The sequence below is a fragment of the Pocillopora verrucosa genome, chromosome 11 (genome assembly GCF_036669915.1).
Source record: "Pocillopora verrucosa isolate sample1 chromosome 11, ASM3666991v2, whole genome shotgun sequence".
Lineage (NCBI taxonomy): Eukaryota > Metazoa > Cnidaria > Anthozoa > Scleractinia > Pocilloporidae > Pocillopora > Pocillopora verrucosa.
The window spans coordinates 2,467,040-2,530,244 of NC_089322.1; the positions used below are offsets into that span (position 1 = coordinate 2,467,040).

Genomic DNA, 63,205 nt, shown 5'->3' on the forward strand with positions numbered 1-63,205 from the left:
GGATAGGTTAGTGGCTGAGCTGCATGCGGGGCACTACCCTTGACGTTAAGCCCTCTACATTTCTATCGGCAAGTCTGGCTTGATAGCGGGTGATCCTCCTAACCTTGGTCACCAGGGTTTTGTGGCCTCTCTTAAGCCTACTGCTTTGGACTTTCAACCACCATCCGACTACAGGGTATCTCTCAAAGAAGGATACTCATTGCAGTGGCTTTAAAAGTGAAGCAATAGGGAGAGAGTTAAAACAAGCCTGCTTACTCGCCTAGAAATGCTATTTTTTGTATCTAACTTTATCATACTATCTTGAATGGGGAGTTTTTCTGTACGAATCTTTGCCCCACCGAATTTTGAAAATGTTACTGGAATTGCTATACATATGCTTCATTTGAAGAAATGACATTATCATATTCTCTGTTATAGGTCAGTTCCCGATAGGTTTTTTTTACTGAACGAGTTTTACGAAATGTCTTTGGAATACGTCGAGATTAAGTATATCAGTTATACCACAGTCCTCTGATTTAGTTAGAAATGGACTTGCAGAACATGATTGTGTTCTTTATTTCCAAGATGTCTACTCTCCAACATTGCTAGGAAAGCTTAATTAGGATCATAGGAGGGATAGAAATAATTTTCGAGCATAATTCTCTATACGCTGCATGTTGTACATATTTCATAACAGGAAAATAGCTGTGATTCAACATGATGTCAAACATACACATATCGAATTTACGACCAACTTCTATCGTCATTTTATTGATTAAATTCCATAGCACCACATATTATCTCCTATAATAAAACATCACATCCATTCTACTTCTAACATTCTACTTCTACTTCGGGACATGGGACTTCAGTCAGTTTGGCCAGATGACTTCTCGATAGAGTTCAAGCAGTTCAGAGTTGGAAACACCTACACACCTGAATCATGTCGTTACAAAAACGTTCTTACGCATTTACATTAAGCTACATCGTTTTGACTGGCTTTTCCACTTTATAACCATAATAGATAGCTCTTCATCTATGCCAGAACTTTGGATTTATATGCCAAAAGCTTCCTTGTCAGTGAGGGTCTTTGGTTGCGGTCTTCATATGGATACATTGATATTGCCACTCTGGGCACAAGACCAACCTGACAAAAACGATTTCTGCACTTTGAGGTCGCACAGACGACTTTCACCAAACGGGTTTCATGATGTTTGAATCTCCGCCCTCGACCTCGAACTGGATAGGTTCCCACTACGAAATCAAAGGGACAATAGTAAATCAACCTTTTTGGTTTTCCTGGTCGATCTTGAACTTCTCCTTCCGGCATGCCTGCCTTAAGCATGGTTTTGAATTCATGGAAGACCATCAATAAAGTAATGCCAAAGCGAAACAAGGATATGAAATCCTCATCTGTACCCGTGACAATGCTTGTCGGAAATTTTCTTCTCGAGTATTTTCATCTCATCGAAACTCTTGAGACACGAGTGACATTGGAAGGGATTCATGAATAACGTGGAAAAAGATATTATAGCTAAACTGTTACGTGCCTGTAATTTAGTGTTAACAACTGAGTTGAAAACGTAAATCGTCCACCGTAAAGACTTACTCTGAACAGAAAAACGGAGCGATCGGAGGAATTGTGGGTTACCCTATTGATGGGAGCATGGTGACGAGAAAACTAGAATAAATTAGTTGAATGAAAAGCGCTTGTTGATACTGTGGGGATTAAGAGTGCCGATTGAAAGATGACCCGGGTCGACCCATTGTGAAAAAAGATAAAACAAGAGTTTATATAACCGTGGTATAACTGATATATTTAATCTCGACGTATTCCGAAGACATTTTTCAAAACTCGTTCAGTCAAAAAAAACGTATCAGGAACTGACCTGCAACAGAGAATATGATAATGTCATTTCTTCAAATGAAGTATGTATAGCAATTCCAGTAACATTTTCAAAATTCGGTGGGGCAAAGATTAGTACAGAAAAACTCCCCATTCAAGATAGTATGATAAAGTTAGGTACAAAATATGGCATTTCTAGGCGAGTAAGCAGGCTTATTTTAACTCTCTCCTTTCTTTGAGGGATACCCTGTAGTTGGAGGGTGGTTGAAAGTCGAAAGAAGTAGGCTTAGGAGAGGTCGCAAAACCCTGATGGCTAAGGTTAGGAGTATCACCCGCCATCAAGCCAGACTTGCCGATAAAAATGCAGAGGGCTTAACGTCAAGGGTAGTGCCCGCATGCAGCTTAGCCACTAACTTATCCAAGGGTGGGTTGCAAATGGCTCTCTGTAGAAAGCTCAAGGAGTGGGAAGGGTATGTTATTGGACCCCTTGTCTTACTGGCAGTCTTCTATGAGGCTGGAAGGAACTTGTCTTATTCATCTTGTTTGACAGCCTGGATTACAGGACTGGTGGTCAGGCTTGTACCCTTTCACACCTCAGCCACTGTTGGCTGCTGTTGGTCACAGCAAATCCATAAAAACAGCCTATTAAGACTGGTCTGATGAAGGTAGAAATTCTCTCAACAAAACATAAGGATGAAGTATGCAGTCATGTAAGGAGAAATTGTAAATAATGTCAAAGGCGTTTCAAGGGTTGATGGGATGGGGTTTGCAATATTCCTCAGTTATCGTCGAGAGTCACCGAAATCAGGGGTATTCAAGGCAGTTACACGGCAGCTATGGAATTTTGTGCAGTGGTCTTTTTGCAAAAGAATAATGGGCAAGTTGTCAGATCTTGAGGTCTTGATAAAAAAGAAACAGGACTGCTGTCTAGTGGGTAGGGTTAGAAGATCGTTTCAGTCGTTTACATTAACTGTTCATCATCGCTATCAGGTTGTCTGAAGGTTTGGAATTTCAGTTGGATAAAAATTGATCGTTAAAATGATGGTTTGGAATATCTGTATTTATCTACTTATGATCGATTGCTTAAGCTGATCTCTAAGCTGATCTCTCCTCTTCAGTACGGTTGCCTATTGGGGCAAAAACATAACTCAATTTCTCCAATGAAACACAACAATATTTTCCAGAACTAAACGAAATCTTCTAAAACACAACAATCTTTTCCATAAAACAACAAAATCTTCTGAAACACGACAACCTTTTCCAGAGCGCAACGAAATTTTCTGATACAGAAAATGCAAAGCTAGCAAAGCTAGCAAAGCTAACAAAAGCAAGCTAAACAATTCAAAGTACTGGTGACTAAACTTGTTGCTGAAAGCGACCGGAACCTGGGACTAGCTCGGGCTACATACTGCTAATTAAAGCGCCATTTTTGTACCGTTCATGTTGTGGAATTGAGCTAAATTAGCTTCTTCTAGTTCAGTAAGCGATCATCTAGAAGAAGAAAGCATAGTTTCATATTATTTTTTAAGAGATACGTATTAAGGTAGCACTGAATTTCTAGCGAAGTGTCATGGCATCACGACGTGTGTATGAACGTTGAAAAATACAGTTTGTAGGTTGAAGCATTTGAACTTTAACGCGATGATTGCCATATTTTGACATGGACGTTGTCCAGAAACAAATCATGAATGAGCTAAGTGGCCCAGGATTTCCAATACGTGGTTGTATTGATGGATGGAGTCGAAAATGATGTGGCTAACAGTCAAAAGGTCGAACAACCATCCAGAAACTACTTTCAATTTTTGAACTGTGTTGCAGGGTTAGAAGGCTGTCCAGTGAAACTGAGGACTGACTGTGGAACAGAAAATGGTGTAATGGCAGCTTTGCAATGTACATTTCAATAAGATGCAGAAGCACACAAGTATGGGTCATCTCCGATGAACCAAAGGATTGAGGGCTGGTGGGTATTTTACAGAAGAAATAGTTTTTATAAAGCATGTAGGAAATGGCTAGAGCATAAAAGAAAAGCTTGATTGCTCAAGCTGCTTCTTAAGTGCTTTACGACGGAACAGAACACTGTCAAGGCTTCACTATTTGTTTTATAATAAAGAATCTATTAAATTTCCCATGCTTTGCTTTCAATTTTCAAAACAAACTTTAGGTGATAAATTATGACTGGTCCCTAATGGGGGCATAGTTTTTTTTTTTTAGTTTATGGTACTAAATTTGTCTTCCATTGAATTTTGCCCACTCCTGTTTGTTTCACAGTGCCTCTTTTGAGTCAGTTTTTTTTTTGTTTTGGAGAAGATCACATTAAGCTATCCTAGATATAATGTAGTTAGTCAAAATGCTTTCCAAGTCTTAATATGGTAAAGATGTTGTGGCACTTTATATGGCACTTTTTATAAACAAGGATTTTCTTCAAGATTTTCTGAAATTCATTGCTCAGCCCTTTGTGACTTTGAGATGAGAGTGACTCTTAAATGTAGTGTGCATTTTGATTGAGTATTTAAAGGAATCACAAAAGACATTCACAATGACTAAATAATAACTCTAAATGAAAACACAAACAAAGTCTACTTTTTAAAGAGCAGGAAGGTTTGGGTGATTTACCTTCTACACCCTAACATCATAATATACACTCTCCATACTGTTCTATATATACAAGAATAATTTGTTTGGCAATTGAGAGCATCTTCAGGCGGTGATTATTTCCTTTTCCCTTGTGATCTTCCTGTTTGATTCATGGTTGATAGTGTACAGAAAAATTAAATGCTAGTCAGCTTTAAGTGGTTAAAGGGTTGTCACCATTGGGTTAAGTATAACATCTGACCAGGTGAGAGATTGATGTGAGTTTCCTGAACCACTAATAGAGCAAAGTAAAGCAATACCATTGCAATGGATACTAAGTTGAAAATATCCTATCTCACAGAACACCATGTGTTGCATGACATTCCAAATAACTACTACTGAACAGAAGTCAACAGACATGACACACTGATGCTCTCTTCTCAGGGGCAGCCTAAGTGAGGCCTATACCCTGACATTAGGCAACGGAGATCTGTCTGTGTACCGTCCCATGAATGGGGAAGAGTTTGGAGACTGAGTTGGTGGAGGATGGATGCTGGTCATAAAGATCAATGACAAACAGGTAATGCAAACATATTGAGGGCTCCAAAATGCCATTAACTCATAGAATGTTCACTCTTTATCACCTGGGAAGGGGAGGGGGTGGGACAGTTTTCATTGTGTCCAATAAAATTTGTCTGATTCTCTTTTCTCCCCTCCCCCTCCCCCAAGGGCTCTGTAATGTTGTAATAACCCCTCCCCTCCCACTGGCAGTCAATTTTCTAGAGTTTTTCCTTTCTACTATGTTATACTCTGATCCCCTTTCTGTTAGCACCGAAAACTGTGTGATTCTCCCCAAAATCTTCTGACACCCCTATCCCCCAGGCGATAAAAAATGAGTGTTTCCTTATGGGGGTATTGTTTTTTTAAGTTTTTGATATTCTCTCTAATTTTGCTCACTCCTGTTTGTTTCACAGTGCTTCTTTTGAGTCAGGTTTTTTTCTAGAAGAGTTCACATCCAGAAATCCTGGCTAAATATACTGCAGTTAGTCAAAATGCTTTCCAAGTCTCAATACAGTAAAGATATTGTGGCACTTTATATGGCACTTTTTATTAGAAAAGAATGTCTTCTGAAATTTTTAAAGTTCATGGCTCAGCCTTTTGTGACTTTGAGACAAGAGTGACTCCTAAATGTTGTGGGCATTTCAATTGAGTATTTAAAGTAATCACAATTAAGGGCAATCATGTTGACTAAATAATAACTCCTAATGAAAACAAAAACAAAGCCTACTTTCAAATAGCAGGAAGACTTGAGTGATTAACCTTCTACACTCCAACATCATAATGTATATTCTCCATACTGTTCTATATATACAAGAATAATTTGTTTGGCAGTTGAGAGCTTCTTCAGTTGGTGATTATGTCCTTTACCATTGTGACCTTCCTGTTTGATTCATGGTTGATAGTGTAGGGAGAAATTAGATACTGGTCAGCTCTTAGTGGTTAAAGGGTTGTCACCATTGGGTTAATCAAGTATAGCATCTGACTACATGAGAAATTGGCGAGTTTGCTGAACCACTGATAGAGCAAAGTGAAGTGATACAAATGTAATGGATGCTAAGTTGAAAATTTCCTTATCTTGCAGGACACCTTTAGCTAGGATTCAAATGCATGGTCTTCCAGGTCTTCAGTCTCTCCTGAATATGGAGTCACAAGATTGGATCACTTAGAGACCCTGTGACCAACCTACTGGAGCACATCCTTTACCAAAATCTGCCTTACCATGAAGGTTGATAGACAAGGAAACTGTGAATAAATCGTGGACACTTTTTAAAACATTCAAATGGGTTTTGAAGATAATTAAATTCCTCTTTATAAAAAAAGTGCACTTTTACATGTTAACATAGGCAGCCAATGGGTAAATCTCGGATAGAGTTGATTGCTGGGGTGATGTTGGGTGATTAGTCAGAATTCACATTTTGGTTATCATTTGACCTGCACTATTACTTTAACTTCACTTTTGCTACCAAAGTGTACACCTTTTATGGCAGATTTTTAACATAACATTTTTATGAATGTGCTGCAGGTTGTGAATAAGTTTCACACTCCATTCCTCCTTGCTCTTTTCAAATAATATTCCATTGGATTGCAGTTGAATCCCCACAAAATTGCAAATGAATGACTGGCTGGTTGGCTATCAGTTTACAGGGTCCTTTTAAATAACATCTGACCTTTATTGCCAAGTCATATTCTCAATTTCATAGTCAGTGTAGTCTTTTATACAAGTCTACCTAATATTTTAAAGAGATGTGACCATCTTGTTTCTGCTGCTGACAATGAGCAAAACCTGTAGCATACTTGTTGCCTTTTGTGTTACACTTTCTTAGAGAGATCTAGGCACAATTTGAATTTGTTTAATTCTTAACTTTTTTAATTATTAAAAGATGCTTGGTAGTGATTGTGCCACTTACATATTGTACTGTAGTGGACAGGTGTCATTCTGTCCTTATTATCAGCTCAGTAAATAGTTGGAAATGATAGGAATTCAGAGTCTTTGTCCATTTATATACTTAAAGGTCTGTTTCCTTCTCCTGATGCAAAAGTTATTATCTTGTTAACATTTTCAGTCATATCTGGTTCTTGTTATTGAGTATCTGCAGCAGTAATAGCTAGGTTCACCATACAACTGATAGGACACAACTATAAAGAAACAATCCCCTGCACCACCAACATCTAATATTCTCTAGCCAATTTGAGCTAATGGAGATTGTAAAATTAATCAAGATGGTTTGGATTATTTACTTGAGTGACAGGTCTCGGGTTTAACTCGATATCTCCTGAAGTAAGTAACTTTGCCCTTGAAACAAAATACTTGTGATTTCGTTTCTTACACTTTATTGAACAACATTGAACAACATGTACAAATTCATCATGAAAAATAACTGATACTTCACATGTCTTTTTATGCTTTGCAGTTCTTGTTTTGAAAACATAAACACAATCAAATGCAAAATACAACCTTGGACCTTATACACGAGTGATTTCAACTGGTTAACTTCTTTACAGTCTGGTTTTAAGATAATTACGGTATTCAAGACATAAAATCGTTTTCAACGCTGACGAATGTGGCAAACTTTGCACAATACGAGACCTTACATACCTCTTAATCGCTCTAATCTTGTTTAATAAGTTCAGGATTTTCTTCTACGGTAATCTCGATGGTTCACTATCACGAAAGACGCTTTGCTAATACGATTGGACTTTAACCTACTTCTTCGTTCCCGTATGATTTCTGTCACCATCAGATCAGTCTTCTGACTGTGTTTCGTTCTGCTTGGCCACAAGAGTGTTTTGCTTGGATATTATGGACTGATCAGTTGTGTTACTCGTGTTTCTAATAGCTTTGTTTAACCCTGTGTTTGATTTATACTTTAGCTGATACGAGTGCTCATAGTTTCCCTTTTGAGTTCGATCAAAGTTTCGCTTGTAAGATTAGCTCGTAAAAGGTTCACCATTTATAAACCCAATGTGAGCTTGGAGGATCGACGAGCTGACTTCTCGAGGGGTCAAACACTCTTCGCATTCAGCATCTACACAGCTTACTACCATGTGCTTACTACGACGAGTATTAGTCGAAACTTTCTCGAAGGAAAATCGAATTCTATTTCAACGTCGCGGCAGTTACTTCGGAAAGTCGACAGACGCGTCCCAGTATTATCTCGGGAAGTCGATAGCAATTGGTCTGCCGTTGACATATCGACTTGTTTACATCTGAGTGAGTGACATATTTGCATATTCTGACCCCTGCTAACGGTCGTTTCTACGCTTCGCGTTTCCACAACCAAAAATAAAGTGGGTCAAGGAATCAAAATTACGCTTCTCTTTGTTTTGTAGTTAATCAAAGGAAGATCTATCTTTCTTGAGAGATTTATCACTTGTACTCTCACAAGTGGCGGTCGTGACCGAAGCGTTACATTGAATTTGTTGATAGGTTCGTGACGGAAGTACAGAAATATGATAGGTGATTTGGGTTGATTGATTGTGAGATCGGAGTTACTCGTGAGTAGGAAAGTGAAAATGCTGTACATCAAACCAGTGTTTGTCAGGAGATCATTTACGACATGGCCATTAACTCACTTCTCCTCTAACCTTTCGTCAACAGATTGTCTGGTAGATGACAATTTTGAATAACTTCAAGTGTTAAAGTGAGGGCTAGACACAAAAGCTAAAATTACAGGAAATGAATAGCAGACCGTGACAAAAGCGACCACTTATCATTTTATTGCCAGCGGAATTTTGAGGGGGGATCACATGGTTTTCAGGTGAACAGTGAGGGGCTCTGTAAGTCACGAACAGACCTTAAGAGGCACTGTAGAAAATCGAGTGTTTTTTTTATTTTTTTTTCCCCATTCACCCCTATTCCCTTCTTTAGAACCTCGCCACGCATGCTACATTCACCAGATAGGGGTCAATCATTCAAATTCAATTGGTAGAATGTACGGAAAATGTATGTAACCTGATATTCCATTGTATAAGCTTGACTGTCGTGCAGCTGTAAAAGAAACTTCTTGTTCTGCTTAGTGTCAAACTGTTATACTTCAAATTCTGTTGTATATACCAAGGGCAGTCATGAAGTGGAATACCTCTTGTTGATCGCATGAATACGGCTAGCAAATCCCACGACCTACTCAAGATTATTAGTTAGTTTGTATTTCATCGATGTTTTTTAGTGTGGATGAAAGACAACAACGATTAAAAAAAGTATTCATTTTCGAACGGAAAAGCAATAGTTGGCGAGTCTCATACTATTCCCCTTCAGGAGATGACTAGGTACATATCGTTAGCGCAATTCAAGAACACATTTTGTCAAGGATGGAAACATACCCCCAAGGACTTCTTTATTTCAACAGGTACAAACATTAATTAAGACATCAATTTAATAAAAAGTTCTCAATCTAATCCAATGCAGCAGCTTCCGAGATTATCTCAGTTGTAATCAAAGTCAACTTGCCAATCATTTCACCTTTAAGGGAGATGGAAACAGTTAATAAACCTTGGCAAAGGCAATTCTTTTGTACACCTTTTAGGGCTGAAATACCCATTTTCGGACCAAATCACATGAACAACAGTTATGACTATTGAAAGATAAAATGATTACTGAATGAGCACGGTATAGCAAACGCTTCAAGAGAAGTCGGAAATTTTTACAAGAACTCTGTCGCTCATGTGCAATTTTGCCATCCAGTATCTTGGATGGCTAGCGATTCCGTATAATTTTGGGAAAAGCCACATTTGATTGATAACACGTTATCCAGCACTTTAGAGCAATTTGCAATTGAGGGCCTCTTCATACGAGCCCAGCTGACCGGGCTGGCCCGCTTACCGGGACGAATTTCGCCTTGGGTTCACATGAGAAAATTCAGCCTGCTTCTCAAACTTCCTAACTTAGTATTAGAACTTTGTTGAGAAATGTGACGCTAATCCAATAATTACTTTGGTGTTTAGTGGACGAATTTTATAAGTTTATACATACACTGAAATCAACTATTTTTTGTTCTGTATTACGTTTATTTCGTCTGCATTGTGTTCCATGGCAATTGGATTTCTCTCAGCAAATCATAATGTGGAGGGCTTTTGGATCGGCAATAGAATTTGAGAATAATTCACCATTGCTCAGGTCAAATGTCTCGTCAGTCGTTACGCTCTAGAATTAAATTACGGTTTTAGTACCTTCTCCCAAAAATGAGAATAATTCGCGGCTCGTCATCATTGTCTGTGTTTAAATATCCTCTTCAAGCACGCACTAAAGACGCACACAGAGAATTAAGAGGAAGAGAATCATTTGTGTTTCTCTACAAAGTCTAATGGAAATTTTATGTACTATCAGTACGCATGACCTCGAAAATGCCAGTATAAATAAAGTGTTTTAGTTTAAACTTTCTGGGAAACTGAACTACTTCTTTAAGACTCTTCCTTTCCGAGCAAACATATAAACAATGATAAAACATACTTTCCCTTTCCAGACTTTTCTCTTTTGTTCACGGCAAAATTAAGCAACACTGATATTTACTCTGAGTTGTTTTTCAGCTACAGCAAGAAAAGTTTCGCTTAGGACTCGCCGAGGTCTTGAAGAATTCAAATATGTTCTTACTTGGACAGTGTCTCCTACACTGATTCATGAGTTCGCCTACTTCTTCAGTTGGTCGTAAACTCGATATGTGTATCAAAGCAACCATCTTAGACATCATGTTGAATCACAGCTATTTTGCTATTATGAAATATGTACAACAAGCAGCGAATACAGAATCATGCTCGATAATTTAGCTGTCCTCTTTTCTGATAAACGATAGAGATGTTATTTGCATTCCTCGAGAAGAATTTTGATTTATTTCATTCCTTCACAACAATTTAAGATCTTATACAGGTGCTTCTTCTGGGATTGAACTAGGCCAACAGGTTTCGTTAATGTCGATTAATGATATCCCTATTGACGAAAATAACGAGAGAGAGAGAGAGACTTCACATATGCCATGTCCTTCTTGCTACCCTTCACCACTCAGAGTGGTAGAGTACAATCAAACATACATGCGTTGGTTTTTTCCTCTAAATTTGACGTTCCTTTTAAGATTTGTTACCCGGCAATGGAGCAATTCTCGATGAAGTAAATGTAGGAATCATCCACTACATAACAGTGTGGCAAATGCTGCAAAGACCATTTAAATCTGAGCAGTTTTTTAATACGTTCTGCTCAAACTATTTGACAGATGCAATATCGTGTGATTATTAACTTTACTGATCGATTCTCAAAAAATATATTTCCATCTCGCTTATGCTCCTAATTAAGCTTTCCTAGCCACTTTCAAAAGTAGACATTTTAGTAATAAAGAACCAAATCATGTTCTGCAAGTCCATCAGTCTTTTTACGCGAGCCCATCCTGTGAAGGAGGGGTTGGGGAGAAAGTTCTTTTGAAAAAGGATAATTTAGAGTAATCATACTAAAACTTCCGGGAGCAAAAAGTAGGATAAATTTCTAACTTAATCAGAGTACGTAATATTACTGATATATTTAATCTCGACGTATTACGAAGACTTTTTGCATAACTCTTTAGGGTCAAAAATACTTTTCAGGGAACTGAATGTGATAATGACATTTCTTCAAATAAAGTATGTAGACCAATTCCGGTAACATTTTCGAAATTCGGTTGGGCAAAGATTCGTACGGAAAAACTTCTCCATTCATTCCCATGGCTGGAGGGTAGTTGAGTGTCAAAAGCGGCTAGGTTTTCGCTTGAAGGTGGGCATCGCCACAATGGCCCTGCCTGCGCTTTAAATGAAAAGTCTTTCATTAATGCATTGCCATTTGGCTACAATGATTAAAATAGAAAATTCTTGAAAGATTTGGTCGTTGGTATCGATGGTTATTCCGCGTCTGCCAGTAAACGCTGATAATTCTATTATGGTAAAGAAAATAATTGCTATTGGTCAGTTGGTTGCAGGAAATCCATGAAAACAGCCTATTAGGATTGGTCTGATGAAGGTAGAAATTCTCTCAACAAAGTGTAAGGATGGAGTATGCAGTCGAGTAAGGAGAAATTGTAACGAATGTCAAACGCGTGTCAAGGGTTAATAGGATGGGGTTTGCAATAGCTCTACAGTTATCGTCGAGACTCACTGAAATCAGGGAGTACTCAAGACAGTTAAACAGCAGCTGTAGAAAATCTATTTCGTTTTTAAATTTCATGTAACAACTTCTCTCCTCCTCTCCCCCTTCATGTTCTTTTAGTATTCATGCGCGGCGCACACATTTCACAAATTAGCCAATCACGTCAAAGAACTCCAACCTTGACATTGGAAAACTGACGTGGACATCTTTCGTGTACTTTAAGTTTGTTTTTCGCAGAGTTTTAGTTGGTTGTTTTTGAGCTTTCGTTTCGTTTATATACTTATGATTTATTCCTTAACTCTTTAACTCCCATGAGTCACCAAGACAGAATTTCTTCTTACACTATCAATTCAGTATTAAGTAGACAAGTGAAGAGCTTCAGATTGTTCCTCCTGGAACTGCATGAGTTGCCTCCTTTAGGAATTCGTTGATTTGAAAAAAACTATTAAAAATGAGTTTTTCAATACACCCAAACCCTTCGAGCTGGGCCTTCACCCAAGCAATCCTGATGAATTAGGTGTCATACCCTTCTCATTTTTAAAGACACCATTTTGACAGAAGAACAAATCAAGGCAAGCCCTGAAGGGGCCCGCCGCGGAGCGGCATACCACGACTTCTTTGTGAGAAGATACAACATTGATATTTGAAAATCTTCTCACAAGTAATCAACGCCCCGATGACGAGACAAGAGAATCGTTAAAGATGATAATATTTACACACTCTTCAGAACTCACGGGTGAGTTTCCGAATATTATTCACCTGAGAAAAATTCAAGTTGCCTAGAAATCAAGGTTGATCTAAAAATGCGCAAAAACTGTGTTTTTGAAATCAAGGTTGATTTCAAGGTTGAAATTCATGAGCTGCCTTGAAATCAAGCTTGCTTTCAAAATATGACTGAACTGTTCGTCAAGGTTGATTTCAACTTTCCATGATTTAAGGTAAAAACTTTTTCGTACTTCTCAAGAAAGGTTACGCGGTCACACTACAAATACTATTTCTGTGTGGAATTTCTTGATGGTGGAAAGTGAAAACAACATTTTCCAGTTTTCTTTTTTGGAAAAACAGCGCAGTTTATGAATTTCATGGGGGTATTGATATTTCCCTTTAAACGAGAGGGCAGAGTTTCTCGTCATCCTCGGTCTGCAAAAGCCGGTATTATACACTGGAAATTGTATGTCAACAAGCACGCGACATGTGACTTTAAAATCTCCTCTCCTGTTACAGTTTCCTAATTGTGAACTGGGTGATAATGATAATAGACAATCAAATTATACACTAATGTTTTGTGCTGTGCAAAAGCCATATTTTCCGGTTTTAGCAAATCTCCAAAGTAATAAACCAAGGGAGAAAGAAACGCTACATTTTCCCATTAAAATTTCGCCTACATGCTTTTCTTTAAACGAGAAATTTACCATCCCTACAGAAAATCTCGAAACTTGTTTACATTTCTCAGCTTTCTTGATCAATCATCTTGTATAACGAGCTATAAAATGAAGGCTTATTTGTATAAGTGACCGCTTAGAGCCAGAATTGCGTGACAGGTGTAGTTGAGAGAGGCTTGCAGCAATCGATATAGATTTTAAAAGGCATCCAAGACAAAGATACGGCAGTACCCAAAATTTTTTTTGATGGTTTTCAGAAATGAAATGATGGATTATAAAGAGGAATTAAAATTAGTGTTGTAACCTTCTAGCAAGGGGAGATATTTGACCTCAAACTTACCAAATATTTGGATGAATCCGAAAAGTTTAGAAACACAATCATTTATTATAACATAGCTAGTAAATTTGTGTAATCAAATTCAATTGCGCGAGCGTGCTTCATATTCCTATTGTGCACGCTCATGACGTCAGCAAACAAATCCGTCCAGAAAAAGATTTTCCATCGGGTTGAAAATGTTATAAAAACAATCGGTTCATACGTCAGCTGTGCGTTCATCAAGATATGAAGCACTTGGCCGGGAAGTTTGAAGAGCACTCAAGAAGCTAGAGTTGCTCTCGGCTACGCTACGCAACTCTTACGCATCTTTCGTGCTCTCCAAACTTTCCGCGTGCTTCATATCTCGATGAACGCACGCTGACGTATGAACCAATTGTTAATTTGCCTCTGTTAATTGACAAGCCGTCGATCAAATTGACACTGTCTTGTCAGAGGAATAAATAAAGGCACATCATAAGAAAATAACTAATAGATGATGATCCTGTCGTTCGACCATTTCAAAAGAACATATGTGATAAGAAGCCACACGCATGAAGTCTGGAGTGAGACAATCAAAAAAAATTTGCCCTTTCAGAAAACGACGACAAGTGGATCATTCAAGATGATAATATTCACACGTTCGCTCATGGACACTTCGGAGCTCACAGGTGAGACATTAAGAGGATGTGAATTGTTTTCACAGGTCAGACGGTGAAAAATTTCAGTGGTCTTTTAAAATCAAGGTTGACTTCAAAATGTTCAAGACCTGCACTTTGAAATCGACCTTGATTTCAAGTTAACTTCAAGGAAGTTAACATTTTCAAGGTTAACCTCAAAATCAAGGTTGATTCGAAAATGTGCCAGAAACCCCATTTCATAATTACTTTCTATTATAAGTTTCTTATCAAACACTATTCTCCCATTAAGTTTAATTATTTCAATCACTTGTATGCAATGTTTTAACGCAAAGTTGGTCAATTTAAATACTTAACAAAACTTTTCACTTCTTTTTTCTTCCTATTTTAGTATTTCGGAGGCAATCATGTTGTCTTTTAAATGATGAAGTTTCGATGTTCCAATCAGGTACGTCAAAGTGTTTTTTAAGGAAAACTTCACTTTCAGATCCTGTATTACCTTCCGCGTCGAAATATTTCAGTTTTTAAACGATTGCAAATCGTAAAACTATGATGGTTTAACATTTTTGACAGCTTAAGTCTTGTTCAAGCAATTAGATTATTTGAACCATTCTAACAAGTAGTCTAACTGTAGTGTGCTCTATGAGAGTATGGAAAGTGCTGAAAACACTATTGTTCGCTTGGAAAATGAAATTACAACATTCTTGAAAGTAATACGTGGAGAATTAAATTTATTATAACAAATAGAGAAGCCGTGACTATGCTCTGTTCATATGTAACGCCCTTGAGAGTCAATGTCATCATGCATCAGACAAACGCCGGTAAGTCCCCAAAATTCGTTTTCATGATCATGTTTCGGTGAAGAGAAAAAAGTTTTGTCAGCAAATCTCCTTGTTAGTATGCAAGATGAAACGCTTATACAGCAGATCAATTAGCTAAATCAGTACGTAGCTTGTCAATCGAATTGACTTTTGTGAACATTCTTTGACTTCCGCCGGCAAAGGAATCATTGATGGATCTGGACATGTAGTTTTCTGAATACAGTAATTCTTGGTAGGTTTTTATAGATATGCAAAGAGGGGAAAAAAACCCATCTCTTGGTAATTCGGAGGTTGATCCATCTTTGAATTTATGTGTCACGCTTCTCATGCAACTGATATAATGATGGGGAGAAGTTTTATAAACTGCAAATTAAATCTGGCTAAACTGTGGTAGAGCATAACTTGATCATCGAAACAGCTCATAAAATCGTCAATAAATGAGGTGAGAGTATTATGCTAGATTTTTTTACAAATTGTAGTGATTTATGCCAGTAAACGGTGGCGACAAATAGGCACAAGATGTATATTTCATAGTCGCTAGCAAGTAAATTTTGCCGGACTTTGAGTTCATCTCACGTTAGAAGGAAACAATTATACAAGGAAATTTTTACAGTAACTTTATAACCATCCTTTTATCTTTTAAAAGCTAGAAGCTCAGTAGATTCTGTCATATCGGTCATTGTTAAAACTGTCTTTGTTTCGATGCTACTTTTCGACATAGAAAAAGTATGTCGGACAAAAATATTCACCAAAAAATAAAAAATTATTTGCCAGCTTCAATAATGACAGGGGATTAAGTTTAGATGATAAAACAAAGGATTGTGTTGAAAGTAATATCGGAGGTCAAGTAAATTCGTTACATGAGGTCACACAACTCGGGTAATATTCACGGTGAAAATTTGCATATTTGAGCGGTCGAACGAAAAAAATCATTTCTCGAAAACTAAAATATATTTTCACAAAAAAACTACACCACAATTATTAGAACATATTGGGCTATAAAATACGAAAGTAGGGGAGAAAACGAATTTTGGGCGACTTGGCACAATATTTCAAATTTGTTCGATGGATGCTGACATCCTCCCTTAAGAAGCAGCTTGAGCACTCAAGAAGTGGGGAGAAACACTCGACTACCTCTCGTGTTTCTCCCTACACTTCTTTCGCAAAATAAGTAAGTTTGTCGAAAACGTGAAAGAGCTGTACCACACTTTCTTAGTAAGTCACGATTTATTTACATGATTCAATGATTTAACTTCAGCGCTTCGCTTAACTCTCTACTTATTCGAAAGAAACACTCACTTACCGTCCCATTTTAAGCAGGTGGTAGAGTGCCATGGGATAAAATGGATAAAACGAGTGCCGCATACATGTTTGTTTGGTTGTGTATAGATAAACGAAATCACTTATAAATGTCAATCAAGTTAAGTAATTAATGTATCTTTCAGTTTCCAACAAACTTTTAAAAATCAATCAAATATTAGAATATGACAATAATTCAGTATTGCTCAGGTCAGATTTCTTATCAGTCGTTACATTCTTGAATTAAATTACGCTTTTAGTAACTTCTCCCAAAAATTAGAATAATGCACGATTCGTCATCATTGTCCGTGTCTAAATATTCTCTTCAAGCACGCACTAAAGACGCACACAGATAATTAAGAGGAAGAGAATCGTTTGTGTTCCTCTACAAAGTCGAATATAAATTTAATGCACTATTAGTACAAATAGCCTAAGAAACGCCAGTTTAAATAAAGTGTTTTAGTTTAAACTCTCTGGAAAACGGAACTACCTGTCCTTCCCGAGCAAAAATATAAACAATGCCAAAAAATACTTTCCCTTTCCGGACTTTGTTTTTCGTTCACGGTAAAATTAAGTGACACTGATCTTTACCCTGAGTTTTTTCAGCTGAGTTTCGCTTAGGACTCGCCGAGTTCTCAAAAAGTTCTTATTTGTTCTTACATGGACAGTGTCTCTTACACTGACCTCTTTTTTTTTTGTCACGGTAAAATTAAGCGACACTGATATTTACCCTGAGTTTTTTCAGCTGAGTTTCGCTTAGGACTCGCCGAGTTCTTGAAAAGTTCATATTTGTTCTTTCATGGACATTGTCTTCTACACTGATCCATGAGTCTGCCTACTTTTCAAGTTCATTGGGACAAATACCAGCAAAGTCTCGAAAGTCAGTTGATCGCTATCATGCGAACCGGTTTCAGAGGACGCAACCATTCGACCAGATATGCCTCAAAGTTCGCTCGAAAGACGTCGTTCGCAAGCTAGTTTCAGTGAATGCGTTAAGAAGTACTGTCAATACCTATTTAAGCGATATATTCGGCCCTTAGCTCTTGCTTGACCAAAAACACTTGTATGGAGCCCGTCAACGCTTTTGTAGAGGAAATCGTCTGAAGTTCAAATTCTGATTATTGGCTATGTCATCTATGTCCATATCATCTCACGAATTCGTTTTTAATTTTCCAGGAAAATAAAACTAATTTTATCAGAAAGTGATGTTGGTCTTAAAGGGCCACTCTCCACCAGGATAATGCAGTGGTGTGCGAAGACTGCTTTAAATGATGAAGTTTAGATATTCAATTCAGGTTATCAAAGTAGCCACGACTCAACAAAAATTCGTATTGAGAAAACATGAAAACGTGAAATCAAGCTTAACGTCATTTCTCTTATCAGTAGTTTTTCCCTTATTTTTTTGCGCAGTGCAACTAGTGCAGTTTGAATTAGATAAACATGATTAATTCAGCTTTTAAAGACCGTTATTTAATTATGTGTCACACAATATAATTGATTGAAAATCTGACTTTTGCAATGAGAAGTGTAGTTCTTCTCGATCTTCAAAGGATTTTATGGGGAAATGATTTGGCGCGATTTAATAAAATGTTAAGTTGGATAAAATTCGCCGATTCGACGGTGCCGTCATTTAGCCAAAAATATACACGTACATACGCAAACTCAACTGTTTTACATTTTACGTCCAATCTACAGCTTCTTTAACATAATATCCCCTCACCTTCCATGTTGCTCTTTTAAAGAAGAAATTGTTGTATCGTTCACATTAAAGCAAAATAACTCGGCAGGATGGTCAACGCTTCCTAATCATGCCCTTAAAAAGCGTATTTCGGGGGTTTTTGATTTGAGGTTTCTCTATTCCTATTTCGTTGAAGAGGAATAAGAGATCTTTGCCTAAATATTAGTTTTCAAACGAACCGCGTATCAATGTCAGCGGATTGTTGCTAGTCTCCAGCATGCGGAATAACGCTAATTAATTCAAAATGAGGTCTACCGAAAGCGACCACTCCGTAAAACTAGGAACAAGACTTTTGCACTACGTTTGCAACGCCTTTGTCCTCACTTTCACATTTAAGCGACAACTTGTGCGGCTCCTCACTTTTTCGCTGCCTTCTAAAGCATAGGCCTTTTAAAATTGTTTTCCCGCGGGCCCCTTGATCGTTTATAACGTAAACGTCGTGAATATAAATTACGGTGAAAACCTTATATCAATTAGACCCGACGTCCTTTTTTCCGCAGCCTTCCAGGTGCTTTTGAATTTTTCGGTAGTAAACTTCGGAAGAAAACTCAAATTTTTCGTCGAAACTAAGCAATTTTCATCACTGGATACTAACGCCATTTTGGACGCCATATTTGTTTACCCAACAGAGCGCGAAGAAGGTCGATTGGGAAGATAACATTCGGTTGAAAACTCGTATCCGTTAGATCAGATGTTCCTTTTTCTGTAGCCCTCCAGGTGCTTTTGAATTTTTCGGCAGTAAACTTTGGAAGAATTTTCGGCAGTAGACTTCGGAGAAATTTTCGGTTGTAAACTTCGGAGGAATTTTCGGTAGTAAACTTCGGAAGAATTTTCGGTGGTAAACTTCGGAAGAATTTTCGGTGGTAAACTTCGGAAGAATTTTCGGTGGTAAACTTCGAAGAATTTTCGGTAGTAAACTTCGGAAGAATTTTCGGTAGTGAACTTCAGAAAGAAACTGAAATTTTGCGTCCAAATATTCATCACTGAATATACGAGCGCCATTTTGGAACGCCATATTTGATACACAACAGACCACGCCACCTGAGCCATTGCGAACAACGCTTCTTCGAGAACTGAATTTAGCTTTGGTCAAGAATATATTTTGGCCATGAATTCCACCCGCTGTAAGTCGTGCAGGAAGAGTTCCATTCGACTGGAGTGGAAAGTTAGAAAACACATCATCGATAAGCATTTCCACCTTACAAATGTTGATGGGATTTCCTCATTTTATCGAGATATTTCTTTACGGATGATCTTTGAAACATTCAAAGCCAAGCTTAGGGATGGCATTCTGGAGGAAGGAGATAATCATTCATCGAGGAATATGATTTATTACTGCCCCTTTGATTTTGTAGTGGGCTCCTCTCCGACTCGACGTGGACGACGTAGGACTCGTTATGTGAGAGTGGCCTGCACCCGCTCAATATGTCCTAATTGTGATCATAATGTGATCAAGGTAAAAACGATTTTTCCAGATGGACAGCGCAAACCGATCTCTCATTGAGAACGAAACTTATGGAGCGAAAATCCAAGGCTCGGGCAAAAATATATGAGGAACGATCTATTATTATAGTAGTCATGAAGCGGAAAAGCAGTCAGAATGAGTACAACTAGTTACTAGTACGAGTACAAATATTTTCCCTAATCTTAAGGGTCAAATGGATGTAATTTTTGATTACAAAACGTACATGCATTGGTCTTCTTCATCTGAAATTGACGTTCCTTTAAGGATTTGTTACTCAGCAATGCGAAAGATACTCACCATGAAGCAAATGTAGGAATCATCCACAACATAACAGTTTAGCAAAATGCTGCCAAGATCAGTTAAATCTGTACAGTTTTTGAATGCGTTCTTCTCACACTGTTTGAAAGATACAATATGGTGTGATCATTAACTTAACTGATAGCTTCTCAAAATATATATTTCCATATCTCCTTTGTTCCAAATGAAGCTTTCCTGACAATGTTGGAAAGTACACATTCTGGAAATAAAGAACAAAATCATGTTCTGCAAGTCCACCAGTCTTTTTACGTAAACTGATCCTATGAAGGAGGGGTTGGGGAGGAAAGTACTTTTGAAAATGGACAACTGAGAATAATCATACTAAAACTTTCGGAACAAAAAGAGGGATAAATTTCTAACTGAATCTGAGTACCGTAGTATAAGTGACATGTTTAATCTCGACGTATTCCGAAGACATTTTGCAAAACTTGCACAGTCAAAAATACTTCTAAGAGAACTGACTTGTAACAGAAAATATGATTATGTCATTTCTTCAAATGAAGTATGTAAACCAATTTCAGTAACATTTTCTAAATTAGGTTGGGCAAAGATTCGTACAGAAAAACTTCCCATTCAAGATATTATGATAAAGTTATGTAAAAAAAATACATTTCTAGGCGAGTAAGGAGACTTGTTTCAACTCTCTCCCAATTGCTTCACTTCTGAAAGCCACTGCAACTGATTAGTATCCTTCTTTGAGGGATTCCTAAGTGGAAAAGAAGGGTGACGAGGCTTCCTTTGAAGTCTAAATAATTAGGTTTCAAAGACTTGTTTTGTCTCGCTAAGCTTTAGCTAGAAAATTTTTACTGAAAGCAGACTCAGTTAATTTGCACGATGACGGCTGATCGAGAGAAAACGATTGCTGATGGGTGGTATTCCCACATAAAGTTTCAAATCTTTCAAATCACTGTGAGGCTATTTCTGAATCCAGGCAGTGTATTACTATCTTCGATTCCCAAAGGCTGAAAGTTGAAGCAAATTCCATCACAATACTGTAAAGCAACGTGACAATCTAAAAGTCTAAAACTCAAAGATTTATTTCAGGTCACTACAATAAATAAAAGCCAGAGTTATTATTCTGAGAATTATCTTCTACATTTCATTATTTTTAAAATTGTGTATAATATGTAATTTTTATCATGTCTTTACTTGTACCGAGTGGTTTACTGGGCTTGTAAGAGACCACTTGGAGTGTGATCTTTGTGGGAAGTGGTTAAATGCTCTATTTTTGATGTAGTTTGATTGTTTGTATGTGATTTTTTGCAGTAACCTGCAAAAGAATTAAGCGGGAAGATGTTGCATAGAGGAATCGAATCTTATGGTGAGATTTTGCTTTGCCAGTATATGAGGCCATTAGATTAGCAAGGAGTAAGGGAGTCTTGTTTCATTTTTTAAGAATCAGGTAGTACTTAGCGTTTTAACTTTTCTTTCATATTCAAAAATATATATGATTGGATTTGCACAAACAAGCTCGATATGTTGCAAGGTTGACAGTCAAGTTCATGCATTGATAGGGCTCAGTTAGTGGTTGGGGTTAGAGGCATACCCCGCCATCAAGCCAGACTTGCCGATAAAAATGCGGCGCGCTTAACGTTAAGGGTAGTGCCCTGCATGCAGCCCAGCTACTAACCTATCCAAGGATGGGTTGCAAATGGCTCTGTGTGGAAAGCTCTAGGGGGTGGGGAGGGTATGTTATGGGACCCCTTGTCTAACTGACAGTTTTCTTTGAGGCTGGATTGGGCTTGTGGTTGAGTGTCAAAAGCATGCCTTTGAGGGAGAGGGGGCTTCATTGACATTGCAAAAACCTGATGTCCAGGTTTTCACCTTAAGGCGGGCATCGCCATACTGATTCTGCCTACGCTTTAAATGAAAAGTCTTTTCGTTACTGCATTACTCATTTAGCGAATTGAATAGAAAATTCGTGAAAGATTTGGCAGATTACACTTACTGACGTGTCGTCGGTGTCGATGATTATTTGACGTTTGCCAGTAAACGCGGATAATTCTATTACTGTAAACAGAATAATTATTATTGGTCAGTTGGTTGCAGCAAATCGATAAAAACAGCTTATTAAGATTGGTCTGATGAAAGTAGAAATTCTCTCAACGAAGCATGGAGTAAGGAGTAATTGTAGGGAATGTCACAGGCGTTTCAAGGGTTGATAGGATGGGGTTTGCAATATTCCTCAATTATTGTCGAGACTCACTGAAATCAGGGGGTACTCAAGACAGTTCAACAGCAGATATGAAAATTTGTGCAATCATCTTTTTGTATTATCTCGCCATTGATGCTGATGCTAATAAGGGAAAGAAAGTTTGCAAAGAAATAATGGGCAAGTTGTCAGATCTTGAGGACTTGATAATAAAGAAATAGGACTGCTGTACAGTGGGTAAGGTTTAGAAGATTGTATCTATCGTTTACATTAAATTTTCATCATGGCTTTCAGGTTGTCCGAAGGTTTGGAATTTCGGTTGGATAAAAATTGATCGCTAAAATAATAGTTTGGAATATCTGCATTTATCTACTTTTTATCACAACTCAATTTATCTTCTGAAATACAACAATTTTTTTCAAGAACAACGAAATTTTCTGTTACACAAAAGCAAGCTGAAACAAACCGAAACTAAGTGAAACACAATAAAATTGCTAAAGTACTGGTGACTAAGCCTGTCGCTGAAATCGACCGGAGCCTGGGACTAGCTCTGATTACATACTGTTAATTAAGGCGCCATATTTGTACCGTTCATGTTGAGGAATTGAGATAAATTGGCTTCTTCTAGGTCAGTAAGCGATCATCCAGAAGAACAAAGCATAATTTCATACTAGTTTTCAAAAGGATATACGTATTAAGGTATCACTGAATTTTTAGCCAAGTGTCAAGGCATCATGACGTGTGTACGAACATTGAAAAATACAGTTTGTAGGTTAAAGCATTTTAGCTTTAAGGAAAAGATTGCTATATTTTGACATGGAAGTTGGCCAGGAACAAATCGTGAATGAGCTTAGTGGCCCAGGATTTCCAGTACGTGGTGGTATTGATGGATGGAGTTGAAAATAATGTGGCTAACAATCGCAAGGTTGAACAACCATCCAGATATTATTTTAAATTTTTATTTGAATTGTGTTGCAGGGTTAGAAGGCTGTCCAGTGAAACTGGGGACTGATTGTGGAACAGAAAATGGTGTAATGGCAGCTATGCAATGTACATTTCAACAAGATGCAGAAGCACACAAGTATGGATCATCTCTGGTGAACCAAAGGATTGAGGGCTGGTGGGCATTTCACTGTGGAAACAGTTATTTTAAAGCAAGTAGAAAGCCGTTCGAGCATGAAAGAAGTGCTTGAGTGTTCAAGCTGCCTCTCAAGTGCTTTACAACCGAACAGAACACTGTCAAGGCTTCTCTATTTGTTATATAATAAAGAATCCATTTACCCTTTAACTCCCTTGAGTGACCAAGGCAGAATTTCTCCTTACAATGTCAGTACAATATCAACCAGACAAGTGATGAGAATTAAAAAACTATCAATTTGGGGATAATTAGTTGATCCAATAATCAATTCTGTGAACCAAAATAAGAATTGTATGGTTGACTATAAGAAGAAATACAAATTTGGTCTGGGAGTTAAAGGGTTAAATTCCCCATTCATTGCTTTCAATTTGAAAACAAACTTTAGGCGATAAAAATTATGACTAGTCTTTAAAGGGGGTGTAGTTTTTTTTTAGTTTTTGATACTAAATTTGTCTTCCCTCTAATTTTGCCCACTCCAGTTTGTTTCATGTGCCTCTTTTGAGTCAGTTTTTGTTTTGTTTTGGAGGAGATCACATCAACCCATCCTAGATATAATGCAGTTGGTCAAAATGCTTTCCTAGTGTTAATACAGTTAAGATATTGTGGCACTGTATATGGCACTTTTTATAAACAAGGATGTCCTCTGAGATCTTCTTAAGTTCATGGCTCAGCCTTTTGTGACTTTGAGACAAGAGTGACTCTTGAATGTTGTGCACATTTTGATTGAGTATTTAAAGTAATCACAAAAGACAATCATGATGACTAAATAATATCTCTGAATGAAAACACTTTATAAAGTCTTCTTTTCAAAGAGCAGGAAGGCTTGAGTGATTAAACTTCTACACCCAAACATCATAATTTACATTTCCATACTGTTCTATATTTACAAGAATAATCTGTTTGACTATTAAGAGCTTCTTCAGTTGGTGATTATTTCCTTTACCCTTGTGATCTTCCTGTTTGATTCAGGGTTAATATTGTAGGGAGAAATTAGATTCTGGTCAGCTCTAAGTGGTTAAAGGGTTGTCACAATTGGGTTAAGTATAGCATCTGACCAGGTGAGAGATTGGTGCAAGTTTGCTGAACCACTGATAGAGCAGAGTGAAGCAATATCAATGCAGTGAATATTAAGTTTAGAATTTCCTTATCTCACAGGACACCATGTGTTGCCTGACATTCCAAATAACTACTGCACAGGAGTTAACAGACAGGACACACTGATGCTCTCTTCTCAGTGGCAGCCCAAAAAAGGCCTATACCCTGACATTAGGCAATGAAGATCTGTACTGTTCTATGAATAGGGAAGTGTTTGGAGACTGCATTGGTGGAGGATGGATGTTGGTCATGAAGATTGATGGCAAACAGGTAATGAAAACACAATGAGGGCTTCAAAATACTACTAATTAATAGGGTGTTCTCTGTTTATTGCCTAGGAAGGGGGGGATGGGATGGTTTTGGTTGTGTCAAATAAAATTTGCCTGATTCTCTTTCCCCCCCTCCCCCAAGGGCTCTGTAATATTGTAATAACCCCCCCAGGGCTCTGTAATATTGTAATAACCCCCCCCCCATTGGCCGTCATTTTTCTAGAGTTTTCCCTTTCTACTATGTTATACTCTGAACCCGTTTCTGTTACCACTGAAAACTGTGTGATTCTCCCCAAAATCTTCTGACACCCCCATCCCCAAGGAGATAAATAATGAGTGGTTCCTTATGGGGTGCTGTTTTTTAAATTTTTGATATTCTTTCTAAATTTGCCCACTCCTGGGCTGGATGGTTTATTTGGACCCAACATATTGACCAGCTCCCAGTTGGCTTGTTAGCTCAGTTGGAAGAGCACTGCACTAGTATTGCAGAAGTTATGGGTTCAAATCCCGTACGGGCCTGAATTTTTTCCAGGTCTTATTTTCAACTACTAGTTCAGTAGTGTTCTTAGCTGCGAGGATCTCTTAAATTCGTTTCTTCACCACAGTGCAAATATGTGAATTTCATATATCTAAAATCATTATTGCCCATTCCTGTTTGTTTCACAGTGCTTCTTTTGAGTCAGTTTTTGTTCCAGAAGAGGTCACATTTAAGCAATCCTAGCTAGATATGCTGCAGTTAGTCAAAATGCTTTCCTAGTCTCAATGTAGTAAAGATATTGTGGCACTTTATGTGGCACTTTTTATAAACAAGAATGTCTCCTGAAATTTATTTTAAGCATCTGACCAGGTGAGAAATTGGCAAGTTTGCTGAACCACTGATAGAGCAAAGTGAAGTGATACCAACGCAGTGGATACTAAGTTGAAAATTTCCTTATCTCACAGGACACCTTCAGTCACAATTCAAACATGTGGTCTTCCAGGTCTTCAGTCTCTCCTGAAAATGGAGGCACAAGACTGGATCACTTAGAGACCCTGTAACCAACCTACTGGAGCACATCCTTTACCAAAATCTGCCTAACCATGAAGATTGATAGACAAGGAAACTGTGTATAAGTCGTGGACACTTAAACTTCCAAATGGGTTTTGAAGATAATGAAATTCCTCTTTATAAAAAAGATACACTTTTACATGTTAACATAGGCAGCCAATGGGTAACTCTTGGATAGAGTTGATTGCTGGGGTGATGTTGGGTGAATAGTCAGAATTCACATTTTGGCTATCATTTGACCTGCACCATTCCTTTACCTTCACTTTTGCCATAAAAGTCTACACTTTTTAAGGCAGATTTTTAAGGTAACATTTGTATGAATGTGCCATAGGTTGTGAATAAGTTACACACTCCATTCCTCCTCGTTCTTTTTGAATAATATTCCATTGGCTTGCAGTTGAATCCTCACAAAAATTGCAAATGAATGACTGGCTGGTTGGCTATCAGTTTACAGGGTCCTTTTAAATAAGATCTGACTTTTGTTGCTAAGTCATATTCTCAATTTCACAGTCAGTGTAGTCTTTCTTTTCTACAAGCCTGCTTAATTTTTTCAAGAGATGTGACCATCTTGCTTCTACTGTTGACAATGAGCAAAACTATGTAAGATTATCCAGCATATCTTAAAATAGCAAACAAGTTTTTTTTTACAATTTTCAACATAAGGTGGTGATCCTCCTAGATTTCTTATACTCTAATTTAATTTCATAATCATCTGATTTTAGGTCACCTGCAGTATATTTGTTGCCTTTTCTTTTACACTTTCTTAGAGAGATGCAGGCACAATTTGAATTTTTTTAATTTGTAACTTTTATAATTTATGAAAGATGTTTGGTACTGATTGTGCCACTTACATATTGTACTGTAATGGACAGGTGTTGTTCTGTCCTTATTATCAGCTCGAGTTTTACCACAGTAAATGGTTGGAAATGATTGGAGTTCAGAGTCTTTGTCCATAAATATACCTAAAGGTTTGTTTCCTTCTCTTGATGCAAAAGTTATTATCTTTTTAACATTTTCAGTCATATCTGGTTCTTGTAATTTAGTATCTGTGACACCTGAAGTTCTCTCCTCAACTTCACACCATTCATCATTACCGAAAATTATTGTGTCTTTGAGTAGCCTTAGAAATAGTAATTTCAGTTACAGGATCAGTTGAATGTTTTCAAGAGATGTGACCAACTGGTCTTATATTTGTAACCGATGCAAACCCTAGATTAGATTCCATAAAGTGGATTGTGAAGTTTAATGCATCTGCAGCTGCTTGTATAACAAGTGCTTAGCCCATGTACCCTGGTGTGACATATTAGCTAAATACCTTGACCATAAATGGTCTGTACTACTTTTGATGAATCTCTCTGAATTGTTTGTGACATTACGAACATTCATGTGATAGCTAGGTTCACCATACAACTGATGGGACACAACTCTGAAGAAACAATCACCTGCACCACCAACATCTTATATTCTCAAGCCATGTTGAGTTAATCGAGATTGTAAAATAAATTAAGATGGTTTGGATTATTTCCCTGAATAACAGGTCCCGGGTTTAACTCGATAACTCTTGAAGTAAGGAACTTTGCCCTTGAAACAAAATACTTGTGATTTCGTTTCTTACACTTTATTGAACAACACTGAACATCAGGTACAAATTCATCATGAAAAACAAATGATACTTCACATGTCTTTATGCTTTGCAGTTCTTGTTTTGAAAACATAAACACAATCAAAAGCAAAATACAACATTGAACTGTCGCGTACCCAAGTGTTGGGGTTACGTTGAGTGTCAACCACATATACACATTCGTCTCATTCCGGTTTTTATTGAGTACAACGTGTTACAATGCGGTGAAAACTAAAAGGAAATTTATGATTGCGTAATCAGAAATGATTCTATGGAAATTACAAATGAATATAACGATAAAAAAGGCGATTGAATGTACAAAAGAAACTCACGTTTGATCCTGCGTAAAAAGGGTAAAAGAAACTCCGTGGGAAAGTGACTCCAGTTACTCCGAAAACTCCAATAACTCCGATAGAAAACTCTAGATAGATATACTCCGACAACTTACTCCGATACTCCGATATGTGATACTACCGAGATTATGTAAGCAACAGGCTTTAAACGTGATAGGCGGCTAATAGCACGATCAAATACGCTCTGATAAATGATTAAAAGAATGAACAATGAAACGGTAATAGAATTTAAACGATAGTAAATAATCACACAAAACAAAACAGTTCAGTTCATTTCAGTTCAGTTCGCTTGCTGAACGTTCGTCACAGAACCTTGTGCACGAGTGATTTCAACTGGTTTACATCTATACAGTCTGGTTTTAAGATAATTACGGTAATCAAACGATAAAATCGTTTGACGAATGTGGTAAACTTAGCACAATACTAGACCTTACATACCTCCTAATTGCTTTACTCTTGTTAAATAAGTTCAGAATTTTCTTCCTCGGTAATCTTGATGGTTGACTATCACGACGGACGCCTTTGCTAATACGATTGGACCTTGACCTACTTCTTCGTTCCTGTATGATTTCTGTTGCCATCAGATCAGTCTTCTGACTGCGTTTCGTTCTGCTTGGCCACAAGAGTGTTTTGGTCGGATATTGTGGACTGATCAGTTGTGCAATTCATGTTTGTAATGGCTTTGTTCAACCTTATGTTTGATTCTTACTGTTGATACGAGTGCTCATAGGTTCCCACGTGAGTTCGATCAAAGTTTTGCTTGTAAGATTCACTCGTGAAAGGTTCACTATTTTTAAACCCACTGTGCGCCTGAAGGATCGACGAGCAGACGTTCCGAGGGGTCAAAGACTCTTCGCATTCAGCGTCTATACAGCTAACTACCATGTGCTTACTACGACGAGTATTGGTCGAAACTTTCTCGAAGAAAAGACGAATGCTAATTCAACGTCGCGGCATTTACTTCGGAAAGTCAACAGACGCGTCCCAGATTATTTCGGAAAGTCGATAGCAATTGGTCTGCCGTTGACATATCGACCTGTTTACGTCTGAGTGAGTGATGTACAGTATTTGCATATTCTGACCCCTAACAATAATCTTTTCTACGCTTCGCGTATCCACATTCATCTCTCTCGCTCACGATACGGTAAAATAGTTAGATTTGAAAACAGCCAAATTCATATCGGCGCTATATAAGTATTATTATTTCCTCTTCTGCTTATGCGTATAGATGCGATCGGATTCTTACAGAGCAAAGGGACAATCACCATTCAGGTACTAAACATAAGAGTTTCGTTTCTTTCTGTTTTTATCTCATAATAGTTTAATTCATCTCTCTCGCTCACTATATGGTACAAAAGTTAGATTTGAAAGTAGTCAGCATTTTTTTTCGATAGGAAATTAGTTTCCTAGATGTGGACAGATGGCAGTTCTTTCGATTAAACTATTTTTGTTTTATCTGTTACCACAATATTTATTCTAAACTATTGTAGCTACCGGATTAAAGTTCTGTAATTCGATCATTTTATTCGTTTTCTCTGTTTTTGTGGTTTTTATTTTATCTTTAGGTGCATTTGCTGCCTATTTTGAGAAACAAAGGACACGAAAAAAGTGAAAAATAGACAATTTTTTTACATAACACGTCATATAATTTCTCAGAATCAAATTTCTCCTTACCAATGTCGGTACATTTTCAAAGAAAATGTTATTGAGAATTTAAGAAATTGATCGATATCGAAAAGATCGAGTCCATATTTTTCGAAAAACACAAATAGCAGTATTACCTTCGGAATAATAAACAAGAGTGTATGTTTTGGAACTGTATTTTACATTAGAGATGTGAATTTTACCGAAAGGGAGATATATTCCTTGTAAGTTGTTCAAATGTAAATTTGAAAGTCCAATGACATCTGAGAAAAAAGACATGAAGCAGTCAGTTTGTAAACGATAAACAGTTATTTTCACAGAATAACGGACATAATCGTTAAAAAGAGTTTACTATTTCCGATTTTGTCGAGGCGTCGCAGAAGCCTTGTTCAAAAATCTTTATTCTGATAAGAAATCGAAAAAACAGAACAAGAAGAAATATATGCTGAATTAATTCTTATTTCTACGTGACACAGAAAGCGCACAGCGCGTAAAAATATTTTTTTCTGTGAGTTGTTCGATGCTGTGCCGTGTAACAGTTATTGCAGAAGAGCGACAAAAGCGCAATTTCTCCTTCTATCTTCAATACATGTAGATACTTAGGCAGATTGGCTGTGAGAATTACGAGACCGGTTAAACCGGTTAGACCGGTTAAACCACAAAATTGGAAACCTAACATTTCTCGTGCTCTTCTACATCTTAAGAGTAAAAAACGCTTTTAAATAGTTTCTCGCGACGTTCGCACCACATTATACAAAAGATAACTAGTATATTTAAATAAGGATCGAAACATCTGTCGTTTAAAGAGTAATGGCCGTTCTCTTGCCAAAAAGAACGAATAGTGACGGTTTTCGAATTACCGATAAATTTAAAACAATGAAGAACCAAGTTATTCTATTACGAACACTTTATATGTAAAGGCGGGGAGCCTTCCTTTTTTTATTGCAAGATAGCCACCAGTAGACAGTCAGTACAGATGTCGATCATGTTGATAAATATGCTACGTGCTTTACCACAATATAGTTTCTGATATGTCAAAAGGATTTCTCCACTATAAAATCCACTTGATTCCTTTCAGTTTTTAACCAGAGAAATGCTCTGAGATGTGCATTTTACGCCCTTTCAAAACGCGAGCTCATCAACATAATCATGCGATATTCAGCAATAATCTTCCTTTAATTTCCAAGTAAAAGGCACTAAAATACTTTACATTAACTTTTCATGGAAGTATAGGGTCAAAGACTTAATAGCTTTATTAATTTCTTTCTTTATATATTTTCTGTTAGTTTTGACGATGGATAGATTAAACGTTAAGTGTCATTCTTATCGTAACGGTTGTATTCAGCATGTACTTTACACGTTTCTAACGATATCTTGATAGGTACTTAAGCAGCAACAACATGAGGGACATGCTCCATGGAATCTTCAGCAATTATACCCAGCTGGAATGGCTGTAAGCCAAGACTGATTCATTTTTATGTAACTGAAAGTGAATAAAAAAATTCGTATTTAACACGTTCCTAATGATTCTTGATAGGGATGTGAGTAGCAGTTAACTAGAGAATTCCCTCCGAGTAATCTACGGTCGTAATGCTGAGCCTTTCTAGCACCCAAAGAAATCATGACTAGCTTCCCCCAACCTTTACATGAACACCTTAAATATACCAGAACTCATGACTTCAGTCACTGTGTCAGTGACACTGACTGACGTGTGATCGTGTGGCTAGATCATCTGGATGAGGGTATTCCTGAGAGGGACTGTTATCGACTGGCAACAGTTCTTCCATCGACCCTTATGGTTACCTCCGCCGGACTTATCGAAATGTTAGACACTGGTTCCGGAAATTACAAAGAGAGCAAAATTACAAAGGGTGAAACTTTCAGTTACCTCGACTGCATCGCTGGTGATGCTTTGGTGTCACTGATCTCGGGAGAGGAAACAAATTTCTGAGACTAGCTTTCCCACAAGAAAATGAAAAGTTACCCCACCTCCTTGCAGTGCCATCTACCCAATACCCTACCTCCTTTAGGCCCTTAGTTTATATAGAGCTCTCCAAATTAAGAATTGAGGCACAAACTCTAAAAATAAAAATACTCAAGGTGAAAATGGAACATGCTCACTTGCAGTTCTGGTTAAGCACAAAATTGGCTGATAGAAAATAAAGGATTACGTAGGTTTTTTTGAGCCCCCACATCAAAGCATGCAAGAAAATACAGCATTACCGGATAAATCCTTTAATTTAACGTTATTATCGAATAAATCGTAATGACCACCACCCTCTATTACTTCTTGGAAGGGAAATGAGCAACAACCCGTTGAAGGAGGTACCATCAGACATATTCAGTAGCAATACGAAGCCGTCCATTCTGTAAGGGAACACCCTTTCTTCTTTTTCGTAAAGCCATCTCGCACTAGGCAAGATAACAGCAGATCAGAGCACACTGACTTTTTTACGGCAAACATTCGTAGTTCTGATCAGACAGAGGCACCTAAAATGAAAAGTGAAAGCAGAGATTAAATGAACCAATCAAAGTGCTTCCAAGAAAACATTTGCTGTAGAGTGTAGAACTAGGGTAAACAATCTGATCTAAGAACAATATCTTGTGGAGTCCCTCAGGGTTCAACTTTGGGCCCACTTTTCTTTTTGGTATATATTGATGATTTTCCAAATTGCCTCAGACATACCACACCTCGAATGTTTGCCGACGATACCAGTTTAACAGTCAAGGGGAAAATTATTGATGAAATCGAATTAGGGCTTAATGAAGACTTAGATAATGTTAGATTATGGCTACAAGCAAATAAGCGCAGTCTTAACGTTGCGAAGACAGAATATGTGCTCATCGGTTCACGTCAAAGATTGTGATTGTGATTGATTCAGAGAATTCGCGCCACTCTCTCAACCAATCAGATGCAAAACTAAAAACCACTCACGACCTGGTCGCCCGCGTTTTCCCGCGCTTTTGGTAGTTTGGTTGGTTTTATTTTCAGCTGTCATTGGCTCTTAAAGGTATTTTCCTTTCTTCTGGTTGGCCATTGTGATTAAGTTGGTTTTGGTTTTGCGACACTCAATCAAAGTGCTCTCTGACGTTTTAATGAATCGGAACCAATGTGTGCATACTCACATGTTGTGATGAGGGATAACTTGAATACTGACGGTCCAAACAATTACGGTAAGCCATTTACGAGAAGCACAAGGCTCCTGTTGAGGACAAAGATACTGGTAAAGCCTTCTCCTTAAAAGGAGTAGTGCTGCGCTTTCTATCAATAAATTCGTCACTCTTCATTTTTAATAAAAACATGCAGTTTTTCAAAATACGCTTAAACAATGAAAAATACTGAAAGGAAATTTCTTAGAAAAGTATCTCTGAATTCGATCTCACCGAGAGAAAAAGGTCACTCAAAAACTTCCATGGAATTAGGCTTGCGATCGATTGTAAATGTTTCTCCATTGACGGTCATTCAAGAGCCGAGAGGGGCCTTCAGTTTGACTTTCAAGCGAAATACTGTCAAGCAGGGCCAAGGCTTTTAGAATTGATCTAGCAAGCCATATAATATGGTGGCTTTTCATTGTGCAGGACGGCCTCTTTCCGATGGCTTCCTTTTCGCGAACGCTAAATGAAACGACAAAAGTACGTAGAAATATACCATTGATACTTGACGAAGCTAGATGAGGGTATTAAAAGCCGGTTCTCGATCAAGGTTGCAGATATTAGTCAAATGATATCACACACGCGGTATAGACTTTCGTTTTCTGCAGTATAGATGATAAAATGATTTCCGAGTGCAATTTGGTGTTGGTAAACACGAGGAAATGTTTCAAAGACACTATCAGAGAACAGAACCAACAAATCTAGTCGAGTTTGGGGTGTCGGAGGATTTAAGGCAGAACACAAGGTTTTTTAGAGGGCAACCGAGAAGAATCAGTCGTCCCTAACAGAGTATGAGAGGGGAACTGTATAAATGTGACTGCCAATGAGAGAGCTTCATTAAATAGTTGCGGAGCCCTAGGGCCTTAAGAGCGACGCTGAATAAGTTCCCTGAAAAATGCAAGCCTCTTTAACTTAGGCAAAACCCCATCTCTTGAAGCTTTTTTTGAAACAATTTCACTCTTCTTTACTGGAACTTTTTCTTGAATTTATGTTCGGTTCTTCGCCTCAGATACAAAACAAATAGGTAACGACTGTTGAAAAAAGTTCGTCCATGCATAAGTTCTAAAGATTGTTTGACAGTTTTCAAATTAAACCATCCGTGTATTAAGACTAATACAATTGCATATCTAAACAATAGAGACTTAATGACTAGAAATGTGAATCACAAAATTTTTCCGAGGTTTTATTTCTTTAATAATAATTAAGTTCGAAATTACTGAGCTGTTTTTCAGTGGCATATCACACCTAACGAGAACTTAAACAATTTCAAGTGTAACTTGAATTCAAAATTCGAGCAAAAGTGCGCCTAAAATATGTTTTAAATCTCCTACGGAGTGCGTGAAGCCGGCTAAATGTTTCATCGTGCACAAATTGTCGGGGTGATTTTATCATAAGGACGGAAAACGTTGTGCTTTTTGTCTAACTTGTGGTGACAAAGCCGTAGGAAGAAAAATGAACGATGTTACAAGAATAGCAACTTTTCAAATAATTTCGAGCCATTATTACGTGTTGATTTAACGTTGCGTGAGACAAGACAGACGACAATTCAATAAACTATGAGTAATATGAAAAGGACGTAAGCAAATTTCAAGATAGTGTGTATGGCGAAAAAAAAATAGTCATATTTGCAGCTCCATAAATTTATTTGAACTACAATGTCGACGACTCATTAAAAACTGTCATGTTAAAAATATTTATCAACAAATTTTAAGTATTTGGCATATCAGCGTAAATTTACATCGCATTTTGTTTAATCTGTTTGTCCTCATTGTCAACTTAAATTTGTATTGATAAGAATACATGAAAGTCATATATTTGTACTGCGGAAAATACATTTTAAGCAAATGAAGATCATCGCAGTATATACTCAACTTAAGCAGTTGAGAAATAAGGCCTGAAAAAAATTCAGGCCTGAACGGGAATCGAACCCATGACCTCTGCGATACCGGTGCAGCGCTCTAACCAACTGAGCTATCAAGCCAACTGGGAGCTGGTCAATTGTGAGTTCGTTATATACCCGTAGATGGAGAAGGTGTGATAAGAATACATGAAAGTCATATATTTGTACTGCGGAAAATACATTTTAAGCAAATGAAGATCATCGCAGTATATACTCAACTTAAGCAGTTGAGAAATAAGGCCTGAAAAAAATTCAGGCCTGAACGGGAATCGAACCCATGACCTCTGCGATACCGGTGCAGCACTCTAACCAACTGAGCTATCAAGCCAACTGGGAGCTGGTCAATTGTGAGTTCGTTATATACCCGTAGATGGAGAAGGGTATTATTTGAAAAGTTGCTATTCTTGTATTCCATCTACGGGTATATAACGAACTCACAATTGACCAGCTCCCAGTTGGCTTGATAGCTCAGTTGGTTAGAGCGCTGCACCGGTATCGCAGAGGTCATGGGTTCGATTCCCGTTCAGGCCTGAATTTTTTTCAGGCCTTATTTCTCAACTGCTTAAGTTGAGTATATACTGCGATGATCTTCATTTGCTTAAAATGTATTTTCCGCAGTACAAATATATGACTTTCATGTATTCTTATCACACCTTCTCCATCTACGGGTATATAACGAACTCACAATTGACCAGCTCCCAGTTGGCTTGATAGCTCAGTTGGTTAGAGCGCTGCACCGGTATCGCAGAGGTCATGGGTTCGATTCCCGTTCAGGCCTGAATTTTTTTCAGGCCTTATTTCTCAACTGCTTAAGTTGAGTATATACTGCGATGATCTTCATTTGCTTAAATTTGTATTGTAGCTCTGAACCCCTTGAGGTTTGAGCAGATCGTTTGTATTGCGTTTTCTTGACGTCCGTTAATTATGGTCATCGTGGCTTTCGCGCAAGGTGGAGCTGTATAAATATTCATAGTAAATTCCGACACGAATCGTCAGTATTTGCTCAAAGACTTCCTCGAGGCCAGAGCAAGTTTTCAAACTAAAATTACGTGACAGGTTGATGAAAGTTCTTTTTAAATTAGAGAACTAACTTTCAAAACCACAAACAAGTGCAACATTTCCTAAAGCAAAAAGGAAAAAAACTCAATTGAAATCTTATCGTGATAATTTAACGTTGAGGCACTTTGAAAATACTAGACAAAATTAAAAACAGGTAATTAAGTGTTAACAACTGAGTTGAAAATGTAAATTGGCCACCGTAAAGAGTAAAAAAGCCGAAGTTTCGAGTGTTAGCCCTTCTTCGCCACATCTTCTTAAAGCGATGAAAAAAATCACACCTTCTTTGGATGCCACGCCCAAGGTAAAAGACAAAAGGAACAAATAAAAAGTGATAACAAAGGCGCTCTGCCAAAACCTCGAAAAACTTGCTTTTAGCAGTATTTCATTCTAAAAACATTTCTAGAATTCAGTTTTGACAGTTTTTAGAAAAGTCTTGTACGAGCAAGATCTGCTTTTCCTTTTTTAAAAGTAGAATGGTCACTCCAACTTCAAGCAGTCTCAAAGTATTTAAATGAAGGAATCCTCTTCTTAGGTAGACTTGTTGGTTCCAGAAAGTCAGCACCTCATTAGAAAACAGCTGTGCGCCAGCGCCTGCTCTCTGCGAAAATTTGGAGAAGCTGTTGACAGCTCCTTACTTTAAACAAAATCCGCTGTAAAACTCTGGTAGTTTTTAATGAGAGAGACTTACTTTTAGGCAAGACCTCCTTTTTTTGTAAATGATAAATAAAAAAAACTCGCACCTTCTTCATTGTGAGACTTGTGAGAGAAAAAATATCACACCCTCATCTTGCCACGCGTTTGATTGAAAACGAAAATATCTGAAATACATGCTCTCGCAAAAACTAGAAATCATTGCTTTGATCAGTATATCTTGTATCATCAACATAGTTACACGAATTCGGCGCTTTTGCAAAGAGAGATCCTCGTGTTAGGTAAACATGCTGGTTCTAAAAATGATGAATGCCTCGTTTGAAAACAGCTGTGCGCCAGAGACAAGGTCTTCAATCGCCTCGAGGCTCTCCACAGAAAACCGTCACTTTCGATTGTATTTAACATCAGTAGTAAGACCAAAAAATATATTTGTACGTTGAAAAAACTGGCTGGTAAAAACCAAGCGACTTGACTTACATATAGAGAGAGGTGGTTTAAATGAGTCACTGCAATACGGATAAATTTAATTATTTTTGAATTTGCGAACCTTTGGCTCGATGCGCTAAAGAGGGTCAAGTCTACCCCTGGGTACACCGATGGAGATTGATTTTACTAGTTCATATTTACACTACCCACTCCCCCAGTGCAGCAAAATTGTCACTCCGATAATTTTCTCGATCAGTTACGAGCTTTTCCGCCTCCCTTCGGCCAAAATCCCTCAGGACTACCAATTACTTAGGACTTTTGTTTGGAAAAGTTGGCCCGGAACAATGGGCCATTTCTTGATACGAATGTGAATACTGTTAAGGGTTAATCCTATCGAAATGCAGAACCGACAGATTAGTTTGATCTAGTTTAAATATTTGTTTCTTGATCAAATATCAACCTTTTTCAAACAGACAAAACATACAGTGACATGAATTTCCGTCCTCAACCGGACAACGCATCTTTTCAAGCTTTCCGGCCCAAAAAGGTCAATGTATTTGCTTGGCCTTCTACAGGAGTGTTGAACAAAATTCTTGAGGATGAACTCTCCATTTTGATTGCTACATATGTTCCAAAGTAAGCTTTGGTTGAGAAAGATTATTTTAAATTCACAATATAGGTTTTATTACAAAGACAAGGCATGTTAGAGGAGAAGACTGCATTCAATACTGAAATTGATATTCATTTCAGGTATGTCAAAGTAGCCACGATTCAACAAAAATTCGTGTTGCTAAAACATGAAATCAAGCTTAAGGTAATTTCTTATATCTAGTAGTTTTTTTCTTGTTTGTAAGCAGTGTAGCTAGTGTTTTGAATTACATAAGCACGAGTAATTCAGATTTTAAATACCGAGGAAATCTGTGAAAAATAATTTACAAAAGCTTGTGAATATCCCAAAGCAGACAAATATTGACAAGAGCCGACAAGCCATTGTTTAAACTGTCCTTGTCTTGATGCTACTTTTCGACATAGAAAAAGTATGTCGGACAAAATATTCACCAAAAAATAAATATTTCTTTGCCAGCTTCAATAAGGACAGGTGATTAAGTTTAAATGATAAAACAAAGGATTATAACAACAGAAATACCGGAGGTCAAGTAAATTCGTTACATGAGGTCACGCAACTCAGGCAATATTCAGGGTGAAAATATGCATATTTGAGCGCTCGAACGAAAAATATAATTTCTCGAAAACTGAAATATATTTTCACAAAAAAACACACCACAACTATTAGGACATATTGAGCTACAAAATATGAAAGTAGGAGAGAAAACGAATTTTGGGCGACTTGCCACAATATTTCAAATTTGTTCGATGGATGCTGACATCCTCTCTTAAGTTCGGATAGAACGCGCGATGTCATTAGTTGAAAGAGCGTGCTCTATCAAAGTACAAAGCATAGAGAGCTGTGCTCAAGCTGTCACGCCATCTGCGAAATTTTGCTATGTCCCACCTTTCCCGGGCCTTCTCTTTAGCTTTTTTTCGTTAATTGAAAGTGAATTTTCGGAATAAGCTAGCCGACAAGTAGCAACAGAAGAACCAAAGAAAGCTTTGAGCAGAGTGAAAAGACGGTAATCTTCGAAGAGAAAACGAAATGGGCAGTCCGAGTTTTTAAGGTTTTCACGCTCAGTTATATTGTCAGCTTGCCTACGGTAATGAAAGTCAAACACAGCTAACACTCTTAAAGTATATATAGTTTCGTGTTCAAAAACAAAACAGAACAAAGGAGGAATGTTGGAAAATATAATAATACTGGCATAACTGTCAAAATTCATATTAATCATATGACATATATATGGTGTCAGAGCGACTGCGATCATGCTGAGGTCCATCGCGGCTACATCATCATGGCGATTTCCCGACATCGCTGTAAAACAAGCCTTAAAAATTACAATAGCCGCCCTTCGAGTGAACAACTAAGAGCTTACTCTGGTATCCTTTGCGATGCGTTGAGTGGAAGGCCACGTCAGTCACTGAAGCCGAGTTTTACGGCGCTGTTATCCCGAGTAATCTTTATGTTCCTGTGAATTCGGCTGTCGTTTATTCATAAAACACGGCCTTGAGTATTTTGTTATCTTCTTGCCATGAGAAAAAATTCGCGTGTTGCTGTAAGCTTTCATTCGTCCGGATTTTAAAGAATATTTCACTTTTAAACTCTGTAGTAGAGACTAAAAAACTTCAAAATTCGACCTGCCGCGCCGAACTATTTCAGTTTATAAACTATTGCCAGTTGTGAACTTTAAGGGTTTGACATTTTTGACAGCTGTAGTCTTGTTTAACCAATTAAATTATTTGAACCATGCTAAAAAGGATTCTGATTGGCTTATTGTGGCGTGCTTTATGAGAGTGTAGAGCATACTAATGACACTGTTGTTCGCATTGAATTTAAATTTGTTTTGAAAATTGAAAGCAATGCGTGGGGAATTGAACGGATTCAGTATTTTAAAACAAATAGAGAAGCCGTGGCTGTGCTCTGTTCTGTTGTAAAGCACTGAGGAAGTGTTTCCGAGTTTGTGCATGCACTAAAATCAACTACTTTTTGCTCTGTATTACCTAAATTTTTTCTGCACTGTGCTGCATGTGAATCATAATGTAGAGGTTTAAATTCTTAAAAGAAATTTAGAAGTTTAAATTTTTATAGGAATGGCAAACATTTACGTGGTGCATGTCGCGCGCTGATTGACTTTAAAAAATTTCTTTTAAATTTGGCTTGAAAATGTTAGGGAAGAAACCGTTTAGTCGCTACAACGCACAAACGATTAAAAGGTCCCGGCCCCTTGCTGAGGCCACTAACAATTTCCGAGAAACACAAGCTTAAATGTTATGATTTTCACAGTCACCAAGCCGTCTTCCGCACCCATTTCTAGCCGACACCAGCAAATATATAGCAAATAATACTGTCTAATTAAGAATCCCTTAGATTTTAATACCGACGAGGAAAAGCTCTAATTAATCATTACCTCGCACAGTGAGAGTGTTACTTTGTCCGCGAGTTCAGACAAAAATTCCTCTTGCCCCGCTAGTAATGATCGGTAAAACTGTGTGAAAGCTTTTACCTGCTTGACTAAGAAACTTCAAAATAAGTCAGTTTTTTGCCATATCTCATTCAAAACCATGCCAACAATTACAAAAAGTGATTGTATCAATATCGGCTTGTGATACTCTCCAAAGGTATCTTAACTCAAAATAGAAATAATCAGATGTGAATTCGATTCAGCCTTTAGATCGGAATTAGGAAATAGAAAATAAGAATAATTCACCATTGCTCAGGTCATGTTTCTTATCAGTCGTTACATTCTAGAATTAAATTACGGTTTTAGTATATTCTTCCAAAAATTAGAATAATGCGCGGTTCGTCATTAGTGTCCGTGTTTAAATATCCTCCTTAAGCACGCACAAAAGACGCACACAGAGAATTAAGAGGAGGAGAATCATTTGTTGCTCTACAAATTCGAATAGAAATTTTATGTACTATTAGTACGCATGACCTTGGAAACGCCAGTTTAAATAAAGTGTTTTAGTTGAAACTTTCTGGGAAACTGAACTATTTCTTTAAGACTCGTCCTTCCCGAAAAAAAATATAAACATGCCAAAACATACTTTCCCTTTCCAGAGTTTTCTCTTTGGTTCACGGCAAAATTAAGCAATACTGATATTTACCATGAGTTTTTTCAGCTACAGCCAAGTTTCGCTTAGGACTCGCCGAGTTCTTAAAGAATTCATATTTTTTCATACATGGACAGTGTCTCCTACACTGATCCACGAGTTCGCCTGCTTCTCCAGTACATTGAGACACATACGAGTAAAGTCTCGAAAGTCGGTTGATTGCCATCGTGCTAATGGTTTCAGAGGACGCAACCACTTGACCAGATATGCCTCAAAGTGTGCTCAAAGGACATCGTTCGCAAGCTTGTTTTAGTGAATACGTCCAGAAATACAGCTTGACCAAAACCTCTTGTCTGGAGCCCGTCATCGCTTTTGTAGAGGGAATCGTCAGTAGTTCAAATTCTAAAAAATGCGGACTATTCTAAAGTACGAGTGCGGCACAAATTCGCCTTCATTCCACGGAATTCGTTTTTAATTTCCAAGGGAAATGAAAATTTCATCAGACTGTAAAGTAGGTCTTATTAGAGGGCCTCTCTCCACTAGGATACGGCAGCTCGCAAATCGCTCTAAGCGTGGCAGTCAATGCATTGTGGGATTGAGCATGCGTAGTAGTAACAGATCCCCAGAGGGCTAGGGTGGGGATTTGAGCTCTGGTTGATAATACCTTTTTCTATTTTCGCCATGAATTTTTTCCGTCGCTGTTGCAAGAAGAGTCTCAAAGGACTGAGGATAAGTAAGAAAAATAAGAAGCACGTCATTGACAAGCACTTCCACCGTACGGATGCTGATTACATTTCCTTTTTTTTATCCACACATTTCTTTACGAATGGTCTTCGAAAGATTCAGGGCTAAGCTTCGGGCAGGTATTCTGAAAGGAAAACCTGTTTATCCATCGAAAAGATTGATTTATTACTGTCCCCTTGATTTTGAAGTGGGCACCTTTCCACTTCGAAGTCGACGATGGGGAATCAAACATTATAAAACCTGTTATGTGAGGGTCGTTTGCGCTACCTCAGAATGTTCTAATTGTGGTCGTCTTGTGCCCAGTGAGATAATAACAATTTTTCCGGATAGACGCCGCAATTAAAGATCTCTCATTGGGAAAGAAGTTTATGGAGTTTAAATTCAAAGTTCTGATATTTCAATTTTCAATTCGACATGGATAGGGAATCACACTTCATGGAACCTGCTATGTGTGAGTCGTATGCACCACCTCAGGATGTCCTAATCGTTTTTGTCCTAGTCTTGTGCCCACAGTGGTAATAACAGTTTTCCGGATGGAGGCCGCAACTAAAGACCCCTCAATGAGAACGAAGCTCATGGAACTTAGATCCAAAGTTCTGGCAAAATAAAATGAAGAACGATCTATTAAAGTCATGAAGTGGAAAAGCCAGTCAGAATTATGTAGCTTAATCAATGTAAATGTGTCAGATACTAACTGAGTCAAGTTAAGGCTGAATTAAGAAACAAACAAAGTTATACCTTGCTAATGCAGCTGAGATTTTTACACTGAGTTGTAACGACACGATGAAGCAAGTGTATAGCAATCACTGATCTACTTCATAACAGTTTAGCAAAATGTTGCGAAGATCATTTAAATCTGGATAGATTTTCAATGAGTTCTGATCACACTGTTTGACAGATTCAATACGGTGTGATCACTTAAATTACTGATAGCTTATCAAAAATACATTTCTATCTCTTCTATGTGCCCAATAAAGCTTTCCTATCAATGTTGGAAAGTAGACATTCTGGAAATAAAGTACCAAATTATGTTCTGCAAGCCCACTAGTCTTTTTAGCCAAGCTGATCCCATGAAGGAGAGTTTGGGGAGAAAAGGACTTTTGGAAAGGACTACTGAAAATAATCATACTAAAACTTTCGAGAACAAAAAGGAGGATAAATTTCTAACTGAATCAGAGTACCGTAGTATAAATGATATATTTAATCTCGACGTATTCCGAACATATTTTGCATAACTCGTTTAGTTGAAATATATATTTGAGGGAACTGACTTGTAACAGAGAATATGATACTGTAATTTCTTCAAACGAAGTATATAGACCAATTCCAGTGACACTTTCGAAATTCAGTAGAGCAAAGATTCGGAAAAACTTCCTTTCCAAGAAAGTATGATAAAGTTATGTACAAAAAATGGCATTTCTTGGCGAGTAGGGAGACTTGTTTCAACTCTCTCGCAATTGCTTTACTCCTGAAAGCCACGACAATGAATATCCTTCTTTGAGGAATACCCAAGTGAAGAACAAGGGTGATGAGGCTTGAGATCTAGAAAAAATTAGGTTTCAAAGCCTTGTTTTTACTTGCTCAACTTTAGCTAAAGTTTTTACTGAAAGTGAAATCAGTTAATTTTCACGATGACTGCTGATCGAGAGAAAACGATTGCTAATGGGTGGTATTCCCACATAAAATTTAAAATCTTTCAAAACACTATGGGGTTATTTCTGAATCTAGGAAGAAGTTTTTATTACAATATTCGATCCCCGGGGGCTGAAAATTTAAGCAAATTCCATGACAATCCTGTAATGGCTCCGTTAGAAGCAACGTGACAGTGTAAAAGTCTAAAACTCAAAGATATATTTCAAGTCACTGTAATAAATAAAAGCCATAGTTGTTGTTTTGAGAATTATCGGATCAATATCAGTACCTGGGCAACTGCCCACCTACCCCTCACCTAACCCAACATTAACCTTAACTTGTTGTCAATTAACTGTTGTTGAGTTAGGGGAGGGGTAGGTGGGCAGTTGCCCAGATACTGATATTGATCTGAATTATCCTCTACATTTCATTATTTTTAAAATTGTGTTCAATATATAATTATTATCACGTCTCTACCTTTAAGAGTTGTGTAATGGCTTGTAAGAGACCGCCTGAAGTGTTGTCTCTGTGGTAAATGGTTGAATGCTTTATGTTTGATGTAGTTTGATTGTTTCTATGTGATTCTTTTGCAGCAACCTGCACAAGACTTGAGCGAGGAGATGTTGCAAAGAGAACTTGAATATTATGGTAAGATTTTTCTTTGCCAGTGTATGGGGCCTTTAGATTGGCAAAAATCGAGGGAGTCTTGTTTCATTTTCAAGAATCAGGTGGTGCTTAACGTTTTAATTTTTCTTTCATGTCCGAAAAGTATATTTGATTGGATTTGCAAAAACATGCCCTGCATGTTGCAAGATTGACAGTCAGGTTTATTCCCTGACAGAGCTCAGCTTGTGGGTGAACACCCCGTGTTTGGAGGGTGGTTGACAGTTCAAAGCAGTAGGCTTAAGAGGGGCCGCAAAAACCCTGGTGGTCAAGGTTAAGAGCATCACACGCCTTAAAGCCAGTCTTGCCGATGAAAATGCGGAGGGCTTAACATCAAGGCTAGTGCCATGCATGCAGCTTAGTCACCAACCTATTCAAGGATGGGTTCCAAATGGCTCTGTGTGGAAAGCTCTGGGGGTGGGGAGGGTAGGTTACTGGAACCCTTGTTTAACTGGCATTTTTCTCTGAGGCTGGAAGGGGCTTGTCTTATTTTTTTGGTTGACAGCCTGCATTCCAGGATTGGTAGTTGTCATTGGTAGTTGGCTTGTTCCGTGTCACTTCAGCCACCGGACTAACACTCCATAGCTGGAGGGTGGTTGAGTGTCAAAAACATGCCTTTGGGGGAGAGGGCTCTATTGACATGGCAAAAACTGATGGCTAGGTTTTCGCTTGGAGGTGGGCATCGACATAGTGGCCCTGCCTACGCTTTTAATGAAAAGTCGTTCATTAATGCAATACCCATTTGGCTACAATGATTAAATTAGAAAATTCTTGAAAGATTTCACAAATACACTGGCTGACGTGTCGTTGGTGTCGTTGATTATTCGACGTTTACTAGTAAAGGCGGATAATTCTACTACTGCAAACAAAATATTGTTATTGGTCATTTGATTGCGGCAAATCGATAAAAGCAGCCTATTTAGATTGGTCTGATGAAGGTAGAAATTCTCTCAACGAAGCATAAGAATGGAGTATGAAGTCAAGTAAGGAGAAATTGTAAATAGTGTCAAAGGCGTTTCAAGGGCTGATAGGATGGGGTTTGCAATATTCCTCAATTATTGTTGAGACTCACTGAAATCAGGGGTACGCAAGACAGACGGCAACTGTGGAATTTTGTGCAGCCATCTTTTTGGTTTATCTCGCCATTGATGCTGATACTAGTAAGAGAAAGAAAGTTTGCAAACAAATAATGGACAAGTTGTCAGATCTTGAGGACTTAATAAAAAAGAAACAGGACAGCTATACAGTGGGTAAGGTTTAGAAGATTGTTTCTGTCGTTTACATTAAATTTTCATCATGGCTTTCAGGTTGTCCGAAGGTTTGGAATTTCGGTTGGATAAAAATTGATCGCTAAAATAATAGTTTGGAATATCTGCATTTATCTACTTTTTATCACAACTCAATTTCTCTCCTGAAATACAACAATCTTTTCCAGAACACATCGAAATTTTCTGTTACACAAAAGCAACCTAAAACAAACCAAAATTAAGAGAATCACGACAAAATTTCAAAGTACTGGTGACTAAGCCTGTCGCGGACCGGAACCTGGGACTAGCTCTGGCTACACACTGCTAAGTAAGGCGCCATTTTTGTATCCTTCATGTTGAGGAATTGAGCTAAATTGGCTTCTTCAAGTTCAGTAAGCGATCATCCAGAAGAAGAAAGCATAATTTAATATCAGTTTCAAGAGGATATACGTTTTTATATATATACGAATTTTTTAGCGAAGTGTCATGGCATCACGACGTGTGTACGAACATCGAAAAGTACAGGCTGTAGGTTGAAGCATTTTAACTTTAAGGAGAAGATTGCCTCATTTTGACATGGACATTGTCCAGGAACAAATCATGAATGAGCTAGTGGCCCAGGATTTCCAATACGTGGTTGTATTGATGGATAGAATCGAAAATAATGTGGCTAACAGTCGCAAGGTCGAACAACCATCCAGAAATTATTTTCAATTTTTATTTGAATTGTGTTGCAGGGTTAGAAGGCTGTCCTGTGAAACTGAGGACTGACTGTGGAACAGAAAATGGTGCAATGGCAGCTCTGCAATGTACATTTCAACAAGATGTAGAAGCACACAAGTATGGGTCATCTCCGGTGAACCAAAGGATTGAGGGCTGGTGGGTATTTTGCAAAAGAAACAGTTGTTTTAAAGCAAGTAGGAAGCGGCTAGAGCATGAAAGAAGTGCTTGAGTGCTTGAGCTGCCGCTCAAGTGCTTTACAACGAACAGAACACTGTCAAGGCTTCTCTATTTGTTTCATAAAAAAGAATCCATTTACCCTTTAACTCCCCTGAGTGACCAAGACAGAATTGCTCCTAACAATATCAGCACAATATCAACCAGACAAGTGATGGGATTAAAAAAAAAACTATTAAGTTGGGAATAATTAGTTGATCCAATAATAAATTCTCTGAACTAACATTATAAGAATTGTATGGTTGACTATAAGAAGAAATACAAATTTGGTCTGGGAGTTAAAGGGTTAAATTCCCCATTCATTGCTTTCAATTTTGAAGACATACTTTAAGTTATAAAATGATTATGACTGGTCCTTAAAGGGGACATAGTTTTTTTTTTTAGTTTTTGATACTAAATTTGTCTTCCCTCTAATTTTGCCCACTCCTGTTTGTTTCACGTGCCTCTTTTAAGTCAGTTTTTGTTTTTTTTTTTGGAGGAGATCACAATAAGCCATCCTAGATATAATGCAGTTGGCCAAAATGCTTTCCTAGTGTTAATACAGTGAAGATATTGTGACACTTTATATTGACACGCTATACGGCACTTTTTATAAACAAGGATGTCCTCTGAGATCTTCTGAAGTTCATGGCTTAGCCTTTTGTGACTTTGAGACAAGAGTAACCCTTAAATGTAGTGCACATTTTGATTGAGTATTCAAAGTAATCACAAAAGACAATCACAGTGACTAAATCATAACTCTAAATGAAAACACAAACAAAGCCTACTTTTCAAAGAGCAGGAAGGCTTGAGTGATTAACCTTTTACACCCTAACTTCATAATTTACATTCTCCATACTGTTCTCCATAATTATACAAAAATAATTTGTTTGACAATTGAGAGCTTCTTCAGTTTGTTATTATTTCCTTTACCCTCGTGATCTTCCTGTTTGATTCAGGGTTGATAGTGTAGGGAGAAATTAGATGCTGGTCAGCTCTAAGTGGTTAAAGGGTTGTCACCATTGGGTTAAGTATAGCATCTGACAGGGTGAGAGATTGGTGTGAGTTTGCTGGACCACTTAAAGACCAAAGTGAAGTGATACCAATACAGTGGATACTAAGTTTAGAATTTCCTTATCTCACAGGACACCATGTGTTGCCTGACATTCCAAATGACTACTGCACAGGAGTCAACAGACAGGACACACTGATGCTCTCTTCTCAGTGGCAGCCCAAGGAAGGCCTATACCCTGACATTAGGCAATGAAGATCTGTACTGTTCTATGAATAGGGAAGAGTTTGGAGACTGCATTGGTGGAGGATGGATGTTGGTCATGAAGATTGATGGCAAACAGGTAATGAAAACACAATGAGGGCTTCAAAATACTACTAATTAATAGGGTGTTCTCTCTTTATTGCCTAGGAAGGGGGGTGGGATGGTTTTGGTTGTGTCAAATAAAATTTGCCTGATTCTCTTTCCCCCCCTCCCCCAAGGGCTCTGTAATATTGTAATAACCCACCCCAGGGCTCTGTAATATTGTAATAACCTCCCCCCCCATTGGCTGTCATTTTTCTAGAGTTTCCCCTTTCTACTATGTTATACTCTGAACCCCTTTCTGTTACCACTGAAAACTGTGTGATTCTCCCCAAAATCTTCTGACACCCCCATCCCCAAGGAGATAAATAATGAGTGGTTCCTTATGGGGTGCTGTTTTTTAAGTTTTTGATATTCTTTCTAAATTTGCCCACTCCTGGGATGGATGGTTTATTTGGACCCAACATATCGACCAGCTCCCAGTTGGCTTGTTAGCTCAGTTGGAAGAGCACTGCACTAGTATTGCAGAGGTTATAGGTTCAAATCCCGTACGGGCCTGAATTTTTTTCCAGGTCTTATTTTCAACTACTAGTTCAGTAGTGTTCTTAGCTGTGAGGATCTCTTAAATTCGTTTCTTCACCACAGTGCAAATATGTGAATTTCATATATCTAAAATCATTATTGCCCACTCCTGTTTGTTTCACAGTGCTTCTTTTGAGTCAGTTTTTGTTCCAGAAGAGATCACATTAAGCAATCCTAGCTAGATATGCTGCAGTTAGTCAAAATGCTTTCCTAGTCTCAATGCAGTAAAGATATTGTGGCACTTTATGTGGCACTTTTTATAAACAAGAATGTCTTCTGAAATTTATTTTAAGTTTATGGCTCAGCCTTTTGTGACATCGAGATGAGAATGACTCCTAAATGTAGCATGCATTTCGATTGAGTATTTAAAGTAATCACAATTGAGGACAATCACGATGACTAAGTAATAACTGTAAATGAAAACAAAAAGAAAGCCCACTTTTCAAAGAGCAGGAAAGCTTAAGTGATTAACCTTCTACACCCAAAAATCATAATGTACATTCTCCATACTGTTTCTATATATACAAGAATGATTTGTTTGGCAACTGAGAGCTTCTTCAGTTGGTGATCATTTCCTTTACCCTTGTGACCTTCCTGTTTGATTCATGGTTGATAGTGTAGGGAGAAATAAGATGCTGGTCAGCTCTAAGTGGTTAAAGGGTTGTCACCATTGGGTTAATGAAGTATAGAGTCTGACCAGGTGAGAAATTGGCAAGTTTGCTGAACCACTGATAGAGCAAAGTGAAGTGATACCAATGCAATGGATACTAAGTTGAAAATTTCCTTATCTCACAGGACACCTTCAGTCACAATTCAAACATGTGGTCTTCCAGGTCTTCAGTCTCTCCTGAAAATGGAGTCACAAGATTGGATCACTTAGAGACCCTGTGCCAACCTACTGGAGTACATCCTTTACCAAAATCTGCCTAACCAGGAAGGTTGATAGACAAGGAAACTGTGAATAAGTTGTGGACACTTTAACATTGAAATGGGTTTTGAATATAATTAAATTTCTCTTTATAAAAAAAATTCACTTTTACATGTTAACATAGGCAGCCAATGGGTAACTCTTGGATAGAGTTGACTGCTGGGGTGATGTTGGGTGAATAGTCAGAGTTCACATTTTGGCTATCATTTGACCTGCATCATTCCTTTAACTTCACTTTTGCCATAAAAGTGTACACTTTTTATGGCAGATTTTTAACGTAACATTTGTATGAATGTGCTGCAGGTTGTGAATAAGTTTCACACTCCATTCCTCCTTGTTCTTTTCAAATAATATTCCATTGGATTGCAGTTGAATCCCCACAAAATTGCAAATGAATGACTGGCTGGTTGGCTATCAGTTTACAGGGTCCTTTTAAATAACATCTGACTTTTGTTGTCAAGTCATATTCTCAATTTCATAGTCAGTGTAGTCTTTTATACAAGTCTACCTAATATTTTCAAGAGATGTGACCATCTTGTTTCTGCTGCTGACAATGAGCAAAACCTGTAGTATATTTGTTGCCTTTTGTGTTACACTTTCTTAGAGAGATCTAGGCACAATTTGAATTTGTTTAATTCTTAACTTTTTTAATTGTTAAGAGATGCTTGGATGCTTGGTAGTGATTGTGCCACTTATTTATTGTACTGTAATGGACAGGTGTCATTCTGTCCTTGTTATCAGCTCAGTAAATAGTTGGAAATGATAGGAATTCAGATTCTTTGTCCATTTATATACTTAAAGGTCTGTTTCCTTCTCCTGATGCAAAAGTTATTATCTTGTTAACATTTTCAGTCATATCTGGTTCTTGCAATTGAGTATCTGCAGCAGTAATAGCTAGGTTCACTAAACAGCTGATGGGACACAACTCTAAAGAAATAGTCACCTGTACTACCAACATCTAATATTCTCTAGCCATGTTGAGCTAATGGAGATTGTAAAATTAATCAAGATGGTTTGGATTATTTCCCTGAGTGACAGGTCTCGGTTTTAACTCGATATCTCCTGAAGTAAGTAACTTTGCCCTTGAAACAAAATACTTGTGATTTCGTTTCTTATACTTTATTGAACAACATTGAACAACATGTACAAATTCATCATGAAAAATAACTGATACTTCACATGTCTTTTTATGCTTTGTAGTTCTTGTTTTGAAAACATAAACACAATCAAATGCGAAATACAAACTTGGACCTTATGCACGAGTGATTTCAATTGGTTAACTTCTATACAGTCTGGTTTTAAGATAATTACGGTAATCAAGCCATGAAATCGTTTTCAACGCTGACGAATGTGGCAAACTTTGCACAATGCGAGACCTTACATACCTCTTAATCGCTATACTCTTGTTTAATAAGTTCAGAATTTTCTTCCACGGTAATCTCGATGGTTCGCTATCACGACAGACGCTTTGCTAATACGATTGGACTTTAACCTACTTCTTCGTTCCTGTATGATTTCTGTCACCATCAGATCAGTCTTCTGACTGTGTTTCGTTCTGCTTGGCCACAAGAGTGTTTTGCTTGGATATTATGGACTGATCAGTTGTGTTACTCGTGTTTCTAATAGCTTTGTTTAACCCTGTGTTTGATTTATACTTTAGCTGATACGAGTGCTCATAGTTTCCCTTTTGAGTTCGATCAAAGTTTCGCTTGTAAGATTCACTCGTAAAAGGTTCACCATTTATAAACCCAATGTGAGCCTGGAGGATCGACGAGCGGACTTCTCGAGGGGTCAAACACTCTTCGCATTCAGCGTCTACACAGCTTACTACCATGTGCTTACTACGACGAGTATTAGTCGAAACTTTCTCGAAGAAAAATCGAATTCTATTTCAACGTCGCGGCAGTTACTTCGGAAAGTCGACAGACGCGTCCCAGTATTATCTCAGAAAGTCGATAGCAATTGGTCTGCTGTTGACATATCGACTTGTTTACATCTGAGTGAGTGACAAATTTGCATATTCTGACCCCTGATAACGGTCGTTTCTACGCTTCGCGTATCCACAACTAAAAAGAAAGTGGGTCAAGGAATCAAAATTACGCTTCTCTTTGTTTTGTAGTTAATCAAAGGAAGATCTCTTTTTCTTGAGAGATTTATCACTTGTACTCTCACAAGTGGCGGTCGTCACCGAAGCGTTACATTGAATTTGTTGAGAGGTTCGTGACGGAAGTACAGAAATATGATAGGTGATTTGGGTTGATTGATTGTAAGATCGGAGTTACGCGTGAGTAGGAAAGTGAAAATGCTGTACATCAAACCTGTGTTTGTCGGGAGATCATTTACGACATGGCCATTAACTCACTTCTCCTTTAACCTTTCGTCAACAGATTGTTTGGTAGATGACAATTTTGAATAACTTCAAGTGTTAAAGTGAGGGCTAGACACGAAAGCTAAAATTACAGGAAGTGAATGACAGACCGTGACTAAAGCGACCACTTATCATTTTATTGCCAGCGGAATTTTGAGGGGGGATCACATGGTTTTCAGGTGAACAGTGAGGGGCTCTGTAAGTCACGAACAGACCTTTAGAGGCACTGTAGAAAATCGAGTGTTTTTATTTTATTTTATTTTTTTCCCATTCACCTCCTTTAGAACCTCGCCACGCATGCTACATTCACCAGGTAGGGGTCAATCATTCAAATTCAATTGGTAGAATGTAGGAAAAATGTATGTAACCTGATATTCCATTTGTATAAGCTTGACTGTCGTGCAGCTGTAAAAGGAACTTGTTGTTCAGCTTAGTGTCAAACTGTTATACTTCAAATTCTGTTGTATAAACCAAGGGCAATCATGAAGTGGAATACCTCTTGTTGATCTCATGAATACGGCTAGCAAATCCTACGACCTACTCAAGATTTCTAGTTAGTTTGTATTTCATCGATGTTTTTTAGTGTGGATGAAAGACAACAACGATTAAAAAAAAAAAGTATTCATTTTCGAACGGAAAAGCAATAGGAGATGACTAGGTACATATCGTTAGCGCAATTCAAGAACACATTTTGTCAAGGATGGAAACATACCCCCAAGGACTTCTTTATTTCAACAGGTATAAACATCAATTAAGACATCAATTTAATAAAAAGTTCTCAATCTAATCCAATGCAGCAGCTTCCGAGATTATCTCAGTTGTAATCAAAGTCAACTTGCCAATCATTTCACCTTTAAGGGAGATGGAAACAGTTAATAAACCTTGGCAAAGGCAATTCTTTTGTACACCTTTTAGTGCTGAAATACCCATTTTCGGACCATGAACAAATGTTATGACTATTGAAAGATAAAATGATTACTGAATGAGCACGGCATAGCAAACGCTTCAAGAGATGTCGGAAATTTTTACAAAAAACTGTCGCTCATGCGCAATTTTGCCATCCAGTATCTTGAATGGCTAGCGATTCCGTATAATTTTGGGAAAAGCCACATTTGATTGATAACACGTTATCCAGCACTTTAGAGCAATTTGCAATTGAGGGCCTCTTCATACGAGCCCAGCTGACCGGGCTGGCCCGCTTACCGGGACGAATTTCGCCTTGGGTTCACATGAGAAAATTCAGCCTGCTTCTCAAACTTCCTAACTTAGTATTAGAACTTTGTTGAGAAATGTGACGCTAATCCAATAATTACTTTGGTGTTTAGTGGACGAATTTTATAAGTTTATACATACACTGAAATCAACTATTTTTTGTTCTGTATTACGTTTATTTCGTCTGCATTGTGTTCCATGGCAATTGGATTTCTCTCAGCAAATCATAATGTGGAGGGCTTTTGGATCGGCAATAGAATTTGAGAATAATTCACCATTGCTCAAGTCAAATGTCTCGTCAGTCGTTACACTCTAGAATTAAATTACGGTTTCAGTAACTCCCAAAAATGAGAATAATTCGCGGCTCGTCATCATTGTCTGTGTTTAAATATCCTCTTCAAGCACGCACTAAAGACGCACACAGAGAATTAAGAGGAAGAGAATCATTTGTGTTTCTCTACAAAGTCTAATGGAAATTTTATGTACTATCAGTACGCATGACCTCGAAAATGCCAGTATAAATAAAGTGTTTTAGTTGAAACTTTCTGGGAAACTGAACTACTTCTTTAAGACTCTTCCTTTCCGAGCAAACATATAAACAATGATAAAACATACTTTCCCTTTCCAGACTTTTCTCTTTTGTTCACGGCAAAATTAAGCAACACTGATATTTACCCTGAGTTGTTTTTCAGCTACAGCAAGAAAAGTTTCGCTTAGGACTCGCCAAGGTCTTAAAGAATTCAAATATGTTCTTGCATGGACAGTGTCTCCTACACTGATCCAAGAGTTCGCCTACTTCTTCAGTTGGTCGTAAACTCGATATGTGTATCTAAGCCATCATCTTAGACATCATGTTGAATCACAGCTATTTTGCTATTATGAAATATGTACAACAAGCAGCGAATACAGAATCACGCTCGATAATTTAGCTCTCCTCTTTTCTGATAAATGACAGAGATGTTATTTGCATTCCTCGAGAAGAATTTTGATTTATTTCATTCCTTCACTACAATTTAAGATCTTCTTATATAGGTACTTCTTCTGAGATTGAACTAGGCCAACAGGTTTCGTTAATGTCGATTAATGAAAACGAGAGAGAGAGGGAGAGAGAGAGAGAGAGAGAGAGAGAGAGATAGAGAGAGAGAGAGAGAGAGAGATAGAGAGGGAGAGAGAGAGAGAGAGAGAGAGAGAGAGAGAGAGAGAGAGAGAGAGCTGATCCTATGAAGAAGGGGTTGAGGAGAAAAGTACTTTTGAAAAAGGATAATTGAGAATAATCATACTAAAACTTTCGGGAACAAAAAGTAGGATAAATTTCTAACTTAATCATAGTACCGTAATATAAATGATATATTTAATCTCGATGTATTCCGAAGACATTTTGCATAACTCTTTAAGTCGAAAACATTTCTCAGGGAACTGAATGTGATGATGACATTTCTTTAAATAAAGTATGTAGACCAATTCCAGTAATATTTTCGAAATTCGGTTGAGCAAAGATTCGTACGGAAAAACCTCCCATTCAAGTTAGTTTATAACATAGCTAGTAAATTTGTTTAATCAAATTCAATTGCGCGAGCGTGCTTCATATTCCTATTATGCACGCTCATGACGTCAGCGAGCAAATCCCTCAAGAGAAGAATTTTCCTTCGGGTTGAAAATGTTATAAAACAATTGGTTCATACGTCAGCTGTGCGTTCATCGAGATATGAAGCACTTGGGAAGTTTGGAGAGCACTCAAGAAACTAAAGTTGCTCGAGGCTACGCCTTGAGCAACTCTTGATTTCGAAGAACAGTTCTGACACATTTTGAAAACATCCTTGAGTTCAAGTCTACCTTGAAATCAACCTTGACTTTTAAAAATACAGTTTTTGCCCATTTTCAAATCAACCTTGATTTCAAGGCAACTTGAATTTTTCGCAGGTGAATAATATTCACTGTTTCACTCGTGAGTTTTGAAGAGTGCGTAAATATTATCTTATTTAACGATTCTCTTGAACGATTCTCTTGTAGCGCCATTTAAATAAAAGCCATATTTATTGTTTTCAAAATTACCTTCTACGTTTCCTAATTTTTAAAGTTGTGTATAGTATATTATTATTATCATGTCTATACTTGTGCGAGTGGTATAATGGCTTGAAAGAGACCCTTTGGAGTGTTGTCTTTGTGGGAAGTGGTTGAATTCTATGTTTTAACTAGTGTGATTGTTTGTAGGTGATGTTTTGTCATGCACAAGACTTGAGCGGGAAGATGTTGCATAGAGGAATTAAATGGTATGATAAGATTTTGCTTGAGTGAATATTATTTCATTTTCAAGAATCAAGTAATGCTTGCATATTTGATGGGATTTTCAAAAACATGCCCGATATGTGGCATATGTGTGAATCAGGTATCATAGCTTCTCATTTACACAGACACAATTTTTACCGAAGGCGCCAGCCGCGAAGCGGCACACTCCGACTTCTTTGTGAAAAGATACAACATTGATATTTGAAAATCTTCACATAAACAATCTAAAACCCCTGTGGCGCTACAAGAGAATCGTTCAAGAGAATCGTTAAATAAGATAATATTTACGCACTCTTCAAAACTCACGAGTGAAACAGTGAATATTATTCATCTGAGAAAAATTCAAGTTGCCTTGAAATCAAGGTTGATTTGAAAATGGGCAAAGACTGTCTTTTTAAAAGTCAAGGTTGATTTCAAGGTTGACTTGAACTCAAGGATGTTTTCAAAATGTGTCAGAACTGTTCTTCGAAATCAAGGTTGGTTTCAACTTTGCATGATTTGAGATAAGAACTTTTTCGTACTTCTCAAGAAAGGTCGCGCAGTCACACTACAAATATTATTTCTCTGGGGAATTTCATGATGGTGGAAAGTGAAAACAACATTTCCCAGTCTCATTTTCTGGAAAACAGCGCAGTTTATGAATTTCTAGGGGGTATTGATATTTCCTTTTAAACAAGGGGGCAGAGTTTCCCGTCACCCTCAGTCTTTCGTCATCTTCCATCATTTCGGGGATTATAAAGGGGAATTAAAATTAGTGTTGTAACTTTCAGGTAAGTGGAAATATTTGATCTCAAACTTATCAAATATTTGGATGAATCGAAAAGTTTAAAAACATAATCATTTATTTGATTGATAAGCCGTCAATCAAATTGATAAAACAATGCCAATTTTATTGACAAGCCGTCAATCAAATAGGCACTGGTTTGGCAATTTGATTGACAAGCTGTCGATCAAATGGACAGTTTTGTTGACAAGCCGTCAATCAAATAGGCACTGGTTTAGCAATTTAATTGACAAGCTATCTATCAAATTGACACTGTTTTGTCAATATGATGACGAGCTGTAAATCAAATTGACACTGTTTTGCCAATTTGATTGACAAGCCGTCAATCAAATTGACACTTTTCAGAGGAACAAATCAAGGTACACCACGACTTCATAAGAAAATAAAATATTATATATTATAACAAACCACACACATGAAATCTTCACTGAGAATAAAAAAATTTGCCCTTTCAGATAACGACGACAGGAGGATCATTGGAGATGATGATATTCACACGTTCGCTCATGGACACTTTGGATGTAACAGGTGAGAAATTAAGAGGGTGTGAAATTTTTTCACGGGTCAGAAGGTGAAAATTTTCACTTGTCTTTTGAAATCAAGGTTGAATTCAAAATGTACAATGTATTTAAGGAATATTTTATTTTCAAAACACTCACTCAACGTCAATGCCATGGGGCGATAATAAACATGCCGCATACATGTTTGTTTGGTTATGATTAGATAAACGAAATCACTTATAAATGTAATCAAGTTAAGTGATTAACGTATCTTTCAGTTTCGAACAAATTTTCTGCCATGGCTTGTTCAAAACCACGTAAACAATTTAAAAAATTGATTTTATTAATATCGGCGGGTAATACTCTCTTAACTCGAAATATAAATAATCAGATATGAATTCGCTTCAGCCTTTGGATCGTCAATCAGGATACAGAATATGAGAAAAATTCAACATTGCTCAGGTCAACTTTCTTATCAGTCGTTACATTCTAGATTTAAATTACGGTTTTTGTAGCTCCTCCCAAATATTAGAATGATGCACGGTTCGTCATCATTCTCCATGTCTTGCTGTCAGCTACAGCAGGACAATTTTCGCTTAGGACTCGCCGAGTTCTTAAAGAATTTATATTTGTTCATGTCGTGGGATCCTATCGAGCCGCCATGTTTGTTTTGCATGTTGACACTCTGAAAGCTCGTGCTATGTTCGCACCCAGATCTCGCACGGTCAAAAAAAGCTTCGAAGATCTCCAAAGTACTGTGCAAAATTTTTCCGCCATGAATTCGGCCTGGCCTTGTTACGCGTGTGTGGAAAGTCTCAATCGAATGAAAATAGAAAAAGAACATATTTATGACAAGCATTTCTACCGTAGAGATGTTTATGGCGTTTCCTTATTTCATTCTCACATTTCTTTACCGGGGATTTTCGATACATTCAAAGCCAAGCTCAAGGAAGGAATTCTTAAAGAAGAAGTTGAAAATTCATCGAAAAGAGCGAGGAGGCTCGTTTATTACTACACCTTTGATTTTTCTGTGGGTACTTTTCCAGATCGACGTCGACGTCGACATCACGAAACCCGTTGTGTGAAAGTGGTATGCGCCACCTCAAAATGCCGTAATCATTTTTGTCGTCGCGTTTTACCCAAGATTGTAGTAACAATGTTTCCATATCGAGGCCGCAACTAAAGATCCTTCGTTGAGAAAGAAGCCTATGGAATATAAATCCAAAGTTCTGGCAAAATTAAATGAAGAGCTATCTATTATAGTCGTGACCAGACAGACGCTGCCATATCTCCGCCTTTTTCTTCCAACCTGTTTTGCTTTTTGAAGGGTCACTCTTTTTGTACGGCTCTAATTAAAATCACAGATGACTGGCGTGCAGGCCTTAATGACAGAAAGGGTATTGTTGCCATGGTCATCGACCTCAGCAAGGCTTTCGACTCTATCTCCCACAGTTTGGTTATTGCAAAGCTTAAAGCTTATGGGTTTGTCACAGATGCCATAATCTTATGAAGTCTGTGTTTCTCCGCTTATATGCTGATGATACAACTAAATGCTATGCAGATCACTCGCCTATGGCTTTACATTTACCATTAACAAGGAACTTAACGCTATTAAAAAATGGGTTATAGTAAACCATCTATCAATAAATACTGTAAAAACTCAAGCTCTTGTCATCGGAACAAGCACTTATAAGTACGAACTTTGGCTAGGTGATACTCCTGTGGAAATAAAAGACTCTCTAAAGATACTAGGAGTCATTACTGGCTCGAACCTGACCTTTGAGGAGCACCTAAAATCCCAGCTTAATAACGCCTATGCTAAGACAAACGCTTTACGTAGAACTAGACATTTTATTCCAATGCATGTAATGATTCAATTACATAGGGCTTTTGTTCTTCCTCACCTTAAGTATTGTGCTCCAATACTTATCGGAATAACTAATTCTTTATCTGATAAATTAGAAGATGCAAATTACTATGTTCTCAGAACGCTATTAGGTTTACCTAAGTCTATTACGTATAATAGTATTCTTAGATTAATTAACACGCGTACACTGGAATAAAGGAGGTTTTTTTCATGTTTTGAACCTACTTTTTCAATGGGAATGGTCCTAGTTACATTAAAGATTTCTTTAAACTTCGTACAGTCAATTATAATCTTAGAGGCTCAGGCACTAAGCTTGAGCAAAATTCTTTTTATAGCAAGTGGCGCCTTAATTTCTTTGCATCTATAGCCAGCCGCCTTTGGAGTACTTTACCCATGCAATGCTATAATTGCTGGTAATGTGAAGACTTTCAGAAGTATAATAGACAAATTAAACCTTGTACTGTTTATTTATCGCTAAGCACCTTAATAGGAATTTGTTACTGTGCTCTGCACATGATAGTTTATACTCTGATATACTTCTGTAATTTTCATTATTTTCGGTATTTTGTAATTGCACGTGCGCATTTTAAACGAGTATGCTGAATGCTCCTAGGGCGTTATGCGGATAAATAAACTATATATCTATATAGAGCTCCTCAAAAAATATATTTCATCTCTCGAATGTTCCCAGTTAAGCTTTGCTAGTAATGTTGGAAAGTAGACATTCTGCAAGAAAAATACAAAATCATGTTCTACAAGTCGACCAGTCTTTTTACGGAAGCTGATCCTAAGGAAGGTTGGGGAGAAAAGTAATTTTGAAAATGGATAACTGAGGATAATCGTACTAAAACTTTCGGGAACAAAAAGTAGGATAAATTTCTTACTGAATCAGAGTACCGTAGTATAACTGATATATTTAATCTCGACGTATTCCGAAGACATTTTGCATAACTCGTTCAGTCGAAAATATTTCTCAGGGAACTGACTTGTAACAGAGGATATGATAATGTCATTTCTTCAAATGAAGTATGTAGACCAATCTAAGTGACATGTTCGAAATTCGGTTAGACAAAGATTTGTACGGAAAAACTTCCCATTCAAGATAGTATGATAAAGTTATGCACAAAAAATGACATTTGTAGGCGAGTAACGAGGCTTGTTTCAACTCTCTCTCTCAAATGCTTAACTTGTGAAAGCCACTGCAATGAATATCATTCTTTGAGAGATTCCCCAGTGAAGGCGAAAGGTGATGAGGCTTCCTTTGAAGTCTAAAAAATTAGGTTTCAAAGCCTTTTTTGTCTCGCTCAACTTTAGCTATAAAATTATTACTGAGAGCAAAATCAGTTTTTTTCACGATGACAGCTGATCGAGAGAAAACGATTGCCGATGGGTGGCATTCTCACGCAAAGTTTCAAATCTCTCGTAACACTGTAAGGCTATTTCTGAATCCAGGCAGTTTATTACTATCTTCGTTCCTCAAGGGCTGAAAATTGAGGTAAATTACATCACGGTACTGTAAAGCAACGGCTCGCCGATGAAAATGCCGGGGGCTCAACGTCAAGGTTAATGCCTTAGGGTGCAGTCCAGCCGCGTGCAGCTCAGCCACCAGCCTATCCAAATCTTACCTGAGCCCCAGAATTTCACCTATTTCTGCTTATTTCTGGCGGTGCCTGATCACTTCGAAAAAGTGATCTTGTACAACGCCAAATCACTATACTACTTTCCATATATAGAATCATTTTATAATATCAAAACGTTGGAATACCATATATTTTTAGATACTATAGGAGACTAACGATATGATTTCACAGAATTTTTCCATTGCGTAACATTCTCAAAAAAGAAGGGACTTTCCGGAGGAAATGAGTCACAGCATTGTTATTGTTTTTGAATCTAAAGAAGTCTCATATAGTAGTATAAGAATAATGGATTGCAACAATGAAATCGATAAAGAACTTGAGACAGATTTACTGTCTAGTATGTAACGAGCAACTTCAAGAACATACTGCGAAAAATGAACAATGTTGTAAAACTATGAAACTTGAAGCCGATAACGGAGAAATTGTATGAGTAAGTTGTGATTTGATTCAAGGATATAAATACATGAATGAGTACTTCGATAACAACGAAAACAAATTTAAAATTATGAAAAATTCAGTTCATTAACGAAAGTATCACATTCAGAAAGTAATCTTTGATAAATGCAGTAAGGACAACATGCAGATAGCAACGATTGATAAAAATAAGATATTTGAGATTTTTGAAAAGAATGAGAGTGTGCTACCTCAGATTAATGGTGATCGTAAAAGAATGATAAACATCGATTTCATTTTAAAACAAATACTAATGATGATGAGATTACAATACAAAAATATACCAACATTCAAATAAAAAAGAACATCAGAATTTTATATGCAATATTGGAGTAGAATAAAAACACCAATCGGTGATGATATCAAAACAATTATTCGGAGATGAATTTTTATGAATACTTCTCATCCCATTTGTCAACTAAAGGACACACATCGATATCATCAAGAACCCTCAGCTGAGTCAAATAATCTTGATCGTCGTATCATTTACCTCTCATAAAGGATCACAATTTGACGAGAATTTTTTCATAACTTGTGAAAGCAAATCAGCATAGCTCGATTTTTTTTTTCTGAAATTCCTTATTTTACTGTAAGTCTTTAGTAAAACACCTACTCCAGATATCGATTCCGACACAATTGGATTTAGTGTCACACCTCCTGCTGTCGTCCCACAAACAACAAGAGATGCTGATACAAGTTACACGTTTAATCAAAACTATAACAAGATTCTCGACCGTGATTAGTTATCACCAGCCTGCTTTGAGCACAAATGGGACAGTGTACGCGCCATGCTTTTAATTGGACAGTGTAATAGGACAGTTAAAGGGACAGTTAACATGTCATGCCTATGTTAAGAGGACAAAACGCATCATGAGCGCATGCTGTTGTTTCGCATTTCGCCGAGTTAATTGCTAGTTTTTTTTTTATGAAAACGAACAACCGATGTCTAGTTTCTTTCTCAAATTTTGTCATGGTTTTGATTAACTGGTGACAGTACTTCATGTCGTCCAGTTCCGTCTGTAATCATACTTGTGATTAACAGATCGGACTCCCGCCTCGCGCTCGTCCTTTGTAACCATCCTTGAAATGAATCTCATAAAACCACTTTCTTGATTAATTAATGCATTATTGATGACGCTCAAATAGGCGCTATTTGACATCAAAACATTAACTCCACTCGAAACGAATCTTGTTTCTGTATTATTGTTATGTGCTAGGTTATTACAATAATGGAATCCGCTTGTCACAGCATCATCAAATGTTTTCTTGGTAATTGGGTTGTCGTCATTTTTGGCGGCGTCTTGTATTTTCAACTTTTTTGTGGTAGGTAGTTGTTTTTTACATTGTGAAAATTTTTATAAGTAGTTTGGACACCTGTTATATCTTTTCGTCAGTAATTAAAATTCAGGAGAAGGGTTATCCATAAGATATTGAAACGCGTTTTTCTGGTCTGTAATTAACACAGGATGATTAAACTGTCATCAACGTTCTTTTCATATTTAGTATGAATACTGGTTTGTAGGTTTGCATTGCTGTTAGAAAATTCTTTAATAAATACACTAAAGAAAAGGGTTCGCCACTTTGCTAAGCGTTATTGTAATAACAGATATTAAGTTGGGTTTTTCACCTTTTAAAATAGGTAACATGTTTGATGTGAAAGACACTATCCCTCTTGTGTAGTTCACTGGTTTTTATGTGCGGGCTGTAATGCCTGCTCTGTCGGCGAAACCTCTCGGCATTTATCCACACGTGTGCGTAAACATTTGGTCAGTGATAAGACCTCTCAGAGTTTCAGACATTTAGAAAATTCTCAACAATGTTGCACGCTATGTTCTGATGAGTGTTTTAGCATTTAAGATCACGCTTCCACAATTCTCCAACTTAAAATCAAAGAAGCTATTCACATTTAATGGGAGCAACCTACACTCAATCATCAACTTTATTATGTTAGTTTAAAACTTTCCTTGTAATTGCATACATTGTTTTGTTTCTATTGTTTTTTTTGTCTAATGAGCATTTTAAATTTACACTTTAAATTGCATTAATAAGAACTGAAGAAGACAGAAGAACTATCGAGACATGTTTTCAAAAACGTTTTTTTAAATTCTTTTATATATATTTGTAAAGATTACATGATCTCTCGAGATTACCACTTGACCAAAGAAAAATAGCAATCTGATGACTCGTTTCCGCGGGAAAGCCCCTGTGTTATTATATCATTGACTTCCCTGTTCTCCGAGAATGTCACGCAATGGGAAAATGATATGAGATCAAAGCGTCAGTCTCCTATGGTATTCGAACATTTTGATATTATAAAATGATCCCATCAAATGATTCCATTAAATTATTCCATCATATGATCTCGTTAAGTAATTTTATCTAATGATTTCGTTAAATAATTTCCACTCTGTGGTCTCGCCCCGCTAACTCCTACACTATTCATTTGAATGTAGATCATTCGCGCGTGTCACGAGAATATTACACGGAAAATGTATTTCGCTGATTTTTGTGACTTTACAGTCACCACCACCCGATGAAAATCATTACCCTTTGCAACATCGGTTGATTTGGAATCACTGGGGAAATTCGGCGGTGAAGATGTCTTGCAATAAATGTTCACAACTGTTCTTAATTGTCCTTCTCAATTGCAATTAGTGACATACTTATTAGCACATAGCGAGTGGGTTTTACGACTTCATTCTAATTTCTGTCATGAACTCTTGAACCCTTGAATGGGTTTCGGCATGTTCCGGCAAAACTCGAAAAATTCAAAAAAGGGTAAATAAAAATTCGGGGAAAGAATTTTCCAAGCAGGAGCCAATCTCTATTGTAAGTCTCTTATCAAACTCTATTCTCCCGTCCAGTGAGTTTATGTAAAATCATTAGTATGAAGTTCTGTTCTGTTTTAACTCAAAGTTGGTCAATTTAAATACTTTGCAAAACTTTTCACTCTTTTTGTTTTTCTTCTTCTTACAGGGTTTCAGAAGCAGCTTCTTTTTTGTCTGTCGTTAAAGTTTCACGATGATCTGAGCTAAGACTGCTTTAAATGATGAAATCTCGATTTTCAATTAAGGTATGTCAAAGTAGTCACGATTCAACAAAAATTCGTATTAAGAAAACATGAAATCAGGCTTAAGGTAATTCTTATATGCAGTATACTGCATATCAGAAAAAAACTAAGTTTTTTCTTCTTTGGTGAACAGTGAAGCTGGTGCAGTTTTAATTACATAAACAAGAGTAATTTAGCTTTTAAAGACCGAAGGAATACGTGAAAATAATTTACAAAACCTTCTGAATATTTCAAAGACGAGAGCGGACAAGTACTCGAGCTCTTCTCTTTTCTGTCAAGTTCGGATATAATGCGAGCGCTGTCATTGGTTGAAAGAGCATGCTCTATAAGAGTACAAAGCATAGAGAGCTGAGCTTAAGCTGTCACGCCATCTTTTCCGGGACTTCTCTCAAGCTAGAAAACGAAATGGACAGTCCGAGTTTTGAAGGTTTTCACTCTCAGTTACATTGCCAGCTTGCGTACGGTAATAAAAATCGAACACAGCTCACACTCGTATAGTATATATAGTTTCGTGTTCAAAAACAAAACAGAAAAAAGCAGGAATTAAAGAAGGAAAAATGTAGCCAAACTGGCATAAGTGTTAAAATTCATACTTATTACATGACGGTGTCAGAGCGACTGCGATCATGCTGAAGTCCATCGCTGCTACATCATCATAGCGATCTCGGGTCATCGCAGTGAAGCAAGCCTCAGAAATTACAATAGCCGCTTTTCTGGTGATAAACTAAGAGCTTACTCTGATATTCTTTCCGATGCGTTGAGAGGAACGCCAC

The 63,205-nt window shown here is 37.5% G+C and overlaps 4 long non-coding RNA genes and 2 other non-coding genes across 10 annotated transcripts; 5 read left to right on the forward strand and 1 right to left on the reverse strand.

Annotated features, from left to right (window-relative positions):
* The first annotated feature begins 3,255 nt into the window (after positions 1 to 3,255).
* On the forward strand, positions 3,256 to 6,918 carry LOC136284389 (uncharacterized). Its single transcript, XR_010719182.1, has 3 exons — positions 3,256 to 3,785; positions 4,841 to 4,976; positions 6,039 to 6,918. It is a non-coding gene; the product is annotated as an uncharacterized lncRNA (long non-coding RNA).
* Positions 6,919 to 14,271: 7,353 nt separating this feature from the next.
* LOC131800130 (uncharacterized) lies at positions 14,272 to 26,652 on the forward strand. 3 transcript variants are annotated; one of them, XR_010719204.1, is made up of 6 exons: positions 14,272 to 14,422; positions 14,781 to 14,837; positions 21,297 to 21,351; positions 23,161 to 23,302; positions 24,476 to 24,685; positions 25,627 to 26,652. It is a non-coding gene; the product is annotated as an uncharacterized lncRNA (long non-coding RNA). The 3 variants fall into 3 exon arrangements; XR_010719205.1 differs by lacking the exons at positions 14,272 to 14,422; positions 14,781 to 14,837; positions 21,297 to 21,351 and adding an exon at positions 22,558 to 22,881; XR_010719206.1 differs by lacking the exons at positions 14,272 to 14,422; positions 14,781 to 14,837; positions 21,297 to 21,351 and adding an exon at positions 22,558 to 22,810.
* On the forward strand, positions 25,131 to 25,203 carry Trnat-agu (transfer RNA threonine (anticodon AGU)). Its single transcript has one exon. It is a non-coding gene; the product is annotated as a tRNA-Thr (tRNA).
* Positions 26,653 to 30,299: 3,647 nt separating the features above from the next.
* LOC136277020 (uncharacterized) lies at positions 30,300 to 38,748 on the reverse strand. Its single transcript, XR_010715735.1, has 3 exons — positions 38,528 to 38,748; positions 32,477 to 32,553; positions 30,300 to 31,840 (listed from the first exon to the last, which is right to left on the reverse strand). It is a non-coding gene; the product is annotated as an uncharacterized lncRNA (long non-coding RNA).
* On the forward strand, positions 37,236 to 49,647 carry LOC136277019 (uncharacterized). Of its 3 annotated transcripts, XR_010715734.1 has the most exons (5): positions 37,236 to 37,289; positions 43,175 to 43,229; positions 45,229 to 45,370; positions 46,573 to 46,782; positions 48,120 to 49,647. It is a non-coding gene; the product is annotated as an uncharacterized lncRNA (long non-coding RNA). The 3 variants fall into 3 exon arrangements; XR_010715733.1 differs by lacking the exons at positions 37,236 to 37,289; positions 43,175 to 43,229 and adding an exon at positions 44,835 to 45,019; XR_010715732.1 differs by lacking the exons at positions 37,236 to 37,289; positions 43,175 to 43,229 and having other exon boundaries at positions 44,835 to 45,370.
* Trnat-agu (transfer RNA threonine (anticodon AGU)) lies at positions 47,228 to 47,300 on the forward strand. Its single transcript has one exon. It is a non-coding gene; the product is annotated as a tRNA-Thr (tRNA).
* Positions 49,648 to 63,205: the final 13,558 nt, after the last annotated feature.